The sequence below is a fragment of the Trichosurus vulpecula genome, chromosome 5 (genome assembly GCF_011100635.1).
Source record: "Trichosurus vulpecula isolate mTriVul1 chromosome 5, mTriVul1.pri, whole genome shotgun sequence".
NCBI lineage: Eukaryota > Metazoa > Chordata > Mammalia > Diprotodontia > Phalangeridae > Trichosurus > Trichosurus vulpecula.
The window spans coordinates 124158570-124230658 of NC_050577.1; the positions used below are offsets into that span (position 1 = coordinate 124158570).

The 72089-nt window shown below is 38.5% G+C and overlaps 1 protein-coding gene across 1 annotated transcript; it reads left to right on the top strand.

The window, feature by feature from the left end:
* Positions 1-22810: 22810 nt before the first annotated feature.
* Positions 22811-50167, top strand: GPR37 (G protein-coupled receptor 37). The gene is made up of 2 exons (XM_036761374.1): positions 22811-23788; positions 49163-50167. The coding sequence occupies exons 1-2, from the start codon at positions 22811-22813 to the stop codon at positions 49979-49981; spliced, it is 1797 nt and encodes a 598-aa protein (XP_036617269.1). The 3' UTR covers positions 49982-50167.
* The last annotated feature ends 21922 nt before the right edge of the window (positions 50168-72089 follow it).

The following is a 72089-nucleotide window of genomic DNA, read 5'->3' on the forward strand; positions in this document are numbered from 1 at the left end:
AGGACCTCTATGTTCCAGTCACTATGCTAGGTTATGCAGATCCAGACACCAAAAATTGAGAATGCATGTGCCCTCAAGGAGTGTACATCCTACTAGAAGTACTGAATTACATATGTGTATATATATATGTATATGTATATACACATATATGTGTGTGTGCGTGTGTGCATAAAGTAATAATGTAGCAATGTTTTTGTTATGGTTTCATCTTATGCTTTGCCATTATTATTCCTTTCCTCTTCTAACATATTAGATAAAGGAGCCAACAAAAGCAAACCTTTATTTATTAGAAGTATTGGGATACAAACCACATAGTACCCATTCAAATATTTATGAATAGAAACAAGTGAATTTTATCTCAGGGTCATTACCCACACGTACCCATTCCAATTTTGCTGAGCTCTTTCAAACCTCGATTCATTGGAATGTGAAACATGTCCAATGCGCACAAGGGAGAAAATGAGTTATTTATGTTGTCCTATTTCCAGCATTACAAGTATTAACATTTCATCTCAAACTTGAATCATCAAATAAAAATATCTGGCAGCCCTAATTAGATCTCTTCTGGCCTTCGATCTTCCTGCTTGTATGCCAGATCTTTCTGCCATCTCTGTCAGTTTCATTAGAAGGCTAACGCTTTAAATAATAATATTTGGCATGTACACATCTGTCAAAATTCATTATCCCCTCTGTACGTAAATGTACCTCCTGCCTGCTGACTAACTGCCAGAAGTTTTTTTTTTTTCTGTAAAATTCACAAGTTGGAAGTAAACATAAATTAAAACTGAACAGATTTCTATCTATTCCAAAACCCTTCATAAAACAGTTTCTTCTTTTATTCTGAAAGGAAAAAAAAATGGTACCATGGTTATAAAAGCCCATCTATGCATAGTTTATGTGTAAATGATCTCTCTGTTTATACATAAAACTCTGATTCACAAATCACAAGCATTAAACATAAAACTGAAGGGCAAGCTTAATTTCTTCCTGTGGTCACATTAAACCCATCTCCTGGCTGCCCTGCCTGGCTGCCTGGGAAAGCAGTGATTAGTCCAGGCCCCTGGTTCATCTTGGACAGAAGGCAGCAATGCTCTCAGTTGTCAGGGGAGGGAGCTGTTCCCCACAGGATTCCTCACCTTGACTGGTCAGATGAAAATTGTGCCTGGAAACCCAACGGAATAAGAGCACACATCTTATCAAGACACAGCCCCCAAATGACAATGTCACATTTGTGAGCTGGTAAGAAGATCAGGCTAGTGATAGCATCAGGGAGGAGGGCGGAGGGAGTTGAAGGGAGGTGGAAGGCATTTCTTCACTCTTACACTGGAGAGTCATCACAGAATCCTAGTCTATGTGATTCAGATGGTGGCTAGATGGTATATTGTTTAGAGTGCTGGAGCTGGAGTCAGGCAGACCTGAATTTAGATCCTGCCTATGTGTGGCTCTAGAAAAGTCACTTTGTTTCTTTCCACCTCCATTTCTTCATCTGTTATACGGGAACAATAGAAGCTAGTAAACACTTATTAGGTACCTGCTCTGTGCCAGGCACTGTGCTAATAATAGCAACTACTGGCATGTTGTTTTGTGCTGATAAAATAAGATAACGGATGTAAAGCGCTTTTCAAACATTAAAGTGCTAAATGGCTAGGTTATTATCTGGAGCAGAAAGGCACCTTGGAGATCACCTAGCCTAACCTTCCCTGCCTTAGCTCTCATTTTACAGGTGAGGAAGGTAAGGCCCTGAGGCATGAAGTGACTTGGCTTATTCCAATCAGCTGATAAATGGCAGAATATAGATTCAATTCCGTTGTCTTCTGGCTCCAGGCCTCTCTGGGCAGGTCCACCACTCTACCTCTGGGCAACACAAGAGTTAAACTTCTTTAGCTCACTGCTCTGAATCTATTGTCCTCAGATGCTCTAATACATGGGTGATCTCATCAATGAGGGTATTCTCTCTCTCCAGCAGTGAAAACCACACCCCATCCGTGCCTGTCCTTCCCATAGGGTTCCCATAAGTTCACCAAAGGGAGTCCACCCAACTTTCCAGAGACCTCTGTCTCTTTTTCTCTACATCACCAGGATACCAGTGGAGCCCAGGAGCTGACACATTAGTCATCCCTTGCTCGTTCCACATAACCATAACCATTTTCAGTTTTGTTTTTTTTTCCTTGATGACAATCTCTCCACAATGTCTCCTCCTTAATTATTTGTTTGTAACCTGTTGCAGCCTGCTCACACCTACAACTGCACCTCCTCATTGCCCTTAAGGTGGATCTCAATCAAAATTCTTCCAGGACGGTAAGATTCCATGATTACCAGGCTTATAGCAGTGATACTGAGGAAGGTAGGTATTTTTTTTAAAAAATGAGAATTTGTTTCAGGGAGAAGATCCTAAATGTAATGGCATTCATAAGTGCACTGGAAAGACCATTGAACCCGGAATCTCAGGACTTGAGTTCAAATCCTAACTCTGTCGCTTACATATATGATCTCAAGCAGGTCATTGAAATCTCTCTTTGCCCTCAGTTTCGTCACATATAAAAAGAGGCTGTTGTACTAATTGATCTTTAAGGTCTTTTCCGTTCCAAATCTATAAATTTATAAAGCTCTAAGTAAAGAAATCTAGCCATGGAGGTAGCTGTTCATTCAATTTAGGGCCATTCCAGCACATTCTGAAAATATTTGGAAGTGATTTTTTTTTCTAGGTGGAAAAAATGCCTTTGTAATATGTTCACAGCTAGGACTGGCTTTCACCACTGCTGAACTTAAATTCAGAAGACTGTCGTGGCCCTAGGCCCTAGGAGACAGCCACAAGAGTGGGACAGGACATGGATCTTGACTCTCTGGGTTTTATAACCCTTCTACCACATGCCCTAAAACAGACCTTTAGAAAGGGACTTTCTAAGTGTAGAATTCTTTTGTCTGCTTTAAAACAATGTTTACTATGGGACTGACAGTTGTTGCTTTATTCCAACAGATTCCTTCCCCTTAATGATTTTTCTTCCCCTTTAACTCTTAGAAGGGGTCATCAGAGACTTTATTTTATGTTGAAAGCATTGTGTATACTCTATGAATCTTTAATAATCATAATAATTCATCTGAATCTTGGGAAGAATGCAAAGTAGCCTTTCAATGTTTATAGTTGTAGCCTCTACTCCTATCCTTGTATTCTTTCAGTATAATCCCAATCTGGTAGTTTGGTAATGTGGACTTCCTCTTGTGGAAGTTAATATATGGATTTTACCTTCATGGTCATTAGACCTGGAGCTTGGCATTACTGAACACAAGGCAAATACCATAAACTACATTTGAGGCAAACAGCCTAAAGTGACTGCCACTGCAGGGGGGATGGGACAATAGAGCAGAAGGGGAAGAGCTCGCTTTATCTAGTGGCTATCTATTTTGAGAACAGAGACTGTCTCCAATTTTTGGTGTCTATCCTCCGCTTGCTTAGCCTAATACCTAATACAAAGTAGGTACTTAAAGAAATGATCACTGATTCATGCTGACTAAGTAAAAATTCATCTTGCTAAAGGACTGGGCAGCTAAGTGGAGCAGTGGATAGAGCGCCAGGCCTGGAGTCAGCAAGACAAGTTTAAATGCAGCCTCAGGCACTTACTATCTGTGTGACCCTGAGCAAGTCACTTAACCCTGTTTGCCTCAGTTTCTTCATCTATAAAATAAGCTGGAGAAGAAAATGCCAAACCATTCAAGTATCTTTGTCAAGAAAACCCCAATGAGGTCAGGACTCTATACAACAACAAAGGACTGTAGGTACCATTGATTCCTGGGGATAAGCTTTGATCACCTGGCCTTAGCAATAACTCTGATAGCCAGTTTAATTAATATTGGAAATAGAAGGAGCATAGGACAGTGGAAAGCCAGCTTCATTTAGTCAGAAAACTCTTGTTCAAATCTCAGTCCCGCTACTTACTACCTGTTTGAGCTTGGTCATGTTGCTTAGCTTCTCTGACCCTCAGTTCCTCACCTATGAAACAAGGGGGTGGGAGGTGAGGATGTAGTAGATGGACTCTAAGGTACTTTCCATCTGTAAATGTACAATGATATGTTAATATTGCAACAGCAAAGTTAGTTGACATTTCTTTACTCCAGTGATGTGCAACATCCTGTGGGGACACAGAGCATTACCCATTAAACTACAACTTAATTGTTACAGTTGATTGTTGTTTGTTTTCAAGAAAAAAAGTCTGAAAGATATATATGGAGTATTTTACATAAAGTAAAGACATATAGATATCTCATGCATTTCAAAATTTCTGCTTGGTCCACTGACTTTCAGGGTACACTAAGATAATAGAACCTGAGCACCATTTTCTTTACAAATTCAAAAATCCATCTACCATGTTCTTTTACATAAATGGCAACAAAGACTGTAAGGCTTAGAAGGCATAGCATGGGATTAGAGATCAGAGCACCTGGATTTACTCCTGATTCCTTCCACTAACTAGATACTAGACTCATAGAACATTATGACTGGAAGGCACTTTACAGATCATATAACCTAGCTCCCTCATTTTACATACAAGGTGTCCCAAAAGTCTTAGTGCAGTGTTAAACTATTAAAGCTTAACACTACACTGAGACTTTTGGGATACCCTATATGAGGAAACTGAGGTTTGAGTGACATGCCAAGGTATGTGTGACCTTAGATTCATCACTCAACATCACCAGGTTTTACTTTACACAACTGACAAATGATGTGAACAGAAAATAAGCTAATAGATGTGGAAACATTTTGAAAAGTTAAAAGTGCTATGTAAATATTAGATATTATGATTATTAAAATGGAAGCTACTTAGATGGAAAATACATGGTGTAATGGAATGGGGATAAAGAAGGAAATGCAGAAAATCAGGTCAGTTGTACAGTGGGCTACTAATGATTCTTTTGGGTTTATTCCCCCATGTTCCTTTTGCTTCCAAGTTTCCTCATGTTAGAGGGGAAAAATTGCTTCATAGGAAATTTTGCTGCTATGTATAAATCTGTTTTATTTGTTTTTTCAGCTTCATTTCCAAAAAAACTGGAGAATATATCTGGTTCCAAGTCAGTGTTGAAGGCAAATTTGTGCAAAAACAGACAAAAGTAAAAAATTTGCTAGAGTGTTTTTGAGGTCTTTTAACTGTATTGTACTAGGGCTTTTGTTTGCACAACTTGCAAAAAAAATAAATCACTGAGTCAATTCTGGGGTAGGAGTACAAAAAGAAATCTGTCAAAGTATTTGTTTTGAATGCTATAGACTAGAGGTGGGCAACATTAGACCTAACTTCCCTCTTGTCAGTGTGTAGGATTGAAAACTGGAAGGCACATTCTAAATCAGTAGTGTCAAAATAAAAATTAAAAAATAAAAGCAACCACCATATTCCTCCCTGTGAGCCACATAGTGACTTAGAGAACCACAAATTAACATTATCTATGTCGTAGTGTATCACTACTTATTTTGTTAAACATTTTTCAATTTACATCTTAATCTGGTTCAAGCTAGTGAGTTTCACACCTGTTCTAAATCATGTAATCCAATTCTTTTATTTTATAAAGGAGGAAATCTGTCCCATGGAAGTCAAGTGCCTTGACAGAGGTGACAAAGCTAATAAGTAGCAGAGTTGGGATTCAAATCCATGTCCCCTGATTTCATACCTAGTTCCCTTTCCAATATACCATTGTAGATCAAATTCCACTTATAGACCAAAATGCTAAATTGAAGCATGTGTTTAAAATAGTTGCTGCATCAATTGAATAACATTTTGTACTCCCAGTCTTTAATTTTAGAATTGGATGAGTTTAATTACAAGTCTCTCCCCTCTCTCTCTCTTGTCTTTTCTTTGAAAAGTGAAAGCCGCAGAGTAGTCATATGGGTAAATTATAGTTATATTTTACCAACAAAGTGTTAAATTGACTTCAGATGGTCACAGTGTTCTCTATATCCTCATTCCTTAGAAAAGGGCCAGGTTGCTGGTTTATAGTACTAGGAATAAAAAAGACCTCTATCCTGAAAAATTGAAGAAAGGATCACTGGGGACAGGGTGGGGAGGGTTGGAGTCAGAGTCGTTTTGCTGATAGACTTTATATATGTTAACATATGATGACACAGCTTTACAAAGGAGAAATAGGGCAGATTTTATAACAAACAGAGCTGTCCAACCATGATGTGGGCAGCCATGTGTAGTCGTAGATTCCCATATTTAGACATTCTCAAGGAGACATTGAATGGCCAGGAGTGGTCACACCGCACACATATACACACACACGCATACACACATGCATATACATACACACACATGCATACACATATACATACACACACACACATACACACACACACACACACACCTGTAGTCCTAACAGTAGAGACTGTTGGGGAGACTGGATTAAGGTTGGCAGATCACTTGAGCATTTGGAGTATTGAGCTGCAACTGTGATCAGGCCAATCTTGCTTTTCCATTAAATGGCACCAGTAGGGTTAGTGCCTCTCCACCCCCACCTCCACTCCCAAGAGAGACAGGCTGCCCAAAGAGAGGTAAACCTGCCCTGGAAGAAAATGGAGCAGGTCAACATTGCCAAAATTAGCAGTAGCAGAGAGCTATGAGTGGCTGCTGCACTTTCAGCCTGAGAGAGGCAGGGAGACCCAGTCTGAGAGAGAGAGAGAGAGAGAGAGAGAGAGAGAGAGAGAGAGAGAGACTGTATGACCACATATCAAGGATACTATATAAAATATTCCTGTATTAGACATGGGGTTGGATTAAATAACCTTTAACATCCCTTCCAATGCTAACGTCTTAATATTCTATGATTTTTTTTTGAAAATAACAAAGAATTTTTTTAAAAAATCATTTAATTTCTTTTGAATCATTGAAGAGAAGATTAACTATCAAGGACACTTACATATTATTTCTATTTTGATTTTAAAGGTTCATATAAATTAACCATGACTTTCACTATACTTTAAAAATAACTACCATATGTTTGCTAATTTATTTTCCAATAGCCCTGATAGAGCACAGAGCATCCTTTGTTGAGCTTAATGGTCTAAAATTGCTTGTAAGTTTCAAACTTCAGTATTTTAATATTTTTTTAAAGACACATGCCTTTAAAACCAGATGGATCTAAAAAATGGGCATGCCTGAAATCCCAAATAATAAAATGTATAACCATGAAAATGTAGAATTTGAAGGCAAGGAACTCTATCAACATTATCTGTCCTAGCAACGTACATTGCAGTGAAACAGAAAAATAATACACGGCAAAGTCAGTCATCCCCAAAGCCTAATTCAATCTATGAGAAGGTGTTTAGGGAAGCTCATTACCTCCTTCAGATCCCTTAGGTACTACTTAGGGCACTACAAGTTTTTCATATTCAATAACTCATTCCTTCATTCATATTCTAAATGCTCTAAAAATCTGTATCCAATCTCGACACATAATAATACTTCATGGACACCAAATATCTTATTCATAATAATAATAACTGATTCAAGCACTTGAGGGTTTCTAAAACATTTTCTAAGTACTTTCATTTGAGCCTCACAACAGCCCTGTGAGGCATATACTACATGGCATAATTATCCCCATTTTATAGATGAAGAAACTGAGATTCAGACAAGGTAAGTGACTCACCAAAGTCATGAATTGAATAAGTGTTAGAAGAGGTATTTGATCCCAATTCTTTTCTGACTCCAAGCCTGGCATACTTTATCCACTATATCAAACTGTCCCAATTGTATACAATGGTATACATTTTGAAAGGCCTGTTCAGATTTTTAAATCAACTCTAACTGTTGCAACTTCTTAACTGCACCAACAGCAAAAAATTCTATCATTTGTGAAGCAGATCTTGCAGACTCCTTTAAAATGTTCTTCATTTGTATTGCATTAAATGCACACACATTGTTGCAAGATTAACATCTCTCTGAGAATCAGTGAATGGTGTTACTGGCTTTGTGTCATTGCCATTCTCAGCACAGGAATCCAGGTTGTTTAATTGCATTGTTACTCAATTGCTTTATATTTAATGTAGTACAGCACTTAGGGTAGTGGCACACCCCACTAGCCAGAATTTAATTTATATACTGTCTAAATTGCTTTTGCCTTATGTAGAAACTGTTAACAGAATAGCTTTACAAATCAATGAATTTAACAGGTTATTAGTCAAATCATCATTATCAATTTCTATTTCATTGGTTAAAAAAAGAAGGTAGAATAGAGTAGCCAGGCATGAAATTGCACGATGTGATCCCATGTTCCTGACTAATGCATCTGTGAAGTCAAATTCACTACCAACAAGTTTTAACCTAATGTGAACTGCACCTGGAATTTCATTGCTGTAGGGACATTCCCAACATGGAAAATTTCCTCCACCAATTCAGGTCTGCAACTCTTGCTTCACTGAATATAGCTGTTGAATATTGTCAACAATCCATTCATTTTGGTAAATAAGTAGCTATGCATGTGCACCCCCCTGGCTTTATATCCCCAGGATATTTTTTAATTTATGGTTGGCCTCTAATGGAGATATTTGCCTTTTCTTTGATTTCTCTTTATTTTCTTGTCAGCACAGAGAACAGCAAAGCTCTCCGGGTGGATCCTGACAGATCTGTCTTGGCAGATTTGCTCTTATAGAAAATTCTCCTCCCCCCAAGAATTCCGGGTCTCCTGGAGGGGAGGCTCATGGCAGCCCTGGCAGCCCAAGGTGCCCAGCAGCAACAAAAGCTGCCATTAGCAACCACGCATTGCTGAATTCACACAGTGAGAGAAAATATCTAGCTTTGTTTGGTTTCAACTTTGAGATGTCCTTAGGAAATCCCTGCAAAGTATTTCGTATACTCATGGAGTTCTAAGAATATAGATTTATAAGAACTTCAAATCCTCTGCTTTTCCATTATGTTTATGATGTCTTTTTACAAATGTCACGACCATTTTCTTTTTTCAATTAACAAATGTTTATTGTCTCTCACTCCCACCTAACTCTCCCCAATAGAATAAGGAAGAAAAACAATGCCCTTGTAATAAACAGGCATAGTCGAGCAAAACAAAACTCACATTGGCCATGCCCGAAAATATGTATCTAATGCTGCATCTTGAGTCTGTCACCTCTATTTTTCAGGAGATGGGTAGCATTAGTGTCAGTACTCTGGAATTATGTTAGGTCACTATATTGATCAAAGTTCTGAAGTCTTTTGATGCTGCCCTTACTATATTAATGTTGCATAAATTCTTTTCCTAGTTCTGCTTACTTCACTCTGTATCAGTTCATATAAGACTTTCCTGGTTTCTCTGAAACCATTTGCTTCCTTATTTCCCAATAACATTCTTGGTTCACTTTCTTAAAATTAGAGAAGTTAACCACTTATATTTTGCAAGCCTAAAATAAATAAGATTTTTGTAGCCCTCTAGTTAGGATTCAATGTACCTCTTTTGCGCAATTGATGGTCTAAAATGATCAAAGACAAGGTCTTTACTGAAGTCAGACTCCAAACTGCTTTTCTACCCCTCATCTATGTGCAAATAAATATGTAATTTCCATTAGAATTCTACAACAGCTCCTCATTATGACATGGAAGTGACCCTGACCTTTATCAACAGACTGCAAACTGTGGCATATCCCACCAAGTTGGAAAATGTTCTGGGATGAACTGCCTGTCATCAGAGGACCAGTCTACTTAATTTGGAGAGACTTATTCCAAATGTTGGTTAAATTTGTTTTGGGATTTGGTGAGGGATGGAGGGGTATTAAAGTGCAAAGTAAACCTTAGAGATTATCTAGTCTAAATAGAAGGGGAAGGGGGTGGTACTCAGGTCTACTTGCATAAGATTCTCTTCTTTGGTGGAGAATGATTACTTGAAGCTCCACACCTGCATGGAGGGAGGAATTGGTGACAGCTTGCAAGAAGCTAGATCTTTGTTCTTTTGGCTTTTAGTTTCTTGGGAGGGTTAATTTCTTGGGGAATTTCTCCTTGGGAGAGATTGGGAACTCTTGGTTGAGCTAAAATATCTCACTCCCAGTGAGAGAGCTCATTCATTTAATATATTGCCTGGTATATTCTAATCTGTATAACTTCTCTGATTTCTGTTTATTTTTGGCTTGGATAAATTAGTTTATTTGCTATTCACTTTATGTAATGGTCTTTGAATAACTGGCTTTTGGTGAGTAGTCATGCCTTTGGATTTAGCTCGAAGCATTCCTTCCCCATTAAAAAGCTAGAGATCAGAAGAGTGGTTGAACCTAAAAATTATTTCCCCTAGATTAACAGTATTTAAAGGGCTGTAGATATAATTCTAGCCCAATTCTAACTTTTTTCTGAAGAGAGCAAAGCAGCCAGCCTCGAGGTGCCAGTCTCCTGCTTTCATCCTAGCAGGATCAAAGTCTCTCTTGGAGAGGAGTGGGTGGAAGAGACTCCAGGGATATCTATTTGTGCCTCCCTTCAAGCTGAATCCCAATAAATTCATGTGGAAACACACGAACTACAAGGTCACAATATATACATACCTTACAAACATTACCTCATTTTTTTCTTGCCACAGTACCATGGAAAGTATGCTGGATTGCGAGTTAGAGATTTGGATTCAAATCTCAGTTTTGCTACTTACTACTCATGTGGCTCTGAGTAAGTCATTTAACATCTCTGGGCTTCAATTCTTCATCTGTAAAAAGAGGTTGGACTAGGTGGTTTCTAAATTCTCTTGTATATATTTGTTTGCATGTTAACTCATCCATTAGACTGTAAGCTACTTGCGGGCAGGGACTATCTTTTCCCTGTTTTTGTATCCCCTGTGCTTAGCATAGTGCCTAGCACATAGTATTTTTAAGTTGTTTTTTGGCCCTGTCCAACTCTTTGTGGCCCCATTTGGAGTTTTCTTGGCAGAGATATTGGAGTGATCTGAGATTTTCTTCTCCAGCTAATTTTAGATATGAGGAACTAGGGCAGAGTTAAGTAACTTGCCCAGAGTCACACAGCTAGTAAGTGTCTGAAGCTAGATCTGAACTCAGGAAGGTAAGTCTTTCTGACTTCAGGCCTAGCACTCTACACTTTGTCACCTAGCTGCCCCTAACTGGCACATAGTAGGTGCTTTATAAATGTTTATCAATTGATTGATAAATCCTACAAAATCCTACAAAAATACTATGAAACTGAGACCCAGAGAGTTAAAATAATTTGTCCAAAGTCTCACAGGTAGTTAGTGACACAGCCATGATTTGAAGCCAGATCTTTTGACTCAAGATCCAATATTCTTTCCATGACCTATGCATAATATGGGTCAAATTCACTCTAAACAGAATGAGAAGAGAAACTGACATTTGGGAAACACAATTTTGATAATGAAAATAAAGATGATGCTTTATCATATTTTAATTGCTTTATGAAATATAAAAATTTTCCTTACGGCAACCTTATGTGTAATTAAGAAGAAAATTTCTTTTCATTAAGACATAAAATCAAGCTGCCTTTTTCCATAAAAAATTTGTATTGTCCATTAAACTTTTTGGAATGCCACTCTAGATTAAAGGAATGTGTGAACTCTAAGAGATAACAGTAAAGTCACATGTTTTGCTGCCCAACTGTTCTTTTTTCAGAGTTATCCACTATCCCAAATTATAAATTTATCAAGGTCAGAAAGGATGCTGATTCAACTCAATTTGCAAAGCACCCAGCAAAAAGTCATATGAAGATGGCTGATGCAAAAACAAGACTTGTTGGTTAACTGTCCTAGATTTTTTTCCCTCTAAATAAGTAGTATCTAACTCAAATAGGGTCACTAATCTGTACATAAGGATACCTTCTAGCCATGTGATGATGGTTTTAAAATGTAATTTCCATTTGTAATGTATTTTTACATATTTTATTAAATATTTCCCAATTATATTTTAATCCGGTTTGGTGTACTTGAGAATATTGTGGGCCTAATGGGATCATGGGACACATGTTTGACATCACTGCTGTAAAGGACTCAAAAGTGTTGCTCAAATATTTTGCTGTATTTTACATTCTTCATTGAAGAATATATGCAACCTAAACATTAAAGAGAGGCATTCTCCTCGGATGGAGCATAAATTTTCTATTTTTTTTCTAAGTTAGTCTGACTCTCAGAAGTCATGTAAAAAAACTTGGTAAAAGACTGCTACTCTCTATTGGGAGAAGACCCCCAAATTTAAGTAGACCCTAGGTAGGTCATATGGTATGGGAACTGAGGGACTGTGTTTCAAACTCTACTGCTTCTTTGGAAAAGAGAGTGTAGAGAAGAAAAGGGTTCTTCAGTTGGTCAGTTATATAGAGAGCTATATGGAGAATGAGTTTGGTATATGTCCTGAGTGGCTAGGACAGCATCTCCCCACGTGGAGAAACTGAGGAAACTGCTTCAGGAAAGTCATAATGAAGGGAAAGAGAAGAGCCTTGAGAGACTGAAGAGCATGCCTTAACACTCAGTGGAATTGGTTCCTGTCTGCCAACCATATGGTGAATGTGAAGCTTTGGTGCTGTAGAGGCATCAAAAGGCCTGGGTTAGCCTCGGTCAGCCCTCTTTCCTTTGTCTTTTTGTTTTTGAGTCAGACTACATCTGGAACTCAGTGTGATTATTCAGGAACTGTGATGAATATGTACCTGAAGTGTTGGGGGAAAGCATTTGTATGTCTGTTCTAACTATAGCTTTGAAGTAAATATTCACTTGTAAAAAGCCAATTAATGCTGAAAGGTTAAAAGAAAACTGGAATACTAGTCATAGATGCCTAACAATGGTGGTAGTGGGGAGAACATTCCCAGTAAATGGTTGAGCTAATAATACTAGAAAAGATACAACCCCCTCAGGATTCCTTAAAACCAGTAGTGCGCTGGTGTTTAACAATTGACTCTCCAGAAAAAAAAAGTATACATACACACTTTTAAGCTTAATCTGCCTTATTAACATTTTTCCATCACTCTCTCATATTTAGATCATCAATAAAACAATAAATCATCTTAATTTCTAGCATTTGTCAGTTTCTGAGGTATAAATGTGAACACTGAAAATTTAATGATTAGCTTTCTTGAGCCATTCAAGCTGGCTCCTGAATGAATTGCTTAGAACCCTGAAGTACAAAAGTAGGTTAGATAGATTTCTTCAATTACATGCTACAAAGATTGATGTTCAGACACTTTTCTAGGCATTGGAAATATAAGGATAAAAAGAAAACTAATCCCTACCACCAAGGAGCTTACATTATACTTGGGAATAAAGTAATAGTAGCTCACATTTTTTAAAAAAATTAATTCATTTTTAATTTTGAGTTCCAAATTCCCTCCCTCCCTCCAGTCCCTTCCCCACCTATTGAGAAGGCAAGCAATATGATACCCATTATATATGTGAAGTTACATAAATAATATTTCCATATTAGCCATGTTGCAAAAAGTCCTTTGGAATTATCTTGGATCATTGTACTGCTCGAAGTAGCTAAGTCTTTCACAGTTGCTCATTACAATATTGCTGTTACTGAGTCCAATGTCCCCTGATTCTGCTCACTTTACTCTGTATCAGTTCATATAAGTCTTCCCAGGGAAATTTTGTAACTAATATGCACAGGCAAGCAAAATCAATTTTCACATTGTCCATCTCTGAAAATACATATCTCATTCTGCATCTTAAAATGTATCACCTCTCTATCAGGAGGTGATAGTATGCTTCTCATCAATTGTCTAGACTCATGGTTGGCTACTGTCTTGATAAAAATTCTTAATTCTTTCATCATTGTCTTTGCAAAGTTGTTATTAGTTTATAAATTGTTCTGGTTCTGCTCACATCACTCTTCATCAGTTCATATAAGTCTTTCCATTTTTTTCCTGAAACCATCCCTTTCATTACCTTCCTACTCAATAAATACTGGTGGCTCCCTATCTCCTCTAGGATTAAATGTAAAATCCTCTTTTTGGCATTCAAAGACCTTTTCCAGTCATCTTACATCTCAAGCCATTTCTCTCCTCCTCCTCCATTATTTTGAGATCCGGTGATACTGGCCTTCTTGTTGTTCCTGGAACATGACACTCCATCTCCTGACTCAAAACATTTACACTTGCTGTCCATCATGCCTGGGAATTCTGTTTTTCCTCACCTCTGCCTACTGACTGTCTTGGCTTCCTTCAAGTCTCAGATAAAATCCCACCTTCTACAGGAAGCCTTTCCTGTTTCTCCCTTAATTCTCGTACCTTTCTTCTGTTGATTATTTTGGATTTGTTTTGTATATATCTTGTTTGTTCATAGTTGCTTGAATGTTATCTCCCCCTTAGACTTTGAGCTTCTTAAGAACAGGGATCATCTTTTACCTTACTTTGTATCTCCAGTGCTTAGCACAGTACTTAGCACACAGTAGGTACTTAATAAATGTTTATTAATTAACAACAGTATTCCATTACATTCATATATCATAATTTGTTCATCTATTCATTAATTTATGGGCACTTTTCCCTCAGGTCTTTGTAACCACAAAAAAGAGTCAAGTAGCTAACATTCATATAATACTGAGGGCTTGCAAAGCACTTTACATACATCATCACCTGTGAAGAAAATGCTTCACTAATTATCATCCCAATTTTATAAATGAGGAAACTTGGAGAGGAACATAATAAGTGCTTAATAAGTGGCTGTTGATTGAAGTTAAACAAATTGTTAAATAAATTGCCCATATTCATGGATATAGTCTTAGACATAGCATCTGAACCAGATCTTAAAATATAAATACACAAGTAAATATTTTTTCTAAATAATCATGTAACTATGGAACTAATTAAGCAGCCATAAAAAGTCAACTTTGCAAAAGATATTTCTTTTTAAATCCAAATATTCTCATATGAGAAATTATATGTGCATATATAATATGGAATAATCACAGTATGGCAACTCCCTCCACCAATGCAGATGTATAATTCTGTAACTTAGAATCTTAGAAAGTTGCCTGTGAAACTGAGATATTAAATGACTTTCCCATGATCACAGAGGTGACTAGAATTTGAAGGTCCAGAATTTGAATCCACATCTCCATAGGATTCCAAGGCTGGGACTTCATCCACTGTACCATTCTGCCTCTCCTCAGTAATATCAAATATGACTCAGGGTAGACCTCGCTAAGTGATGTAGTGGATAGAGCCTGGAGTCAGAAAGGTTGTTGTTGTAGTTTAACTAATTGTGTCTGACTATTTTTCTTGGCAAAGATACTGAAGTGGTTTGTCATTTCCTTCTCTAGCTCATTTTACAGAGGAGGAAACTGAGGCAAACAAGGTTGAGTGACTTACCCAGGGTCACACAATTAGTAAGTGTTTGGGGTGGGATTCGAACTCAGGTCCTCCTGACTCCAGGGCCAGTGCTCTATACACTCCTAGCTTCCCTGGAGTCAGAAAGGACTGACTTTAAATTCAGCCTCAGATATTTGGACAAGTCACTTAACTGTTTTCCTGTTTTCTCATCTGTAAAATGAAGATGATAATAATAGCACCTACCTCCAAGGGTTGTTGTGAGGATCAAATTAGATGTTTGTAAAGTGCTGCAAACTGTAAAGCATTATAAAATGCTATTTATTTGTTTGTTTATCATTAATTACTTTACGAGGCAGATCAAACACATTTCCATAAAGTCAGGTCAACTAAAAGGAGTTGGTAGGATGATGGTTCACTGAGTTGTCCCCCTTTGGAACACTACCCAAAAGTTTAGTTCAGAAGACAAACATAAGCCTTTTTCTATATTGTAGCATATGTTAGACAGAAAAAGGCTGAGATGAAAAATAAAAGCAGCTAACGTGTAGGATTTAGAATGATTATTCTGGATAAGCTTTTGTTGCCTCTTTTGTTGACCAATCCTTGAGGTAGAGTTTCACAGCTCTCATAAATCATTCTTTGTTTGGGTGTCACTCATACTTCAACTACTAATCAAAGGAATAATTTCGAAAAGTGCCAAAGATCCAAGGCGCAGACTTGTAGATCTAATTGATTTCTTTGCTCTAGCCAAAAAACTAATGGGTCACCAAGAGATCAGAATCAATATTGTATTCCCATCTATAAAAACTCTCTAACTCTTTTAGCTTCTTATTTCTCATATAGGTATATACTTTCATCTTTTATGGATGCAGGATACTAGAGTACATCAATTTGATAATAATAGCCACATATCTCATTTTGTTATTTTTATATAAAACTGCACCTTCCTGTGGTACAACTTGACTTACATTTGTTCTGCTGGATTGTTTAGGACCAATAATTCTGAAAACAACTTTTTCTCAGCAATGAAAGTTTCTAAGACAACTCCAAAAGATTCATGATGGAAAAAGCAATCCATATCCAGAGAAAGAATTATGGAATCTGAATGCAGATTGAAGCAAACCATTTGCTCTCTCTTTTTTTGTTTTTGTTTCTATTTTGTTTCTTCTTTCTTGTGGTTCGTTCCATTGGTTATAATTCTTTTTTACAACTTGACTATTGCGAAAATATGTTTAGTGTGAAGGTATATGTAGAACCTATATCGGTTTGCATGCCATTTTGGGTGAGGAGCGGGGAGGGGAGGGAGGAGGAGAAAATTTGAAACTCAAAAACTTGTGCAACTGAATGCTGCAAACTAAAAATGAATAAATTTAAAAGAAAAAAAGCTTATTATTTTGATAAAAAGGCAAAACACTATTAGGAGTGAGAGAATACTTTTAGATGGCTCTAAGAAAGAACTTTATTTGTAGAATAATTGCAATTTGTTTCAAAAATTAAGAGAAACAAATATCAGGAATCTAATGTGACTTTGAAATATACATATATGTGTGTGTGTGTGTATATATATACATATATATATATATATATATATATATACTATTAAGCATACATGAATAAATGATAAAGCTTTGTTCAACAATGTCTTCTACTGGATGGAACATTCAAGCAATGTGAAAGGCACTATGGTGTGGTCAGTAGAATGCTGGACTTAGCATCAGGAAGACCTGGGTTCAAATCCCTCTTGAGACACTTAGTTTGTCCAAGGATGTCACTTGATTTCTGGGTGTCTTGGGCATCAAGCTATAGAAACAGTCCCCTAAATGGATGGAACTCTGACATCATCAAAATCACAAGTGCTTGACACTACTGACTTTTTGATGACTGCTTGGGTCCCAGTTGCTTAAAAAATAAGAAAGGGTAAAAGCTGATCCTATCCTGTCTTGGCCCTTGCTGTCTGACACTAGCAAAAATCAAAATGCTCTCTCCCCCCAAAATGGATCTAAATCAAGAAACAGGTATATCTACTTAACAAATGTATTTGTTAAGGCAGTACTTCTACCACCTTCCTTTGGTAGTTGGTGATTCCAAAATGCTTCCCTATACCTTCACAAATTCACTTGCAGTACCTTTAGAATTCATTATATAATGCTTTACCTTCACTGAGCACTTTCACATTGTTTCATGTAATCCTCATAATCCTTCCTACGAGTGAAAATAATAGTGTCACTATTTCACAGGTGGGCAAGATGAGCTTCAAGACGCCAACTAATTTTCCAGTATCATGTGATGAGGAAGTGGCAAAGCCTGGAGTTTTTAACCCAGATCTTCTGACTAAAAGTTCAGTGTTCTTTCCAATATACCTAGGCTCCTGAAATGACAATAACTACGTTTTCTTCTGGCAGAAAATAGCAATTTACTTATGATACTTAATTAAAAAAAAACAGACCACTTCATTGATGTCTCTTCCAAAGCATTGTCAGTTTTCTCATTAACTCTAATGAGCTGTTTCGTTTTGTTTTCCCCACTATTGTCACAAGCAGAACCACGACAAGCAAGTTTTGTACTGGGGCAAATAGCACAAAACTTTCTTTGAGCAGTTGGCATAAAATATAAACCCCATTCAGTTCCGTAGTTAGTGGGTGTGGATGTTGGTGGAGACTCTGTGACTTCTGCAAGGCTGTTGGAGGTTGGGGAGGTTTGCTGCTGGTGGAGATGCAATGGGGAATAAGTCACCTAGGGAGTATGTTCAGAGGTCAGAGGAAATAAGGCACTCCACTTAGCACTTTCCTATTTTAACTAATTACTCTTTTTAAATGATATGCACAGTTGTTCCTATGCTGCTGATACACTTCAAGCATCTTCTATTCTCTAAATTTCAAGGGCCCTGAGGCAAAGTTCCAGTTACCCTAACCTAGTTAAGGCTCTGGTCACAAGAAGAAAAGGAAGGAAGGAAACAAGCATTTATTAACAACGGATTATGTGCCAAGTATTTTATGAATATCATCTTATTTGATCTTTATGATATCCTTGGGAAGTAGATGCTATTATTATCCCTGTTTTATAATTGAGCTGAGACAGAGGTTAAATGACTTGCCCAAGGTCACACAGCTAATAAATGTCCAAGGCTGAATTTGAGCTCAAATCTTCTTCATTTTAGGCCCAAACCTTTATCCACCATGCCATCTACTTGCCTCAAAAAGATAGTTGCTGGGGACTTCTATCTTGTTAAATAGCAATCTGTGAAGTAAAAATGATTAAGAACAGTAAAAATAAAGACATAAAATGGAATACAAATAACTCAGATAAATTCTTTCTAGAAGCACAATTTTAAAATCCCAATTTTTAAAATTATGTGTTATTGTTTGCATATTGTCCTTTCTCTTGGATATATGAACTAGATATCCTTTTAAATTCAGTGAATGGCATTAAAATGTTTCTTAGGGAATCCATGTATAAAGAAGGCTCTATATTGGGTAAGAAGTCTGATTGCATTCACTCAAGCCAAATTAGTATCTCAAACTTCAATGTGATCACTTCTGTTCCTTAATTTTGTATTTCCTCTTCATCACAACAAATACTGAATAAGGTACAATAAACTAGACAGAAATACCAAGAGAGGCCATTATTTACATGTGGTTTTTTGTGTACAAAAATCAATATTATGTATTACAAGCTCAATGGAATGCTGACACAGCTAAGTCTATGTTCGAATCAGTCCTTATAGTAAATGATGCTGGTACAAACTAGACGATGATTAGTCATCTCTTTTTCTGATCTATATTTTTACAGAGGGACTCAAAGTGAGTAGAATGGCTATTGAGTCTCACCTTCTCAGCGAATCTACTCACTGGAAGAAGCATTGTCTCTCTCCAGGCTTAAATAGAATATCTGATGTTATGTCTTTATTTGAAATGTGTACTAATTGGATCACATTTTACCTCTTACTTTTCACATCTGATAGTCTTTGTGATGTTCACACTCTGGGAAGTGCTCATTTTTTATTTTTTGACAAGTCAGTGATTGGTTGGCAGACCAAGGCTTCAAATGGTGAATTGGAGAGTGCACTTGCCAGTAGTCATGGAGTTTTCCATTTTCTATGGTTTTTTTTTAAGTTGGGTAAATTCTCCACCAAAGTGTATGGACCCATCAAATCTCTAAGACATATGGTTGTTTTGGGGACTATTTTCTGTGTTAATTAAAACCAAGAGATAAAAGGGAATACAAATGACTCAGATGAATTCATTATTTTAAAATCCCAATAAAGAAATGACGGGCCATTACTTGCAGATGTGTACAGACAGCTGTGGAAGAAGAGGTAGGCATTCTTCTAGGTCTGTAAGAATCAATAGGCATTTGTTAACTGCCTACTATTTGCCAGGTGGACAGCCAGGTGGCACAGTGGATAGAGCATCAGGTCTGGAGTGAGGAAAACCTAAGTTCATATGTGACCCTGGAAAAGTCACTTAACTGTGTGTCTCAGTTTCCTCATCTGTAAAATGAGCTAGAGAAAGAAATGACAAACCATCCCAGTATCTTTGCCAAGAATATACCAAATAGAGTTACAAAGAGTCAGACAGTTCATGATGTTTCTAGAATAATAGAATTTAGAGCTCGAAGGGACCTGAAATATCATCTAATCCAATTCCCTTATTTTTACAGATGAATAAATTAAGGCCTAAACAGGTAAAAAATGACTTATCTAAGGTCCTATAGGTGGTAAATAATAGAGTATAGATTTGAATCCAGGGGCTCTGACTTTAAATTCAGTGCCCCTTTCACCATAACACTCTGCTTTTCTGTGTCACTTTCAACATAGTATGGAAAAGTGTTGCAGTTTGCAGTTACCTTTTGGGGAATAATACTCTGCTCAAAACAGATGTATTTAGTTAGAATGGAAAATGTGAAAAAGAGGGTTTCCCTCCACCCCCTCCCCACCCCCACCTTGGTTGCAGGCAAGAGAATAAACATTCTATAACTAGAAAGGCTAAATTTGCACATATGTGCAATAATCTTGGGAGTGAGAGAGGAGTCCTGCTTGCAGTTATTTTGACAGCTTTTATTCAGATTCTGTTACTTCTGAGAATCTCTACTTTCCTCATTCCACCTTTATTTCCTTTCCCACACCCCTTTCCCAAAGGACCAACCCTTTGGATGGCTAGTCAGCGAGGCATGTGAGGGCATACTCAACGTTGGAAAGAAATGGTCAGGGTGGGTAGGGAAGGAATTTGGCCAATTTTCCCCCTCCTCCACTTTCCTTCCCTTGGTATTAGTGGCTCATTTACTTCATTTGTTTCCTTCATCTAAAAATCTGTCATGTCTTATCTTTCTAATTACTGTGAAATTGAGGGTCCAATAAGAAAGGTTTTCTAAGGTGAACTAATTATGGGTATTGTTCTTCTCTATACTCCATACTTTGAGTATCAGCCCCAACACATTTTCTTTGTAACTTTGTGGTGGAATAAGACATTCAAGCTGTTCTTTCAATTTAGTGTCAAAGCAGGCAATGGAAATGTCAGATTCCAGTTCTTACATTTTTAAGCGTAGATTGGCATAGTCTCAGATAATACAGGGCTGTGTGAATTTAGGAATGTTAATGTATTATTATTGGCATCTACTAGGGGAGGCACTGATCTGTTATTCAGGCCTGACCAGAGGGTTATAAATTCTGATAATTTCCTGAGCCCCTTTTGCTGCCGGTAAGGAAAACAGACAAGGGCTGTTCCTTGGAGAGACGGGGCTGGGGGGTGGGGAGGGGGGAGAGGGCGGAGGGAGGAGAGACTTTCCTGGCAAAGCTTGGGGAAAAAAAGCTTTGGAGCCTGAGGCTGCCTCTTCTTTTGGGTCAAGGCACCAGAAAACTGGAGCCTGTTTAGGCTCTCCCACAGTATCCCTTCTCCAAACAACAAGGAAGCTCAACTACCCACCCAATTTGCCCACACACAGTGTGGGGACGGGGGCGGGGCTTGGCTTTTTCTTCTTTTCCCACTCTCCACAAACAGATCCTACTCCAAACGTTCTTTGTGTGGATTTACGATCCCCTAGGACGGACTCTTGCTAATTTAGCAGCCAAGTAAGAGCAGATTCATGCTACTGAGACTTTTCCTATTGTCCTTCCCACTCCTAGTTGCAGTAAATTCTTTTTCCTGTGTCTTCCTTCAGCTCCTGGGAAAACCTGGGGAAGTGCGAGCCGCACCTTGCAACTCCCAGTGGCTCTGGCCTGGGCATGCTCAGTAGCCAAGATAGCTTTTGGAAGCTCGCCTGTGGGCACCTTCCCGACCCGGGTCCGGCGCCTCCCTTGGAAATCAGACACGTCTGACTGGTTCCAACAGCTGGAAGAACTAACCTAGCCCAACCTCAGCGCCGAAACCGAGCCCCGAGGGGCTTGGCTTCTCCACCTCCCCCCACCAGTCATCACCGCATCCCCACCCCTCTCTCCTCCCGAAAGTGGAAGCAACTACAAAGAGCTTGAATGTAGTGTGTGAGGATTTAGTGAGCCCTAAACCACCAGGGGAACCCGTCTCCTCACAAACCAGCATCTCTCCGAGGAGGAGTCGGAAGAAGAGTGGAGCTGTGCGCTCTCACAGCCACGCGCAGCGGCGGCGGCGGCGGCGGCAGCAGCTGGAGCCACGGCTCAGCCCTCCTCCTTCCCCCTGGCCATGCACCGCCCCGGTCGCAGCTGTTTCAATCCTAGCGCTTTTCACCCGGGGTGCTCGGGCAGTGAGTCTCCACTTCATGCTCCTGCGGGTGCCACTGCTGTCAGCTCTCCAGGAGCGCCCGTTGACCCGAGCGTCCTCCTTCTTTTCAGGGACTGGTCGCCGGACAGCCTGGACTGCTCCCCGGGCAACTTGGGGCAGGAGAGGAAGCAACTTTGACTGTAGCCGCTGGGTTCTTCCATCTCGCTTCTCCCTGACCGCAATAGCTGAGCTAGTCCCCGACGTCAGGCGGAGCCAGAGTTTTCTAGGACGACTCGCTTTCCAGTACGGCTCCGCGCAACCTGTTTACTAGGAGAGAGGTGCTGGAAGAGGATTGTCTAAGGAAGCAATCGTCTGGGGGAGGGGGACGTTCTTCCCGGTCTCTGGAGACCTTTGCTTGCAACGGGATAAAGCAACATCAAGAGGATGTAAATAGACAGCCAGAGATCCAGAGCAACTGTTACCAAGAAGGCAGAGTCACAGGAAAAAAAAAAAAAAAAGAGGGAGGAGCGTTGGGTTTCAGTGGGGGCTTTTTATCTCTCCCACTTGTAACATTAATGCTGTTAATAGTCCGAGGCGTTGATTGCAACTTTTCAAAGGTCAGTCCCTGTTCCGAACAGGAAGGAGGGTCCCCGCCTCGGACCCACGCTGGTGGTGCTCTGCGCCTAGACTGGATTTAGTTAGGGGAATGAACAGAACGTCAAACGGAGTAGTATAGGGGGTTCCAGCTTCTTCCTCCTCGTGGTTCCAGGAGAAGGCACCCTCCGCGCGCCGAGGAGCCCATCCCTGCAGGGACATGTGTCTAACTCTCGGCGCCAAATTGGGCAGCAGGTGCCGGTCCTAAGGAGCCACTGCTGCTACTGCCAGCCCCGAGGTGCCGACTGACGCGGAGCCATGCGGCCCCCATGCGCGCCCCTCGTCTGCACCTTACGCCTACTGCTCCTGCTGCGGCTCGGGGTTTCTCCCGCACTAGCTGTTCGGAACCAAACCAGTTTAGGGAAGACAGCTTTGCCTGCGCTGACCCCGGAGCAGCGTGGCTGGGAAGTTTGGGGGTCAGGAGACGTGTTGCAGAAAGTGTTGTCCAGCAGCCCCAGGGGAGCAGCTGTAGCCAAAGCACAAGAAGAGAAGGTGGAGGAAAAAGAAGGAAATACATTAACGGCGCCTTTCGGGGACCTGACTGGGGCTCACAGGACTTCTCGTGTCGCCCCAGAGAGGCGGCCTGGCATCTGGCTAGTTCCTCTCAGAGCAGCGGTGATTGAGCTACCGGTTGCCCTTAGATTTTCCTTGGAGACGGATAAAGAGAAAGGCGGTAAGGATGTAGATCTAGGAGGCAGCCAGGAGCAGAATGTCAAGACCCACTCCGGAGCACCGGAGCCCTTCTCCAGGTGGAGGAGAGCGGGGAAACCCCGCGGGGACCCCCTGACCAGCCCCCCCATCTTGTGGAGCGCAGCCAATGTGGATAGAAAAGCGCAGAAGGAGATAGCGGCAACCGCCGGGAAGGCATTGCCTTTAAATGGATCCTCAGGAGAGGCACTCCAGGAGCGGAGCGTCCCCCGCGGGGGAAACGGCACGAACCGACGCCCCAAGCTCAAGAACCCCTTCTATCCGCTGACCCGAGAGTCGTATGGAGCTTACGCCGTCATGTGTCTGTCCGTGGTGATCTTCGGCACCGGCATAATCGGCAACCTGGCTGTGATGTGCATCGTATGCCACAACTACTACATGCGGAGCATCTCCAACTCCCTCCTGGCCAACCTGGCCTTCTGGGATTTCCTCATCATCTTTTTCTGCCTGCCGCTGGTCATCTTCCATGAGCTCACCAAGAAATGGCTTCTAGAGGATTTCTCCTGCAAGATCGTGCCCTATCTCGAGGTAATAAAGCCTTGCAGTGGGTCACCACCACTGGCCTTGCTACCCCTTAAGTGGGTGTGTTGCCCCAAGGCTTTGCTCAGCACACCCCCTCCTCCCTGGTCTTCACTCCTTCTTCCCTCTTTTTCTGCTTCCCTTACATCCTGTCTCACCTTCCCAGCTTCTATTGGAGGCTTTGCTTAAACACACCTTTAAACTCATCTGCCACCCCGGCGGTGAAAAACTGCTGATAGAATGTCTAGACTAGTCCGGATAGTGCTTGTGTCTGCCCTTTTGAGCCGGCATACTGTATATCAATCGGCCTGCTTTGGCACCTGTGACATTATACATCTGGATTGGTAGCTAATATACACAAGCTTGCCCCTCCAGATAGGAATGGTTTGGACCATCAGAACCCAGCAGGACAAGGAAAGAAACTTTTGTCTCTACCCAATTCCCTCCATTTCCCTCTACCCAGCTTTCCACAGAGAAAATGTGGATGGATCTATTGTGTCCAGATGTGACAATCTGAATCATCCAGCACCGTGCTAAACTTCCATCTTTCCACTCTTTCTTAAGAACTGGGTTTGAGACAAAATGTTTTCTACAAAGGTATAACTGGCCTCATGATAAATACTTAAATATATTTCAGTCTCCCATGTCACCCAATGTGTCTGCCTTCCATGCTAAGGTGATGGAACTTTTCTTTCTTTCATTTTCTTCCTTCTTTCCTCAATTTCACAGCCTTTTCCTTTAAAGAAACTAAGCTTAAAAGGAAACTTTGGTCATCATGAGACAAGATATTTTTTAAGTATATGTCAAGCCCCATGACATGTAACATTGTGCTTGGCACTGATTTTAAGGGATAATTTGATAAAAACAAACAAAATCTTTGTAACTAAAATTTCTTAAGAGGGAAGTGGAAACTTTGAGGGTATAAACAGGAACATGTCCACCAAAAAGTGCCCCCCAAAACTTTTCTTCCCTCTTCAGTTACTGCCTTGAGTATGGTGGTTGAAATTTGCTTTAAAAATGGCCTCTCATTTAAACAACAGGCATTGGAAAGTACCCAACTGCTCCTCTGCCAATTGTGTTCTCAGCCAGCTGGCCCCTGCTTTGCTCCATTCAGATTGTCCAATTCATTTAAGGGAGCCGAAGAATTGAAACCTGTAAATATTGCAGTAGCCCATTATTCTGCCTAGTAGCAGTGCCAGGACCATCCTGGTACATTACTCTTGTACCTAAGGTAGGGGAGAAGTGAACTAAGAAAATTACTACTGTTTAAAAGGACCAAAAGCAGGAAACAGTAAATTGCATGCTCCATAAGCCTAACAGGAACAGATATAGTTGCATTCCATGGTTGTTGAATCAATTGTCATCATTTCTTTACACAAGGTCCAGGATTTCAGCTGTTGCCAGGAGGCAGTTAGTTAGCTTAGAAATACATGATTTATCTGGCAGATCACTCATTTCTGAATTGTGATTGGCTTGGTTTAATTTAAAGGAGTTCAGTATATGAGGATGTTTGCCAGTTAAATTGTCAGGGTCTATTCTATATAAAGATTTATCTGATTCCCTTTATTCCTGATGGTAGAATGGATATGGGCTTTATTGATGAAAGGTAAGCTCTTGGGTGAACAGAAGAATAGTCCTTAGGTGAGGAAGAAACATGTTAACCTGGTTTCAGCTGAGAGTTAAAGATTGGCATAAAGCCAGAAACTTGCCCAAACTGGAGAAAATTAGAAAAATGGAAAATAAAAACTTACGAAGGTAAAAGGGACACAACACAACCACCTAGTCAAGAATGGAGCTTTCAAAGTAAAACTTAGGAGAAAAATAATCCCTTGAAGTTACAGAAAATAATTTAGAAGAAAATCATTTAGTCTCTGATGAAATTCAAGTCAATTCAGCAAACATTTATTAGGAATCTACTATGTGAAAAGCACAGTGTGATAGATGCTTATGCTCATTGTCTCTAGGACACTTTAAGAAACGCAACATTATATCCGGGGTAGATTATTAAAGTCAAGAAGCTCCAGGTTGAAATCCTGATGGAAATAATTATTAGCTAAGTGATCCTGGGCAAGTCACTTAACATCTCTGACCTCATAGTTTCTCATCTGTAAAGTGAGGAATTTTGACTCAGTGACCTCTAATGTTATGTGGTATATAGCATTTGTATGTATATGTTCACTTTATTTTTTATTGAGTTTCCTCTGATTTCTTAGTGTCTTCTTGGAAGGGGTGGGACTTTTGGAATCTGCTGCCGATGTTTACTCTTCTGCCTCCTACAATGTTCTGTTTTTGACTTTTTTTCCTCTCTCTTAAAAGTGAAAATTATTTCTTTCATAGGATCATAGAAATTAGACCTGGAAGGGAACCTTGAGATCATTTAGTCCATACCTTGATTTTATAGCAAATATTATAGTAGCTCATGATTCTACAGTTCCTCGGGAAACTAAGATCCAGAGAGACAAAATTGCTTATCCCAGGTCACATGGGTAGTAAGTTTCATAGCTGGGATTCAAACCTTAGTCCTCTGTGTTTTGGTCCTTTTAGTCCTTTTGTGTTTTGGTTTTATTTTATGTTTCTCTCTCTCTCTCTCTCTCTCTCTCTCTCTCTCTCTCTCTCTCTCTCTCTCTTTCTCTCTCTCTCTCTCTCTCTCTCTCTCTCTCTCTCTCTCTCTGTCTCTCTCTCTCTAAATTGGTGATTCATATTTCTATTTGTTCCCCAAGGGCCTTTTCTATATGCAAGATGTTCCTTTTTGCTACTCAGTCTTTACTCTTGCCAAAAGATTTCTAAAATGCATTTAATAGGAAAATTTTAAAATACTAAACTTTCTGAAGTGTCACAGAAATTCTTATAAGCAAGTGCAAGCAGTAGAATACAACTCCTGAAATGCAAGAGGAAGGTGTAATTCTGCCTCTAGGAGACACTAACATCTTCACAAGAGATGGAAAGTTTCATGGCCTCTCTTGATTGTGGGATTCCTTTTATTGATGGATAAAAAACAAAAGCTGATGCAGTAAACTTGTATCCAGTATCTCTTGTTTTCTTTTAACCTTCCCTCCCTCTTCCCCTAGCTCTTTTTCTAAGAATCAGAAAATTCTATATCTAACATGACTCCCTTAATTATGCCAACTTTCTTTTGCTCCATTATTAAAGGTTTCTTTCAGAGGTTCCCAAACTTATTTGGCCTACCTCCCCCTTTTAAAAAAAATAACTCAATGCCCCCCCTGGAAATCGACTTTCCTTAACCATTTAACATTTTTAAAAATTTGTATCATTTCAAAAGATAATAAAATATATTTTTTAAAATGATGCATCCTAAATTTAATAATTTATTGTAAATTTGTGGTTTTTTCTGCATTAAAATTTTGATGATGCAATATTGCATCATATAACCATATAGTAGTGTATCGTAAACAATTTATTACACACACACATTACACACTTCCAGACAATGTGCAACACACTCATGTGCAAACCCTTGCTTCTTAAGACTGGTTGGTGGACTTGACCACTAATTGGGTATAACTTGCATTTTGTGTGTTTATTTTGAATAATAATGTAATCGCTACAAATTTAACTCTGTTACATAGCAGATGAAACAGGTACAATTTTTTTTTCAAAATTTTATTCTCTTTCTTTTTGCTTCCACTGCCTCCTTATTTTTATTCACTGCCCCCCCAATTGCACCCAAGCTACTACTACCCCCCCCATCATTCCGCCTTCCCCCAGGGGGCAGTATCACTCACTTTGGGAACATATGCCTAGTTTTATGTTTCTGTGTTGTACTTCTCATAAATTGGCAAAAACTAAGAGATGCTCAAACTCTTAAATTTAACATAAACATGAGTTTATAACCAATCCAACCATATATAGTATATGGCTTGACTTCAATTATTGAAATAGAGCATTTTGTTCAGTCAGACCTGCATTTAGAGTTTTCTTGGCAAAGTGGTTTGCCTTTTTCTTCTCCAGCTCATTTTACAGATGAGGAAGCTGAGGCAAATAGGGTTAAATAACTGACCCAGGGTCATACAACTAGTAAGTCTCTGAGGCCAAATTTGAACTCAGGAAGATGAGTCTTTCCTGACTCCAGACCTGGCAGGCCACTTAGCTACCCCTAGAATAGAGCATCAAAGAAATGATTAGTAGATGTTTTGGAAAGGAAACTGTGATTATGAAGAACCCGCATGGCCTTATCAATAACAGGTTATGCCAAACTACTCTTATTTCCTTTTTTGATAGGTTTACTAAACTAGTATATTGGAGGAAGGCTGCAGATGTCATTTACCTAGATTTTAGCAAAATATTTGATAAAACATCATCAACTATTCTGATAGAAAACAGAGAAATAAGGACTAGATCAGGGGTAGGGAACCTGCTAGAAGTGGCCTCAAGGCCGCAGGTTCCCCACCCCTGGAGTAGATGATAATACCACTGTATTGATTCAGAACCTGTTGAATGGCTGGACTCATTTGGCCTTTAAGGTCAGCCTCGTAGTAGGTGGTCTCAGGGATCAGTTGTTGGCTTTCTGGTGTTTAACCCTTCTTACTAATGACTTGATTGAAAGCATACTCCCAAAATTTATTGACAATGCAAAGCTGGTAAAGCTGGCTAGTATACTGGAGAAGAAAGTCAGGTTCCAAAAAGATCTAGGCAAGTGGGAGCATTGAATAGGTTTAATCTACCAAGATGGAATTCAATAGGGATCGATATACAATCTGATCGTTGGAGTACATTAAGGGAAGCATAGCTTATAGGGATAAGGGGGTGATGGTCTCCCCGTACTGTACAGGGTCAGACCAAATGTGTACTATTGTGTTCATTTCTGAACGTCACAAAGGACACTGATAACCTGGAGAGTGTCTAGGGGAGGGCTTTCTGGGGTGGGGGGGGTGAAGGACACTGAGTCCATGTCACATGAGCACTGATTGAAGGAAGTGGCCATAGTTATTCTGGAAAAGAGAAAGATCAGGAAGCCATGATAATTGACTTCAAGCATTTGAAGGGCTACCATAATGGGCAAGAGATTAGATTTGTTCTGTTTTGTCCCAGAAGTGATGGTTAGAAGTGGCGAAGAGGCAAATTTAAGCTTGAAGACAGGAAAAACTCAGAAGTACCCAAAAGGGTTACTTTTGTCAATGATGCATTTCAATTCTTGCCTAGTATTTATTCACTAAATGGGATGTTGTCTCAGGCGAACTGAGACCTGGGAAAGACCTTAGCTTAAAAAGGCCAAGGTCCTCCACTGTATCCTGGGCTCTTGCCAGTCTTCCTCACCTATGTCTTGCCACTGGACTCTGATGACTCTGGAGGAGAGGGTGAGACCTAAGACCTTGCACAATCCTGCCTCACTGAAATCCGATTTACTTGCAAGTCAAGACATCACCTGTTGATGTCATTGGTTCTCTTTGAGAATGAAGGATGAACAACAGTAATTCCCTCTCAAATGTCTTCGAGCAGAGGCTGGGTGATCATTTGTTGGGTATTATTTTTCAGGTATGGGTTTCAGAATGGCCACTGAGATCCTTTCCAATTCTCGAATTCTGCAATTCTATGATAATCCATTTTGTATGTTCCTAAACGATCAAAGTTACTCTAGATCTTTAAAGGGAACTAAAAAATTATTTATAGCCTTTCCCCTGACATTTTCCAAAAAATTCTGTGCCAACTGCCATAGCTTAAAAATACCCAGAAATTGTGGATCTCTTATTCATTTTTCTCACCTTCTATGTTTCACCTTTACTCTACTACTTTGGTTTTCCCCCTTGCATAAATTTTTGTCATTTGTTTTAGTTTCCTGTCATATATTTCTCTTGCATGTTATTTTTCTAGTCTTATTTCCTCCTTGAAATATACTTCTCTTTTAGTTTTTCTATCTAATGACTTCCTAAACTTACTGTGTGTTTGTGTGTGTGTGTGTGTGTGTATGATTCTGCGCCTTTGCTCATGCTAGTCCCTTCAGGTAAAATGACTTTTTTGACTCCTTCCACCTAGTCCAAATCCTATGCATCCTTCAAGACCCATCTCAAGTGGCACTATTTGAGGTAGATCTCCATGTAGCCACCATCATGCCTACAACCAGAAATCAGAGAATCTTAGAGATGGACAGGAATAAAGAATTCACAGAGTCCAAGTTTTACCTAGGACATGCACCTCCTTTATACCATCCTTGGGAAATATCTCTCCACTCTACTTCAACACTTTCTTGGACATGGCTCTCACTATCTTCTAAGGCTTCTGTTAAATCTTTGGACAACTCTAATTGTTAGGAAGTTTTTCCTTATATTGAGCCAACATTTCCTTCTTTGTAACTCACCCAGTCATTTAATCCTACCCTCAGGAGCCAACCGGAATAAACTGTTCCTCATACCTGATAGCTCTTCCATTATTTGAAGGTAGTGGTGAAGTTTCCTATCTTTTCTTTTCAAGGGTGCTCTGTATCATGATTCCATGTGTTTTTACCATCCTTATAACCCTCTAAACACTCTCTAGCTTATCCGTATGTCCCTTAAAATGTGGCGCATTTTATTACATGTGGCACATGATATTACAGAAATGGGCTGTCTAGATCCCAATGCAGTATTTTCAACTTTACTTTTGATTTTTATCCTCTTCTGCAGTTTATACTTTATTTATACAAAAAGCACCCTCACTACATAATATCCTTTGATTTTTTTACAAGTATCTTTAATATCAAAATCCACTATAGCTTTGTCAAATTCTACTGTAACATCATTCATCCACACCCATTTATAACCAACTATTCTCTGTCATGTTTCATCTGGGGTCTTGTGCAACCAATTTAGTGGAGTGTGTATGCCACTGCCTTTTTCTCATGATACTTTTCATAAAATCACAGATTTAGAACTAAAATGTACTGAGAAGTTGTCTAGTCTAACCCACTTATTTTACAGTTGAGGAAACTGAGACCACAGAGGTGAAGTGACGAAGATCACATAGATAGGAAGTAGCCGAGCTGGAATTTTAATTTATGTCCCTTAACTCTAAGTCCCATACACTATAAAATTTGCACTATACCACAACTTCTTCCTTCAGTCTCCACTGTATATTACTTGGATACATGTTAGCCACTTCTTTTCTTGGCCACTGTAAACTCCCTGAAATAGAGACTGAGTCTGATTAATTATTTTGTTTTTTTTAGAAGCTAAACTAGTATGTATGTAGTACAACCAACAGATATTCAGGTGACTAGCAGAGAAAGGAAGAGTTATATAAAGATGACTGGAGCATAAATTTAGAGCTAGATGGGACTGCAGACATCATCTAGTACGATCCCTTCATTCAAGTAAGGAAAATTAAATCTGGAGAGGGCATACATATACTAGTAAGGGCATACATGTAGTAGTAAGGGCATACATATAGTAGTAAGTACTGCAGCTGGAATTTGATCCCACATCCTTTGACTTCCAATTGACTTCTTTTTACGCTATCTCATAGATGTTCAATTCCAAACAGAATCCACTATGATCATGGAGTTATATATTTAGAACTAGAATGGAAATCCAGTTAGTCCAACTTTCTAATTTAAAGATGAAGACCCTAGAGAAGGAAACCTCTTAATTTCAAGCAATAGAATATCTGTTTATTTAACAGCACAGTTATGTTAGTTGAGTGGCCAGTTAACACAAAGTATTATGATTACCTTTTAAATAGATTCATGCAACTTTATGACCAGCCCTTGAGCAAGAAATGTTATATAAAGTGAAATTGCATTTGTTGTGTTGAGTAGAATGCTTTGTAAATATTTTAGGTGTTCCTTGTAATCATATTTATAATCCTTTCCAGTATTTGTGCGCCAGTGAAAATGTGTTATTTTTAGCTTCATGGTCAACATTTATTTTTGTGTGTAAGATAGAGCTAAAGACCAAACAAACTGCTGGGTAATACCCAGAGTCAGTAGAGAAGAGCAATTAGCAAATGGATTCATTATACATCTGTTTACACTACTGTTAACAACATCAATTAATTATAATTAGCCCTCATTCTTATATTACAATTGTGAGCATTGTGAAAATTTTAATTTGAATTCTATAAACTTTATAATTCCCAGTGAGGTTTCTTTTTACTGGAAGTCCTCAAGCAGAGATTCAATGATTACTTGTTTGTGATCTTTTAGAGATGATTTCTGATCAGATATAATTTGGAGTAGATGGCCTTTCTGTAATCCATTAGATTATGATCATGTGATCATAGGTTTGAAGATTGAGGGGAGACCATCAAGTCAAACTTCATTTTACAAATGAGTAAGCTGAGTCACAACAAGGTTAAGTGGATTGCTTAGAAATAGCTTAGCTAGTAAGTGATTGAGGTGAGATTCGAACCTAGGTCTTCCTGACTCCAAGTCCAGCATTCTATCCATTATATAACATTGCCTCATAGATTCTATGATTCAAAAACTTTTTGACATAGTTAAGGCTGTATACAGACTTTTCTTAAACTTCATAATGAAATGTAAACAGAAACACAGTTCATGAATTGGCTAATTATTCTTCCTTGCTGTATATATCAACTAGCTTTCAACTTTTAGTTGAAATACTCAGACACACATATAAAATATGTGTATATATATATGTGTGTGTGTATATAAAGATATATATATATATATATATAAGTATATACGTACTTATACATGTGTGTATGTAAAGTTGTAGTTCAGTAATGTCTGACTCTTTGTGACCCCATTTAGGGTTTCTTGGCAAAGATACTGGAGTGGTTTGCCATCTCCTTACCCAGCTCATTTTACAGATGAGGAAACTGAGACTAACGGGGTTAAATGACTTAAATGACTTGCCCAGGGTCATATAGCTAGTAAGTATCTGAGGCCAGATTTGAGCTCAGGAAGAGAAGTCCTCCTAACTCCAGGCTCAGCACTCTATCTACTATGCCGCCTAGCTGAGATATTATACATACACACACAGGTTTGTATATATGCACATGTAGTTTTATATATATATATATATATATATATATATGCATATTCATATATACAGATTGATCTAGATATATACATAGTCTTAAATTATCTCTATATAAAAGCTCTATAAATACATACTATACAAAGCTAAAATGATATTTATTGTAATATGGTATGTTTAGCATACTAAATAAATTATTATTGGTAAACTTTATGGATACTTTATATGGATTAAATACTCTCAATGCAGATATTCCATTGAGAGAAAAAGGGAGCGAGAGAGAGAGAGAGAGAGAGAGAGAGAGAGAAACACTGACCACAAAAGAGATCAGTTTAGCTCATGAGTTCTGGATTATGGCTAAAAATTTACATGCATTCATTCCAAAAAAAACTATTATTTTTTCTGTTTCCCATCCTTCCCCTGCTTTTATATACATTTATAGTAGCTGACATTTGCTATATAGGTTCTATTTCTACCTAGGACCCAGGATTTTTATTTTTAGCTTAAACCTTCAGAACTAGGGATTAAATTTTGTACCCTTTAGTTTTATCAGACAGAATCTGAAAGTAAGTCAGTGGTCTTTATAGCCTACAGATGTGCAGAGGAGATTATTTTATGGACTTGATTCATAAAAAGTTCTTTATCTTCTCCCAGGTCATTTGCACTTAGAATATTACAGGTCCAGTGATAAAATGGTGCATTAAAGGAAGCTCTGTCTTACTACAGGATTGCACACCAGGCTATTGAAGAGGTTCTGTGTCCCCAGGTAGCAAGCAACCTCACATTGAGATAGACTATATAATGTGTTTATTGCAGAAATATTTGGCTAAGTGTTGACCAGTTTCTGATAAATAAATATTTTAATGTAATTGACCCACTGGATATCTTCACATTTAAGACCTTGACCTTTCTGTCAATCTTTCTTACCACTACTCAGAACAAATAACTGTACAGATGGATGATTAATGGTAGAGAGTGGGGAACCAAGGATCCTGGGCTCAGGGGAGTTCTCCTTGGCTCCTATTCCGAATTTCTCATTCCACTCAAACTTTCAGGGTCTTGGGAAGTGATAGTGATGGAAGAAGTAACAATTGGTCCAGAATGGCTCATCTTGAAAAAAAGATAATTCCAAGGCTCTCTTGATACTCTCTCATATTATCCCTTATAGGGTGGAGAAGGAATGAAAGTAAGAAAGGACTTAAAATCTCTTGAAGTAGATTTCAGGGAAATTGCAAATGAAAGCAATAGATTGTGGTCCTAGGTCTCCCCTCTAGATTTTGGGAAGGTAGCTCGTCTGGGATATTGGCTACCACTTCCTAAGACTATGTTAGTTGTAATGAGAGGGAAAGAAGTAGGGCTGAGGGTGAAGCCTACTCCCAAACTCCTAATGACTCCTAATCAGTGTCATCACTGGAAACCTCACCTACTCTCTCATGGTGTTAAATGTGCCAAGTATGAAAATCTTTTGGTAATTATTTTCTTGTTATTATTTATCTTATATATAAGTGACAGCTGGCTCAACTATTTAAAAAGTTTGAGGAAGTTAGAACATTGCTACAATTTTCCAAAAGTATATGTTATGTTGATTATTAAAATTAATATTCCCACCTTGGAAATATCCAGTAAAGGCATACATAAATCAAGTCATTCAGAACATAGTCATTGAATCCCTACAAATATAGGGTGCTGTGGTAGGTGTTGGGGTACGGGAATGCAAAGAAGACTAAGGCACTGTTCAGTCTGTCATGGAAGTTTGTCTAGTAGAAAAGTAATTGCATCAATAAGTAGAATACAGAAGTAAATTGTTGATAAGTGCTCAAGGCAGACCTATAGTGTTATGTTATACCATTCAGAGAAGAAAATTACTTCTGGATGGTTTAGCATAATAGTGAGTGAAGGTTTATGGGAAGAGATGACATTTGAGATAGGCTTGAAGGAAGGGTAAGGATTGAGTGGAATTGGGGAGAAAGTATTTATTTTTTTAAAAAAGAATGTTTTAAGTTTCCTATGTGATGATAACAAAACTTTATATTGAGAGTATCTGATTTTATGAAAAAAACCCTAAAACATTCAATAACCATTTAACAGGCATTTAATTAAGTCTCTGCCATATGCCAGGCTGGGGTGGATTAAGAATGAGACTTTGCAATCAGGAACTTCTGGCCTGGCCCCTGATACACATTATGTAACCCTGGGTAAGACATTTAACCTCACAATGTCTTAGGCAACTCTTTAACACTCAAGGGTTTCAGAACATTTCTCTTAGTATCTGCCTTGGAGGAGAGAGTTCCCTCACTGGAAATTCCTTATGCCAATGAAATCACAGATCTAGTTAAAAAAACCAATGGATCGGACACTATACTAGGTACTGGGAATATGACAAAAGTGAAACAGTTCTTGTCCTCAAGATGCTTACCTTATACTGTATATATGTTCATATATATTATCTCATTCATCCATGCAAAATCCTAGAAAGCAAATTGTGGCATCAAGAGATGGGAGGGATTTAAGAGACCTAGTCGAATAGTTTTCACTTTATAGGTGAATAAATTAAGGTCTAGAGAAGGTCCAAGCAGGTTGAGAATATTGAAGCTGAGATTTGAATCCAGGTCTTCAGCCAGGGATCTTTTCCTTACACTATGCCACAATATGAACATTTACTACTTTTTTAGAGGAAAAATCAAGTCTTACGTAAATTGTCCAAATCCCAAAGCTATCTTTAGATTTTGGCAAATTGTCGTGATTTCTAAGGGTCTTAACCTCACAGAGAGTCCCCATGCTGCCATAATGACCTGGGTGAGGGGAAAGGGATAGTAATAGTAGCTTCATCAGATGGTGCTAAGAAGACCCAAGGTTCAAACAAAGAATCTGCTCTTCTGCTATCAGCAAGAGTGGGTGGAATTGCCCCCCTCCGCCTTTCCACATAGCTGTTTGTTCCATCCTTGGCCTACAAGTAGCCTTTTGTAACTCATTTTCCAATTCAGGGCTGTTCTTAATGTTTCTATCAATCTGATTGCACCTTTGAAAAAATGTTGGGGCAAAGGATATAGAGACACAGTGTGATTTGGCCCAGGCCCAGTGGCCCTCCCAGGAATGGTCCTGGCTCTCCCTGAGGCTTACTATCAAGATTTCACACTTAGCAGTTGAGCTAGGATCATTCTGTTCTCCTGAATAGGCTAGTAATTTCTCTATATTAGAATAATTACTTTCAATGAATTTGGTCCTTAGGTTTTGTTGATTTTAAAAAAAAACATTTTTGATAAATCTTAAAATCCATTCTTTCTGTTTTGGAAAGAGAGCACAGGTATTTTCCATGAAAACTTTCTAAGAGTCTTTTTTTTAGTATGTAGTGGCAGTCTGTATAGGGTGCATCCACACAATGAGGTTTAATCTTAGATGATCTAGAAGAACCTTTTTTTATTTCATTAATAGTGTTTATTGTATCATGAACTCCAGTGGGTAGATCATGGTGCTAATGAGGCTAACGATTCTTTGATTCTTCTATGAGCTCATAAACTTCATTGTGTTCTATGTTCCACAGTCAGATTCTCTACTTCTAGGGAAAGCTGGGAAATAGGTGAAGTTTAGTTTTGATACTCCTTGTTTTCTTTTTGGGGGGCATTTCACCATTTCATTTCAGATCCCTCATTTTCCATCTTCTTCTGCCCTCTCCTGTTTCACCCTCCGTTCCCTGCCTGAGGCGTTCCTGCTGTCACAGGATTGGCCTGTATTGGGTAAAGAATCTACAAACCTAGGGCAGCTAGGTGGCACAGTGGATAGAGCACTGGTCTAGGAGTCAAGAGGACCTGAATTCAAATCCAGCTTCAGATACTTACTGTGTGACTGGGAGCAAATCACTTAACCCGGATTGCCTTGCCAAAAAAAATCTACGAACTTAATTCAAATGATGGATTTAGAGCTGAAAGGGACCTTAGAGGTCATCTAGTCCAACCCCTTCATTTTACAGATGGGGAAGCTGAAGACCTAAGAGGCTAAATGAGGCATCCAAGCTCACATTGCTTGGGATTTGAACCAAAGTCCCCTTACTTCAAATCTAGAACTCAGATGTCATGAATTTAAAGGCATTACCCCTTCAGGACCACATGGAGAGGAATTTGGTATGTAATTTCAGATATAAATGGAGCTCTAATTGGGGGAAAGGCTCTCCCTATAACCTTCTCCCAGTTTCTAGTTCCCTTTCTGTCCCAAAATTACTTTGCATACCCACACCTACCTATATATACACACGCATAGACACACACATATATATGCACACACAGAGACACATACATATACACATATACCCACACACATAAACATGTATACACATACACACATTGTCCCAAAATTCTTAGTGCAGTTTTAAGCTTTAATAACTTTAGACGTATAATACAAACTTACAAAAATCATTTGGAAGTTTGTTTACTGTTTTAAAAACTCAGTTATGTTAATTTTGAACAATAAATTTTTAATTTTAATTTTCACAAGATGGACACCCTGTCATTATGCATTGCTTGTGTGACAGCTTCTGGGTGCTAATTTCACAGACTGGTAGATTGGAAGAGGAGGTCTACTTGCTTGTCCACCTTGGTTACCTCTTCAGTCATTGTTAGACTTTTTGTTGTGAAGTCATGTCAAAACTGTCATGTATGCATCAAGACCTCATTCTCTGGATGCTCTTAAGGCTAGGATTACAAATGCAATCTTTTCAGTCACTGAGCAGCACTTGATGTTTTTACAAAGCTCTAAAATTGACTAGAGCAATATATAGTACAGATAGTAGTTATATTGAATTTTAATAAGTAACATATTAATATTTAAAAATTTAAATGACAACCTTTCAAATTTTTTGTAACTTTGTAGCATTTATATTTCTGAAGTCATTAAAAAATTGCAACAAGATGTTGCAATTGTGTGTGTGTGTGTGTGTGTGTGTGTGTGTGTGTGAGAGAGAGAGAGAGAGAGAGAGAGAGAGAGAGAGACTTGTTTATCAGTATACAAGCTGTTTCCCCCAAATAGAATATAAGCTCCTTGAGGTCAGAGATTATTCCATTTTTGTATTAATATTCATAGTGCCTGACTCATAGTAGGTACTTAATAAACATTTGTTGAATTGAGGGAGGCCTACAATCATCTCTAAAATTATACTCTGGACAGCATGCAAGATATGTCATACAAGGAGGAGCAGTGGAGAAAAAGTTAATGAATTAGTGAAAATATATTAGTATCATTGGAAAAAAAATCCAAGCACATGTGCTGCTGGTAATGGACCAGGAGCTTCATCATTGGATTCCTAAGGAAAAAATATACACCTTGCAGAGAAATTAGTTTCACCTTATGTTAGCAAATGTGTTCTATTTTGAAATCATTTGCTAATTATCCACAAAATATGAGCTATTGAAACATTCAAGTTATTTTCTATGAATTCCTATTGGTAGCTTAGTATAAGACAAAGGAAAATATTGTTTATTTTATGTAATTTTTCAGGATAAAGGAGCACTCTTGAAAGAGTTGTAACAGTGAGAAGCCCTCAATAAACACCCAGTAGGAGATAACTAAATTTTCATAGTACAAACTAGACATACTGTACTGTTGATGCCATGATGGGTAGGAGGCTTTGATTGAGGAGCTCTTTAGCCATGAAGGAAAAAAAAACCCTCTGGTGTCCAGGATCACATATTTAGAGCTGAAGTGATCTTAGAAGTCACCCAGTACCATCTTCTCATTTTATATATGAGAAAACTGAAGCTAAGAGAGATTAAGGCACTTACCCAATGTCACACAGATGGGGGTAGTGGCAGAATTGAAATCTGAACACAGCTCGCCTCACTCCACATTCATTTTCTTTTCCTTGTACCATGCTGCTTCCGTGATTCTCTCTAAAATGGTGACTGCTTAGAGGGATTAGAATTATTTTAAAGTTTATGAAAGTGCTAGTAGGCTGGAAGAAAGACAAGAGTGGAAAAAAGAAAAATGGTGCAATTAGGTCAACCTGCTCCTTTCCTTCATAGACCCTTTTTCCTCATGAATTTAAGGCTGTAATTATGTGAGTGAAATAGGTTTTGTCCGAATGATCCAACATGGTTATAACGACTTGGTGAGTATGCTTATGTGTCAAAATCTCAGTGATATTAAAAAATGAGGAAAGAAGTCCTTTACTCTGCCTGGCTGGCCATGAAACCTTTCCCCAGAGAGGTAGATATTTGTGGAGATGAGACAATCTCTTCCATTCTGTCTTGACTTTGATTTCATTAACCCATTTTAAGTATTTCATTGTCAGTGTCACTATTTGCATTCATTGAGAAGTGCAAACTTTTCATAAAAGGTTATCGATTCACAGAAGTCTGATAAATAGAGAGGTAATGTAGGCTTTGGGTCACACAGAGGATAGAAACAAAATCTCCCCCTTGGTGTTCAAGGTCTCTTTTTGGAAAAGAAATTGCAATTCAGTCCTGAAAAGTGTAGACAGATGATTGTTATTCACTCGTTTTCAGTCACGTCCAGCTCTTTGCGACCCCATTTGGGGTTTTCTTGGGCAAAGATACTGGAGCAGTTTGCCATTTCCTTGTCCAGCTCATCTCACAGATGAGGAAACTGAGGTAAATGGGGTTGAGTGACTTGCCCAGGGTCACAGGCTAGTATGTCAAGCCAGACTTGAACTCGGAAAGGTGAGTCTTCCTGACTCCAGGCCTGGCATTCTATCCATTGCACCATCTACTGTACAAAGTCGCTAGAATACAAACTAAAATCATACAGAACATGACATTGTGAAATAATCACTGGATTTAGTTAGAGGACTTGGGTTCAAATCCTAGTTCCCCTACTTAATGTGTCATTTTAGGAAACTCAAAGTCAATGGGCTTCAAGTTTCTTTATCAATGAACTGAGGGAGTTAGACCGGATAAGCTTTAAATGTTGTGATTCTCAAATTTTAAGCAAAACTATCCTCAGTACTCATCTTCTTTTCCTATTAGACTCATAAAAGTAACTTATAATAGAGACTATAAATCTTCAGTACTTTAATACTTCAAAAGTTACATGATTGTGTCAGTATGGGCACTCTTGTCTACTTACACAGATCTTGAGTATTCCAACTTAGTAAGCCGCTTCATGAGTTGTTGTAGAAAGAAAAAGGAAGAAAGAAAGGGAAGAAAAAGAAAGGGAGAAAGAGGAAGGAAGGAAGGAAGGAAGGAAGGAAGGAAGGAAGGAAGGGAGAAGAGAAAAAAGGAAAGGGCAGGAAAGAAGGAAGGAAAGAATGAGAAAGAAGGAAGTAGGAAGGTAAGGGAGAGAGAAAGAGGGGGGGGAGAGGGGGGGAGAGAGAGAGAGAGAGAGAGAGAGAGAGAGAGAGAGAGAGAGAGAGAGAGAGAGAGCAAGCTTGAATGCTTTAATTTTATCAGTGTGAGTACTCACTTCAGTGATAAAAATCTCAACATCTCCTCAACCCAGGACATGGCCCTTATGAACTTCTATAACTGAAAGAATTTGGGTAGCCAAGTTCTAGTGATACATGTTTCCGGATTTAGGTAGGCTCAGTCTCAGGTAACAGACCAACAGTCTTTTTGTATAGCTGAAGCCTTTCTAGTTTGGTGGGACCTGCCAGCACGGAATAGTACTGTTAGACTTTGAGTCAGGAGACCTACATTTAAATTCTGACTCATACACTTACTTACTAGCTCTGTTTGCAATCATATTTCATAATATTTCAGATCCTCAAGTCCCTCATCTGTAAAATGGGCATAATAACACTTGTATCATTTATGTCACAGTGTTGATATGAGTTTGCAAAACTTAAAGGTCTTTATAAGTGTGAGCTTTTTGTTACTATACTCTGGCATGTCAAGAGCACTTGGATTCAAATCCTATCTTGGACACTTATTCTGTGACCCTAAGCAAGACACTAAACCTCTCTCTGTTGGCATAGCCCTGTAGAACCAAGAATTACCTTTACTCTGTAATCAGGCATTGAAAGATGACTTAGTTGGAGGAAAAACTGTAACATTTAACTAAAATAAATAAGTTTTCTTACTGATACTCTTATTTTAGAGCAGGAATTCTTAAACCAAGGTCCCTAAACTTTTGTTTTTCAATTTTGACAATTTTTTAGCATAATTTATTTTCCTTTACAATCCTATATATTTCACTTTATTCATTTAATGACATTGTTCTGAGGACGGATCCATAGATTTCACCAGCCTGCCAAAGGGATCTATGACATTAAAACAACAGTTAAGTACCCCTGTCTTAGAGGATCACTTTGTACACAAAGAATGGTACGTAGGTCAGTATACTTCAGCATATTTCTAAGGCATAATACAATTTGTGCTGGATCCTAAAGAACATAACCTTGGATTTAGGGAAATTTCATTTGTATTAAAAAAGGATATTTTCTTCTCTCTCTAAACTTAACTTTTGATTAAATTTTTGCACTAGAGGGAATTCAAGCTTACAATTAAGTTGTCCTTCAAAAATAAGGATTTCTCTCTGAATACAATCATTGTGTATTCTTCTTCCCTTTGGTATTAAGATAGAATTATTGATTTGTACTAGAAGGCTTCCAAAAGACTTTGCTTGTTTTATAACAGTGGTACCTTTATTGGGCCAGCATTGTCTCTTTCAACAGTATCATTTTCACAGTTGGCTTACTCTTGCTCGCGATTGTTTTCCCTTCCCCTGTTTTGTTTGCATTAAACCTCTCAGTGGTGGATCAATTTCTGTGTCAGGATCCCAGCAGATTACTCTTTTCCCGAGGAATACTTTTGTTTTCTTTCCTTTGAATAAGAAGGAATTTAATGTAATATCCCCACCACAACAAAACAAAATACTGTGAGTCAAATTCTCCCTATTTGTCCACAGTCACTCCCTGGTACTAAGTTGGATGATTGGATGGTGGGAAAAATGGAGTCTCAGGTTATCAAGTGCCCATCCCCAACCAAGAAATAAAGGTGCTTAATATGTAGTGTGTTTTCGTGAAAGCTTAGCAAATTACTGATTTTGAAATCACTATCAGTGGATGTATTGTTATAGCTTCCTTCCTTTATTGGAAGAAAAGAACAACAATAAGAAGAATGGTAATCATAGCTGGCATTTATATAGCACTTAGGTGGCTAGGTGGCACTGGAAATAGAGCACTGGGCTTGGAATCAGGAAGACTCATCTTCATGAGTTTAAATCCAGCCTCAGACACTTATTAGCCATATGATCCTGGGTAAGTCACTTAACCCTGTTTGCCTCAATCCCTCATCTATAAAATAAGCTGGAGAAGAACATGGCAAACTGCTCCATTATCTTTGCCAAGAAAACCCCTGAATGGGTCACGAAGAGTGGGACACAACTGAAATGATGGAACACCAACAATATAGCACATACTATGTGTCAGGAACTATGCTAAATACTTTACAAATATTATCTTATTTTATACTTACAATAATTTTGGAAGATAGGTACTATTATTATCCTCACTTTACAGTTAAGGAAACTGAGGAAAATAGAAGTTAAGCATCTTGCCTAGGGGCATACAGCTAGTAGGTGGTATTTAAATTCAGATCATCCTGACTCCAGGCCCAACTCTCTATCCTTTGCACTACCTACTGCTAGGCAGATGGCAACATTTTTATTTGAAACTTAGTGAGTTTTTCATCCATGACAGAACATGGCTCATGGACCACCTCTCTTGTTGGTATTAACAAGTTGTTGCTGAGAATCAGAGAAAGTGGTATGAGGACACCTCTAGAGAGGTGAAATAAGTACTAGTATGGTTTTTGTCTCTTTACACTGGTTTTATATTGCTATTTAGGAAGTAAAACCTAGGAATAGCCTGCAAATATTTTCCTCTGGCATAAAAAAATAAAAGTTGTTATATTCCTATATTCTCTCTCTCCCTCTCCCTGGGATTAGCTGTATAGTACCTCATCTTTTCATTAATTCAATTAACATTTATTAAGGCCCTACTTACTATATGCCAGAAACTACTCTGGGTGCTATGAATACAAAGGCAAACATAAAATAGTCTCTGTCCTCAAGAAATTTAAGTGCTATTAGGAGGAAAAAGTATATCTGCAGGTAAATAAATAAGAAATATTTGCAAAGTAAATTTGGTTGGGGGAGGGGTAAGGACAGATATTTTATGGGAGGTAGCACTTGAGCCTAGAAGGAAATTAGGAATTCTGTGATGCAGAGGTGAGGAAAAATACATTCCATATATGGAGATAGCCTGTGCGAAAGCATGGAAACAAGAGGTGGAGTATCACACACTTGGGGAGCAGAAAGTAGGCCAGTTTGGCTGAGAGTCATTTCAGTAACGGAGTGGATAGAGTGCTGGGCCTGGAGTCGGAAAGACCTAAGTTCAAATGTGGCCTCACCCTGGGCGAGTCAGTTAACCCTGTTTGCCTCAGTTTCTTAATCTGTAAAATGAGCTGGAGAAGGAAATGGCAAACCTTGCCAAGAAAATGCCAAATAGGCCATGAAGAGTTGGACCTGACCAAACAATAATAACATTCAGTAAGCCTGGAAATATAGGCTGGAGCAAGGTGGTGAAAGACGTTAAGTAAGAGGAATTGGTGTGTGATCCTAGATGTAATAATGAATTACTAGAGCTTCTTGAGTGGGTGAATGACATGTTTAGACCTTTACTTTAGGAGTATGAATTCTGCAGAGGACCGATTAGAGAGGGGAAGAGGGAGACTGAAGACAGGAAGGCCAATTAGGGAACAATTGTAACGGTTCAGGAGAGAGATCATAAGCGCCCAGACTAATGCTGGCCATGAGAGCTGCAGAAAGGGAATGGATGTGAAGGATATTGCTGCAATAGAACTGACAAGACTTGGCAACTAGATATGTGGAGTGAGGAGGCCAGGTTGACGCCAAGGTGGCAAACCCAGATGGTGGTGCCTTTCACTGGAAATCAAGGAGAGAAAGTTATTTTTGTTTTTGTTTTGGTGGGAGGGAGGATAATGAATTCTATTTTGTAGATATTTTTGAGATACTTGCTTACTGTAGATACCAATGAAAGACATTAGGCTCCAGTACTAAAGTAAAAAAGGAAAAGGAAGACAGACAGAAAGAAAAAGAGAAACTAAAGTGATTAAGATACTAGGAGAAGAGCAAGGAAGGTGGAAGAGAGGCAAAGAAGGAGGTGCAAATTGCTGAGAGAAGGTGGTCATCTACAATTGACCGAGTTCACATTTTGTAGCACCAGGACATGAGTCATCTCTTCTGTTCTAAGTACTGGTACTATCTGGAGTAAAACCAGAGCCATCCAGAAAGGGGAGTAGCGGATGGCTGGGCTCCTAAAGGACAACTCTTTATCCTGGATCTTCAAGAGCTCACTCTCCATCTTCCATACAATTAGACAAAAAGGGACATCTTTTCCCATGTTCTCACACACCAAAAAAAAAGTGAACATAAAACTTTCCTACCAAGTATCCTGTAGGACAGGGGCAATTGCTTGGACAGGGTATTGGACAGGGCATTCTTTCTGACATAAAAAGGAAGGATAGAGCTAACTTACATTTTTTAATTGGTACCCCCTTTAAAATGCTCCTCAAAATGGAATTCTAATTTTTCTAATTCTATTTCATTATTTTGCTCTGTTTTTCTCTGATCTTGAAAATTCACTGAAGTAATGAATAGTCTTGCCTATTAAAAATGTTTACAGTTCTGTTTTTGGCACTGCTAATTATTCCTCCTATTGCAATTTAATTAATGAGAAATTGCATCTTATTCATACCATTTCTCTCAGGATACTGCTTCAAAGAAAAGCAAAACATTTTGTAGTGACATTGAAATTTATCAATCAGACATGGCTATTAAATACTGAAGACTCAGTATTCACGATAGCTTTATAATTGTCCATCATTGCACCATTCATCTTGGAGGGATTTTTAATGAGCTGTCCATAAACAAATGCACCTCAAAATTATAACAGAAATCATTGTGTTGACCATACTATGAAGGAAGTTAAATACATCAGGGCATTTCAAGTCTGGATAAGCGAGATTTAGATTGCACCAACCAATATTCAAATGATTTCATAAGTTAATTATTGAACCATGCAATTTATTCATTATAGATGTTTCTAAATTATACATAATTTGGAAAATACTGAAAAGGATTCTTTATAGACTTACAATTCATAATCACTCCATGACATCTGTAGTATAAATGAATTTAGGGGCAAAAATACTCTCTGAAAAGGAAAACTACACTCATATCTCCATTTAATTACAGTAGAAAATTTGGCATACAGCCCTGTGTACCTCATAATGTTGTAAGGTTCATGTAAGACAATACATGTTAAACACCTGGAACTTTAAAGTATCACATGCTTATAAGCTGCTTTTCATTACAAGCAGTCTTTCATCATTGCATCCTTTTTATAAATAAAAAAAACTTTAAGATGGAAAATATATCTTTGGCAGGAATTCCATGACATAACTCCACCTATATTCATAAATTATTTCCCCAATTCTATGTCAAATAGCTTAGTATGATATGGTAGAAAAGGAATTGGATTGGGAATCCAAAGACTTAGTTCAAGACCTGGCTCTTCCAATAAATTTCTCTGCAATTTTAGGTGTCACTTTATAGCTCTAGACCTCAGGTTGGGTTCTATTTGCTCTTCCATCTCTGTATCTCTATTCTGTTTTGAACCAATTTTTTTCCCTGTTACTACCCTAGAGCACTGATTTATGACACTATTAAAACGTTGGAGAGAGAGAGAGACAAAAAATTCTTATGGGGTGTTAGATTTAACTGGATTTGATAGAAGATCTAGAATGTTTAACAAAAAAAATAGAGAGATAACTCTCCACACCCCTCCTCCCCCAATCATTGGTCCCTTGTTCTCTTTAACCTACTAGATGCTTCATTTGTAAAACAAGGCCTTTCACTCCATCAGTTAACCCATAGGCTTCATGTCAAGAGCACCCAGCTAGTAAGAGAAAGTACCTTCAAACAAAGGCGAGGTGTAAATTTCTGCTGTGAATTGTTTCTCACAGTTGTCTTATCTTCCTCATATTTAGGCTGTTTGCTTGGATCAGTTTGTCTGAAATATTCTTTGCTACTTTGCAAATCTACACTAAAAATGTGTTTGGTGCCAATTAAGCTCTGCTAATATTGTAGTACTCAGAATACCGTGTTTCTCACCGCTGGTTCTGAAGTCAGAGGATCTGGTCTCAGCTCTGATGCTTACTACCAGAGGGATATTGAACAAGTCATTTAAACTCATTTTGGGGCATCTACAAAATGAGAATTGGTTGAGAGGCCTCTGAGATTCCTACCATGCTTTTAGTGAAATTCATTATAAACATATTGTTTTATATAGAGGGAGGTTTCACGGTATGATGGGAAGAACCCCGAACTAGCAGCTAGGTTGTTATTGTTCAGGCATTTTCCAGTGGTACCCTGCTCTTCATTTAGGGTTTTCTTGGTAGAGATACTAGAGTGGTTTGCTGTGCCCTTCTCCCATTCACTTTACAGATGAGAAACTGAGGCAAACAGGGGAAGTGATTTGCCCAGGGTCACATAGCTAGGAAGTGTCTGAGGTCAGATTTGAACTCAGGTATTTCTGACTCCAGGCCTGGTACTCTATGCACTGCACCACTTTAGTTCTGTTCCTAGTTCTGTCACTAATTGACTCTGTGCCTTTCGGTGAGCTGCTCAATTTTTTAAGATTCATCTGTAAAATGTGGGAATTTTACTGGATGATCTCCAAGGATCTTCCAGATCCATCAGCTTCCTCTATAATAATGTACTTGTCTTTTTTTTATTTTGGGTTGGGGCAGCTAGGCAGTGCAGTGGATAGAGTGCCAACCCTGGAGTTAGGAAGACTCATCTTCCCAAGCTCAGACCTGGCCTCAGATACTTACTAGTTGTGTGTGACCCTGGGAAAATCACTTAACCCTGTTTGCCTCAGTTTCCTCATCTGTAAATGAGAAGGAAATGGCAAGCCACTCCTGTATCTTTGCCAAGAAAACCTCAGATGGAGTCATAAAGAGTGGGACACGTCTGAACAACAACAAACAACAACAATTATTTGTTGTTGGGGTTTTTTAATGACCCTATTTTATTTATTTTTAAGTTATCCTATTTACTTGCAAAATAGTAGAACCTGTATTTGTAAGTGATAATGTACTTCCCTACCTATATCTTACTGTGTGCTTCAATGTGGTGTAGAGATGACTTGATGCTCTAGAGTAGTGCTCTCTTAAAGTGGAGACTGGCCGAGTAGGCTGAGGGCTGACTCCAAGGGGTGTGTAATGAAAGAAATCAGAGGCAAGGAGGGTGAGACATGTCATCTTTCATCCTTTCCATCATATCCAGGCATGAGGCTTTTCTCCAACACAGCCACACTTTCCTTTGTCTAACCACTGTTTGAGCTCCCCATCCCTTCCCACCCCCTTCCTTACAGGGCAAACCATCTACTTAGAGTACTTATAACAGCTGTAAACTGGGTACATGTAGCAGCAGTTGTGCAGGTGCCAATGACGAAATCACGCACTCGTTCATTCCCACCCCCCCGGATCACCTTATGGCTACAGTAGGCATATCTCAGAGAGGGAATGCTGTACTTTGTGGTGGTGGCTAGTGAGCATCTATCTCCCTACTCCCCTTTCCATTTTCAGTGGGACAGAATGAATGTCACAGGATGAGCAGGCATGGATAGGTTGTGATCATCATCACAGATCCCACTACATTTTCTTTCCCCAAATTCATCCCTCTCTAAACTTCCCACTTTCTGTTGAAGTCACCATCATCCTTACAGCTGTCCAAATTCACAATGTTGGTGTCATCCTTGACTCTATTGCTTCCTCACCCATAATCACTTGGCAAACACTGTCTTTCCTACTTGGCATAATATCAAGCACTTAGCATAATGCCTGGCACATAATGAAGGTTTACTGATTGATTATTGATTATGATATCCTTTGCCTATGTGCACTTTTCTCTACTCACATGCCCACAACCTAACTCATCATCATTTCTCACCCAAGATTATTCCACTAGCCTCCTATTTGGACTCTGCTTAAAACTTCCCCTTTATTCAAGCCATTCATCACACAGCTCAAAAAATTGTTTTCCTAAAGTTCAAGTCTGAATATGTCATTCCCCTATTTGACAAACTCTAGGGGCTCCCTATTGACTCTAGTATCAAATATTATTTGATCTTTGTAATTTGTATTTTTGTGTAGACTTTATAATATATAAATATTATAGTAGTTTCATTTCTATAATTTGTAAATAAGTAAACATATACATCCATACATATACCTATATACACACTACACACACACACACACACACACACACACACACACACACGGCAGATGTGCACTCATTAATGTTTACCAACAAGGACACTTGATCAAAAAAATTGGACACCACTGCTCTGGAAGGTAATGCCATCAAAAGTACAATCTCTAAGAGGTTCTACCACATTGGAAAGTCTATGAAAATTGGTTTGGTCCAAACATGACCCTGGAAAAGAATTGAAAAAACATACCCTTTGCCCTCTTCTTTGCAGAAGTTTGTGGCTGCACGAATGGAATATTTCATAGATTATCAGATACAATTGACATATTGGTTTGTTTTACTGAACTACTTTTTCTTTTTATCATCTTTGTTACAAGGGATGGCTAACTGGGTAGGGAAGAGTAGAGGGATCTATTCAGACATGAAAGAAATGCCAAAGCAAAAAAATCAGTAAAAATAATAATAAAACCCTATGAAACAAAGAAAGTGGATCTGATGCCAGACTATATGTTTCTTGTCTAAGGACCAACCTAGTAAAGTTCAGAAAGGTTTGGCCATGAGGTACTCAATATTTCACCCCCTCCTCAGCTACAGGAACTTACGAAGGTAGTCTGTTTGTGCATAGAGAAATTGTAAATTTTTATCAGTATTGGGAATCCCCATGCAAGTAAAAGCATGGCTTCTGAAAGTATTGAAGTAACATAATGAGTTTCCCATATACATCCACATACTCTCACCTAGGAACCCAATGGCATATGTTTCAAAGCTGGATACCTAGAATTAGAGCTACAGCCTGGGGCCATGGATCAAAATAAAAACTATCGTCAGGTAGCTGTAGTGGGGATTACTTTTGGGGGTATTAGTTAGATCTGATGGCTTCTGAGGTCTCCTTGAATTCTAACATTTTGATTCAGATTCTGTGTATATGGAGCTATCTGAGTTGGTGAGGTGGGGAGAATAAGGACTTTTCCTAATGAAAAGAATACTCATGCACTCAAACCCAGATGTATCTGTGATACCATATTCAAGTTAGATCTCAAGGGTGAGCCAAGTGAAGTAGCAGGTCCTGACTTCCATTCTTCAAAGCCCGGTACCTCAGCATTCCTTTTTTGAATAGTAGGTGATGACCTAGCTGTGTTCCATTTTTCTGTGTTTGGGCTATTCGCAATGGATTAAAATGTATTCCATTTGCCTTTTGCAGGTTGCTTCATTGGGAGTCACCACATTCACCTTATGTGCTCTGTGCATAGACCGATTCCGGGCTGCCACTAACGTTCAGATGTACTACGAAATGATTGAGAATTGTAGTTCCACCACCGCCAAGCTAGCTGTCATCTGGGTTGGGGCTCTACTTTTAGCACTCCCAGAAGTCGTCCTGCGACAGCTCAGCAAAGAAGACTTGGGTTTTAGTGACAGAGTTCCAGCAGAACGATGTGTCATCAAGATTTCACCTGAGCTCCCAGACACGATCTATGTCTTAGCTCTCACTTACGACAGTGCAAGACTCTGGTGGTACTTTGGCTGCTACTTTTGCTTGCCCACACTTTTCACTATCACCTGCTCCCTTGTGACTGCAAGGAAAATCCGCAAAGCTGAGAAGGCTTGCACCAGAGGGAACAAGAGACAGATTCAGCTTGAAAGCCAGATGAACTGCACCGTAGTCGCCTTGACCATTTTGTATGGATTTTGCATCATTCCGGAGAACATCTGCAACATCGTCACAGCCTACATGGCTACAGGGGTCTCAGAGCAGACGATGGACCTTCTCCATATCATTAGTCAGTTTCTTTTGTTTTTTAAGTCTTGTGTCACCCCCGTCCTCCTTTTCTGCCTTTGCAAACCTTTCAGTCGGGCCTTTATGGAATGCTGCTGCTGCTGCTGTGATGAGTGCATTCAAAAGTCTTCAACAGTGACCAGTGATGACAATGATAACGAGTACACCACAGAACTAGAACTCTCCCCTTTTAGTACCATACGTCGCGAAATGTCTACTTTTGCGTCTGTCGGGACCCACTGCTGAGTGACTTCTTTTTTTTAATTTTATGAATATTTTTACTTCCTTTTTCCTTACTGGAACAAAAATGCAAAAAAAATTATAAAATTACATATGGTAGACTGATTTTGCATATTAACACATATGCTTTGTTGAGGGGAAGGGAGTTATGTTTAGTTATTTAAGAAAAAAGAACAAACCAACGAATAGTTTTAGACCATTTTTATCCAGTATGGTGCTAATATTTTATTTGAAAAAAAGTTATTGCACCTTAATTTAATTACTCATTAGTTTTTTTTATGAATAGAATCATTGTCCACTGAGTATAGTCATGTGATTTTACAAGATGTTTTATGTAAAGATGTGGTTGAAAGTATTGTATATTATATCGTGAGGTGACCTGGAGTTTAAAATTCTCAAAGTAGCATAAAATAAATTGCATTTTATTATTTAATTTCATTGTCAACCTACTTTTAACAAAGACCCAATAAATTTCTTTCAATTTCCTTAATCACAGATTATTTATTTTGTACAGAAAAAATGCAGATGGACCCTATTTAATATTTTATTAATGTGCATTCCTTTTGAAGCAAGTAATTAGCATATTATAAAGAAGTGTTCCCCATGGTGTTTGCTTTACCAGAATGGTTCTTAAATGTACGTTATGCTTTAAATTAAATAATAATAATAATAACAGCTAACATAAGTGCTTACTATGTGCCAGGGACTATGCTAAGTGCTTTACAATGATTAACTCATTTGATCCTCGAAAAATGGTAAGAGGTAAGTGCTGTTATTATCCCCATTTTACAGATGAGGAAACTGAGGCAGAGGTTAAGCGACTTACCCCAAGTCAAAAAGCTAATAAATGTCTAAGGCTGGATTTGAACTCTGATCTTCCTGATTCCAGGCCTGGTGCTCTGTGCCATCTAGCTGCCCCTAAATTTAAAACTATATTTTTAACATGTGAGTGAAGAGCATAATAATTATTCCCTAATATCTCTGAAATGTAGTTAAGGAGGTAGAAGGCTGAGTTCCCAATGGCCCCTTCCTCAAATAGTGCCTCTAATATCCATAATCTCTCATAATGAATTATGGGGAGAGTGAGGAACAATAAACAATGTCACAGTGGCACTCTGACTTCTCTTTTTGTAAGGAGATCTATGAATTTTAATATTGCCTCTACATTTTTTACGTGTGAATTTGGACCTATTGTTGTACTCCACTTTCATCTCGGAAGAAAAGCAATTTAATAAGGGGAAAATTGATTAAATATTTTGCTAAACATACATTGATGATAATACTCATATGATAATTGATCTTAATCTCCATTGATAAATGAGGTTGAGGAGGCTAGAGGGGAAGATTCCTTTTTAAGACATTTGAATTTCTTAGCTAAGTAAAACCACCACAGTTGCTCAGAATAGCAGGACAATGAGACGAATGTATAAACAGCCAACAGAGACAGTGACTGATTAATGTTTGAAAGCAACTGATAAGTGTATCTTGACTCTAATTGATATCTATAATCTCTGCCCCTAGATTATTGAGTCTCTGTTAAAGATTTTAAGTATAGAGAAGGTAATTTCCCATTAAAGGCACCCTTTTGCTTTCTTTCTTTGCTTCAAATCTGTAACCATTATAACGACCCAAGGCTGTGCCTTCATCTTTTCAAAGAGCAACTTAATGCAAGCTACTGAAATACTTCAGAGGGGTCTCTCCAATGTCCTCACCCATTGGGAACTGAGGGATAAATATAAAAGTAGAAATGAGAGTACCTTGCTTCTTGTAAACCTGTGCAAATAAATAGAATAATTTAATCCTAAAATTGGAAGGAATCTTGAACGGTCATTTGGTCTAGCCTTTACTATCAAGATTGGCCAATATCTAAACCATCTGAGACAGATAATTATCTATCCTCCTTCTAAAGATCTCCAGGGAGGAGGATTTCTTAGTGTCCCTTGGAACCCTTTACCAGAGGTTAGTTACCTTTCCATTCAAAAAGGCTTTCTTTACACTTAACTCATTCTTATGGCAATTAAAGCTGGATTTCTCTTGTCTCGGAAAATGACAATTTAAAGTAACTTCATAGACATGAAAATAATTGAAAAGCTTCCCTTTTTTAGATGAAATCTCCAACTATTATAACTTAATATTTCATGCTTCCTTTGATCTTCTTCAGATCTTTTTTAGTTTCTTCATATCCTCCTTCAAAACAAGACCACACCTTAACATGATAACTGTTTAGCCTCAACTAATCCCATCCTTGAGGTTTGGCTCTTTTGTTCGTGGGTTTGTTTTTCTAAAATATATTACTCCTGATTTGGGAAGTACAGTACATTAAGTACAGTTTAATCTGCAGGATCCTTTAGTATCTGAAGTTTATCATTATCATCCTTTTTAGTTCTTATTCTAAATTTTATAGATATGGTTGGTACAGAGTAAAGGATCTCAACTTTTGTGTATGAAGTCTCTTTATGTAGCAGATCACAACTTGAGAGAGCTAGTATCTTTTTATCTGAGAAAGTACAAATGATCAAAAAGCTACTTTAAATTTAATAGTGCTTATAAATTAATTTGGTATTTATTACAATACCATCTCTATGCATTTGAAAAAAGTAGCTGTTATGTACATATAAGACATATTTATTCAAAATACAGAAAATATGTTAACTTCTCCATGGGTTCACATGGGCGTTAATAGACTTCTTATAAAAACCTGTGGGCCTCCAGGGTTCTATGTGGCCTATATGTTACGAACCAATGGCATAAGACATCAGGATGAATTTATATGTATTCCTGGAAGTTGGTTTTATGAATAAATCTCTGATATGAGGGGTTTTGTTATGGCTTAAATCTGTTTCCTAAAAGTGAAAAAAAAATGGAGCTTTGAAGTGGAAGACAGATTATGGTTAGTTAGGTTTCAGTTAGTTGGGCATTTAGTGTCCCCTTAAAAAAAATGTTTGATCAGTCTCCAGTTTAATGATGGCCTGTCGTGGTTCTTTTAGTTGTTAATTTTACATAAACTTTAATTCTATTTGTATAACTTTTATTTCAAATGAGTACATCATATTTTTCCATATTTATTAATCTTCAACTCATATCTATTCAGTTGACAACTACTGTGCAATTGTATGTACAAATTTCAGCGAGTAAATATGGATCTTAGTTTCTTCATCTGTCGAATTTAGATTTCAACCACATGATTTTAAAATTTACTTCCAAATCTAAAATTACATAATTCTTCTAAATTCTTTGTTGTTTTTCAGTTGTGGCCAACTCTCTGTGACCTCATTTGAGGTTTTCTTGGCAAAGATACTAGCATAATTTTCCCTTTCCTTCTCCAACTTATTTTACAAATGAGGAAGCTGAGACAAACAGTGACTTGCCCAAGGTGACACAGCTATTAAAAGTCTGAGGTCACATTTGAACTCAGGAAGAAAAGTCTTACTGCCTCCCGGCCCAGTACTATATCCAATTGCCACCTAGATCCCCCTTAAACCCTTAGCCTCAGGATTAATCCCCAAGGAGCACCACTGATATCCTTCTCTTAGTTAACTCAACTGAAGTTATTAATATACCTTTTATGGTCAAGGGACTATGCTAGGATCTGGGGATACAAAAACAAAAATGATATCATCCCTAACCCAAAGGAACTCAATTTCTATTGGAATAGTGAGGAAGTGGGGGCGGGTAGCAAGGGCAGAATCCAGCACATACTTACATGAGACCATGCAAGGTAATTTGAGGAGAGAGAAAAGACTAATAAGTGAGGGAATCAGGAAAGGTTTCACATAGGAGATGGTACCTGACCTGAACTGAGTGGTGTAAGAAGCTAAAAATCCCAAGAACCCAGAGGTGAGAAGGGAGTATACATTCCAGGCATGAGCAGCTGCCTATGAAAAGGCTCTGGTAAGGGACTTGGAATATCAGTAAACAGCAGGCACGACAATCTGAGTAGAAAACAGAGGACATTAGGTGGGTATTGAGTAATAAATCTGGAAAGGCAGGTTGAAGCCAGATTGTAAAGAGCTTTAAATGCCAAACGAAGGAGTTAGTATTCTATTCTAGACCTAGAACCAATAGGGAGCCACAGATATTTCTGAGCCACAGAGTGACAGGATTTAATTTAGGAAGATGATTTTTGGCAAGTGTGTGAAGATGGCATTAGAGAGAAGGAAGAATATAAACAGCAAGATCAGTTAGAAGACTACTGTGATAGTGTAGTTGAGGGGTGATGGCTTGAATTATGGTGGTGGCAATGTGATTGCAGAGAACATAAGAGAGAAATGTTGCAGAGTTAAGAGATATTGATAGGACTGTCCCACAGGTGATTAACTAGAGATACAAGAGATTGGAGATGGATAAATGGAAGTTATCTGCATAGGAAGTTTTAATTGAATCCACAGGAGGTGATGAGACCACGAAGAAAGACTATGTAGAAGGCAAAGAGGCCACTAGGACAGAGTCCTGTGGATTGTGTGATCTTGGTGGGCAGGAGATGGATAATGATCTAGCAAAAGAGACTGAAAAGAGACAGGTAGGAGGAGAGCCAGGAGAAAGTGTTATCCCAAAAGCTATCTTAAACAACGCCTGAGATTTTAAGGAGCAGAGATAAAGAGGGAATTCATTCCAGATGTGGGGGACAGCCAATGCCCAGATGTTTCTACAGGAGATGGAGTGTTGTGTGAGAGGAACCACAAGTAGGTCAGTGAATGATCTAAGGCCCAAAGATCATAGGATTTATCAATTGATAGAATATGAGTAATGGTAGCAGATGTTTACCTTCTTAAATCTTATTCATTTACTTAGTCACGGACATGTTATTTCATTGTTATTGGAAACTTCCAATGAGGAAAAGTCTTCTACCTACTCTCAAAATTATAATCTTAGAGGAGCAGCTAGGTGGCACATTGGATAGAGAACTCACCCTGAAGTCAGGAGGACCTGAGTTCAAATGTGGCCATAAACACTTATTAGCTGTGTGATCCTGGGCAAGTCACTTAATCCTGATTGCCTCCAAAAGGAAGGAAAGAAAATTATAGTCTGAGAAAGTTATTTTAGGGCTAGCCAAGGGATTTTTCTAAATTCACAAAGTATGGGGCAAAGGTGGACTTGTACTCTTTCTGGTTCAAGATCTGACTTCAAGTTTACAGATCACTTTACATAGGTATTTCATTTGAGCCTCACAACAATATTGTTCTTTAGGTGTTGTTTATCCCCATTGTCTGGAGGAGTTAATTGAGGCTTAAAGGGGTTAAATGAGTTGCCCAGAATCACATGGCAGCTACTAAATATGTCAGCACTGGATGGACCACACCATGCTGCCTCTCTTGTTAACCACGGAGAGAATAGTTTCAGCTGGGAGGTAGGGTCAAAAGCCACACTGCAACGGCTTGAGAAGTGGGTGGAAAGTGAGAAAGTTGAGGCAATGAAGCATAAGTGAATTTTTTCTGAGTTTGGCTGGAGGTTTTTTAAGGATGGAAGACTACCGGACATTTTTTGTATGTAGCAGGGAAGGGGCTAATAGATAAGACTGAAAGTGAGAGAAGGGGTGAGGAATGTACTATTAAATAAGAGGGCAAGATCCTAGAGGAGGCAGGAGAAAATGGGATGAAGTATTTTTGACAAAGCTTGTGTAGTCCTCAGAGACTGGGGCAAAGGAAGAGAGAATGCAGAGTGAGGCAGAGGGCTTTTGATATGTAGTGACTTTATTTTCTCGGTACATTAGTAAGTTAGGTCCTCTGGGGAGTGGGAAAAGGAAAGAGAGGTTGATACAGGGCACTTGAGGAGGGAAGAGAGAGTCTGGAACAGCTCCAGAGGGTAATGTGCTAGAGAGACAGTCAAGGATTGACATATATCAGTGAAGAGCCAGTAAAGACTAGGTAGCATAAATTGGTAGTGGACTCAGTCATAGTGGTTGCCTGATGCCCTTCAAAGACACTCAATAGTATACAAGTAGAAGAGAAGGTAGATGATGGGAAGAAGAAGCCAGATTTGAGCATTGGCAAGGTAGGAATAAGAACTGGTCAACCATGGGGTTCAGACTGTGAAGGGAGTAATGTAAGACCAGAGTAAGGTGAAAAACTCAGAAAACAGGAAGAAATAGAAGAATTTTTCTGTTTCGTCATCCTCTGTGATGAATGTTAGAGCATAGCTCCAATTTTCTTCATGGTATTCTATTTTCTGGGGCTCATTGTCAGCACTGTAAGATGAGGTGACCCAGTGTCCCATGAAACAACGTTTTGTTTCCTAGTTTGCTTTTTTTGGGGAGGGTGTCTTGGGACACATGATCAAACCATCTCCTGCAACTCCCTTTCCATTTCTGGGAGAACCTATGGAGCTATCTTTCTATTTAGTTGTAACTTCTTTAGTTCTCTTGCTTTCATTTCCAGTGAGAATGTCACCATAGGTGAAGTCATACATAGTAGGTACTTAATACATTCTTACTGAGTTGAAATGAATGGGTTCAATTTTTTTCAGAAACTGATATAATTTTATCAATGGAACTAGCATTAAAGAAGAGCGATCATTATCTTCTTTGCCCCTACACCCTAAGAAACATGGAACCTTTCCCTCTGACTCACAGCTGAAACCTTCCATATACATTATCTCTCACATTAGAATAAAAAACTCCTTGAGACTAGAATGTACCTTACTGTTCTATTTGTGTCACAAGCATATAGCTCAGTGATTTGCACAGAGCAAGTGCCTAATACATGTTTTATTAATTCATGCATTCATTCAATAATTTAGCAATGAATTGGTCATTGGACAAAGACAACAGTCTAATTCTTGGTATGCTCTACCTTTTCCTGTTATTTTGCTATCATCATCGCCAAATTGGAAGGAGACTACAACATGGAAGGCTACTTATTTGGTTGTTTCATAAGTGGCATTGACAAAAAAAATCACCTGATGAGCAACCTCCTGCTATTGGCTAGGCTGGTCATAGTTCATTCATGGGCCTGTACTCACAACATCTCTAACTTGTTGGAATTTTCAAGGTTCTAACCTTGTTATCTACTACCATAGTCTCCAGAGCTCAGGGTCACCTCCACTGATTTCTTACTCTAACACACATCTTGATGTGGAAGTGATGCTGGCTTCTTAAAGGCTATGCCCATAGGACATAACCTCTGGCAGGCTCTCCCAAGCTGGAAAGGCTTCAAATACAGCCCTGACAAGAGGCCATAGAGCTGCTGTCATAGGACTGGCTTAGCTAAGTACAGAAAAGCCCATCACCAGACGATTGGCCACAAGATGGTAAATTTCTTTTTGGCCTGTAATATATGGAAATTAAATGAGGCTGGCATGACTTGCTCTTCACAAAGCTATATTGCTTCCTAATATTATGTGCCCTTCAAGTTGATTGCAAATTGATTGAGTTATGATTTTTTTCTAATGTCTTCTCAGTGTTTGCTTGCTGTCATTGCACAGTTTGGTGGCACTAGATGATCTATGTTGCCTAGAAGTTAGTCATATCCCAGCTATATACCGGCAGGCTGCTAATGCCCAGTAGATACCTTTGGGAGAGTTAAGTGTCCTGGACCATACATAAATCCTCAGGCTTTTTACTTTTCCATTGTACACTGTCTTTATCTGATCACAGTTAACTTTTCCTTTTCATAGAGTCAGAGGATGGGAAAATGCACTAAAAGCCCTGGCTATTCCCAGCGTCTGCTATCAGCTTTCTTTGCCCCCGTCTTTGGGGGATGGGAAAGTAGGAGAGGGGAGGATATGTGTGATATTTTGCCTAGCTCTGATATTTTCCCTAACATAACCAAAGAATGTTTTACTTTGATCCTTTTTATGTCCCGAAATCTTTATTTCAGCTTTGACTTTTCTAATCATAATTGTTTAAATTAATTTGCATCTGTGCTCATTTGATGCGAGAGGTATTTATAGCTAGTTCTTAGGTTATTAACCATAAAGTATCACCCTTCTGCTCCCCAAATGAACAGGGTGCTGAGCTAGGGCTGTTTTCATGCTAACTGCTTCATGATATGTATATTGAAAATGACATGAGAAAGTCCAAATTAAATGAACTTTATCTTAAAATTAGGGACACAATGATATACTGGTGTCCTTCAAGCTTGGTTCTTCAAGGATCTTTATTTAGGTAAGTGGGAAAGAAGTTAGCAGCATAGTATAGTAGAACTGACTCTGACTTTCTAAGTTTTCAGAAGATTTAGGCTTAAATGAATCTGTGAGAACATCTAACCCAACCTCAAAATTTTTCACATATGAAGCAGAAGAGTCTGCAAAAAAGTCAAGTGACTTTCCCAAGGTCATACTGGTAGTTAGTTGGAGCACCGAGATTCAAACCCAAGTTCTTTGACTCCCAACCCAATACTGTTTCCACTCTACTACATTTAACAACAGCAACAACAATAATATTTATACAACACTTACTATGTGCCAAGTACTGTGCTAAATGCTTTACAATTTTATCTCATTTGGTCCTCACAACAACTCTGGGAGGAAGCTGCTATTAAAAATATCACCTATTGTAATATTAAGAATAATATTGTAAAAATATAATGTACATTATTATTTTAATTTTAAATTGTTATTATTTAACTAATTTATTTTTAATTTTAATTGATATTATATAAATAATATAAGAACAAATAATTAATAATAATATTATAATAATATTTAACATTTGTATAGTGCTTACTATGTACTAAACACTGTTCTAAGGGTGTTACAGCTATTGTCTCATTTGATCCTCACAACAACCCTAGGGGTTAGATTCAATTATTACTCCTATTTTATAGACGAGGAAAATGACATTAAACACAGTTAAGTAACTTGCCCAGGGCCACACAGCTAGTAAGTGTTTGAGGCCAGATTTGAACTCAGGAAAATGAATCTTTTTGGCTTCAGGCCCAGCACTCTATTTTCCCCCAAGCTGCCTTTCAATGAACAAATTAACTGTAAGAAAATTGGAATACTAAAGGGGAAATGAGAGTTTAAGTTGAATATTAATAGTTATTAAAAATCAGCCTCTGTATCAGTTTCCTTATCTGTAAAATGGGGATCATAGAACTTGGACTAGCGACTAACTACTAACTATAAAGAATACTTTTGAGGATAGCCCATTCTTAACTGAAAAGTAGATGATGATGATGATGGTGATGGTGATGATGATGATGATGGTGATGATGATGATGATGGTGATGATAGTGATGGTGATGATGGTGATGATGATGTTGATGATGATGGTGATGATGGTGATGATGATGATGGTGATGATAGTGATGGTGATGATGGTGATGATGATGATGGTGATGATAGTGATGGTGATGATGGTGATGATGATGATGATGATGGTGATGATGATGTTGATGGTGATGATAGTGATGGTGATGATGATGATGATGATGATGGTGATGATGGTGATGATGGTGATGGTGATGATGATGATGATGGTGATGATAGTGATGGTGATGATGGTGATGATGATGTTGATGATGATGGTGATGATGGTGATGATGATGATGGTGATGATAGTGATGGTGATGATGATGATGATGGTGATGATGGTGATGATGGTGATGATGATGGTGATGATGATGTCCCAAAGAGCAGACCCCTAATAATACAGTATAAGATTTCTGCTTAACATAAAGGGGGAAATAGTTTGTAACAATCAGAATTGAAAACAGAATGGGATAACATGTGAAGTAGTGAGTTTCTCATGATGGAGGTCTTCACCTAGACACTTGCAGGTATTACAGACAAGATTGGACTAGATAATCTCTTAGGCCCCTTCCAATGATTCTCTGATTTTCAGAGTCTCAAAGCACATGAGAAAATAAAAGAGTTAAGTTGGTTAAGTTGTACCTGTCTGTGTTTTAAAACCCTTTCATGATCCCTGTTTTAGGCCTACAGTATTGCCTTTGAGCTATTCTCATTTTCTTCTACTGTTCCCCATGTAACCAAGTTTCTATCTTATGGAGAAAAGTGAAGCACTTAGAGCACAGCAGAGAGGTTCAGAATTCTTCTATAGACACTGACCGAGCCTTGAGAAAGGGAAGAGGGAATTAGAGAGGATTAGGTGACTTTTCTTTTAGACTTGTAAAATATGAAGCATATGTTTGATAAGGGTCTAGTGAATGAATGAATGAATGCTTTTGTTTTATTGTCCTGCCTTGATCTTCCCATTATTTCTTTGAAAAGAGAAGCCAATGGGGTTAGAAGAAGAAACTATCCCATGACAATATGTAAATGATATAGCTTTTAGTTGGAGGATTTGGTGATTTTTGAAGGTCCAACAGAAACTTCCATTTCTAATTCTATGATCCAGTGAAATGCTCAGTGGTCAGCTCACTGAGTATATTCCTTAAAGATCTACAGGAGGACATGGACAAGAGTCATACAGGATGTGAAGGTATGGATAGCTTGTGATCTATACTATTAGAGGGAGTACATTATCAATGAAGTCATTGATCCAAGGAAGTATCAACGTATAAAGGCAATAATCTATAAGATATTAAAGGATCAAGTTACCCATCTAACTTCATAGATGCATTGTTGCTTTTTATGGGAGATAAGAATCTATGCTTGACATTGTTGCTGGTGGTACATTGGATAGAGTGCTGGACCTGAAGTCAGGAATATCTGAGTTCAAATCTGATCTCAGCCACTTACTATGTGACCTTGGGCAAGCAACTTAACCTTTCTCTGTCTGCCTCAGTTTTTGAATCTGTAAAATAGGAATAATACTAGCGCCTAATTCCTGGGTTGTTGTGAGGATAAAATGAGATATTTGTAAACTATTTTGGAAACCTTAAAGTGCTACACGAGTGCTAGATGTGATGATGGTGGTGGTGGATGTGGTGGTAGTTGAAAAACTAACTTGCTGTGCATGATGGCCAGTGCCTATGGTCTTTGCTACTGAGAAGGCCGAGGCTATTAGATTGCTTGTACTCTGGAACTCTGAGCTGCATTATGATGGCCAAGCCATTTTGGGAGATGTACATGGTAGGCCATTCCGCATCGGGTACAGTCCTTTCAGAAGAGAGCAACCCCTGCCCCAGAAGGGCCAGTGGAATCCTTATGCTGTGTGCCTATAATGGTCTTTAAGGCAAAGCATAGGAATAGAATGGACCATGGGAAATAAATATGGAAACATATCCTACTGGAGAGGAAGTTTGCCCTTCCAGATTATAGGGGCATTGTTTGAGAACTGGAGGGAACCTTAAAGGTTATCACTTCATTTTGTACTGCAGCTACTAAGGCAGAGAGAGGTTAAGTGACAAGTATCTGAGGCAGGATTTGAACTCATTTCTCCCAGTCTCCAAGTCCACTGCTCTGTCCATTGAGCCACTCAATTCAATGGGGCAAGGCCACATTCACTTTGTGCTAATTATATCTATGTCAATTCCATAATCTGTTTCCAGTGTTTTTCTTGAATTGGAAGAAATATGTCATTCATATACGATACTCTACCTAGAAAACCTAGAAGAATATGATAAATTAAATATATTTCTTTTGACATGTTAAGAGAGAATAAAGTATTTAATTAAAACAAATAAAGCCCATTAAAATATTTTATTTATTTCTATATTCTTTTCTAAGTTTTGAAAAAATATCGCAAATATTTCTAACTTAAATATTACATTAGATAGTTACAAAATTCTAGTAGAGTAGAAGACAATTGAAATAGGATTATACTTCCACTAAAAACCTATTCTGATGACTCATCAGGGGATGGAGGTGACTCAGAATTCTTAAAGCCTATACCAGTGGAACAAAGGCTCTGTCATGCCCCAACAAATCAGTAAGACCAAGTATAGGCTCAGTGATGGCTGAAATCTGAGGAACGGCCTAATTGAGTTCTGGATGGTTCACAATAGGTTAGTTGAAGGAGGATGTATTTTTTTTGGCCATGGTAATTCTTGAAGATTGTCTTCTAAAGCATACAGAGGTTATTATAACCTATGTTAGTGCCCTCTGGCTAAATAATCCATGAAGTAAATAGTTTTAATATGCTTGAAGTTATGTCCCTTAAGTTCTGCTATGATTTCTTATTCTCCATACATACAGAGTTTCATAAAACCCTTGCTTGCTTTAAATTTTAATAACTTTGGTTCGCAGGTATGATAGAAGGAATCCCTAAATTGCATTTAAAAACAGCTTTATTAAAGCTTCATGCAGCTATATTACACAATTGTAGACTTGGAATTCTTATTTCAGATCCTCTGACAAATAAAAACTCCATTGGATGAGGGAACAAACTGCATTTTCTGGCTAGTGCAATCGAAGTGCCCACTAGCTAAAAGGAGAAAATTCATTGATTGTTACCAGTGCAATCAATTACAGAGAAATTAAATTTTTAACTGTTTGAAGAAATTTAAAAATTCCCTGCATGATATGTCTTTTTTTCTGAGAACCTTGAAATAAGTGAAGAAACTAACAGGTATAAGGAGAGTATTTCAAAACATTCTGCCAAAATTACCTAACTGAATTTTCTGGTTTTACAGTCTTTCAGCAAAAATGGAGCTTACTTCATGATGCTTAGAATAAATGAGCGCTCCCCAGTGATGATCACCATTTTCATTTTCAAGGAGGTAGAACGTTCAGCGAACACTGTTTCATGATCAGTGGCGAGACTAAAGTTGGGCCGTACTCTAGTTGTAAGAAGAATTTAAATAAGCTTCTTTTAAAATGTTTATAATTTTTTTTCTATCATAGCTACATACTTAATTTATCCAAGGTAAAAGGCTTAAATTTTTAAAACTCTAGGACTTCATGTAGCCTACGTTCATTCTTAAATTATCAAATTATAGGTGAGAAATCTTAATGATGAAGACATCCTTCCAGCTATTAGTACAAAGGCAGCATGTTGCAGTGGGAAAAGCCTTGGATTTGGAATCAAAGGATATACATTCAAATCTCATCTCCTGCACTTACTGTGACGGTCACTTCTCTTTGGGATGCCATTTCCTTATTTGTAAAATGAGCAAATTGGACTTCATGACCTTGGGTCCCTTCCAGCTTTAAATCAATGATTGTCTTGAAGTTTGCCTGTATGTACTTAAATCTATGTGCTTTCTTCTTGCCTCCCCCTGTATAAACTCCATGGGGGCAAATACTTTCTCTGTTATTTTCTATTCTAGCCCTAGAATCTAGCACAGTCGCCTTGCACATAGTAGGCATTTGATAAATATTCGACGGATTTAATTAATTCACAAGTAAATCAGCGAGAGCTGGCAAGTGAATAACCCTTCAATCCTGAGAAGTTGTGCCCTCCTAGGGCATTCTTCCACTAGTATGTGATGGAATTAGTACCATAAAGTTTAATCATGTTCTTACTACTCTCAAATTGAACAGTTTCTCGGGTTGTTTCAGTCCCCTGCCTCTTTCAGCCCTGGTAGCTGGGCACTAGAGGCACCATTTTAGACTCATTTTTTCTCATTTGCATTTCAAATTGATTGAACTATTCCCCAAGTAAGGAGCTGGCATTGTTCTGGAGGCAGAATGCAGCAATTGTGAGAGAAGTGTGGCTTCAAAGTCCACATAGGGTGTCAAGGGGGTAAATGGCCTTTTGTTTGCTTAGGGAGCTGACTTTTTTTTTTCTTCTCATCTTCCTGATTCTGAGGCTGTTGGATAGAAATTTGTTAACATTTTTTTAGTTTGGCAAAAGATTAAAAAGACAAAACAAACAATGTTCCTTTAAGAGCCTATTTAGTACCGTATTACTTTGTCTCTGAATTTATTTTCAGCCTTTGAAATTCTTTTGCTGGGGATTCAGAGGGTGGTAGCTAGCTTCACCATCATCAGAAAGACTTCCCTGGATCTTATCGATCCCTGGTCATAGAGTCCAAAGATTGAATTTGAAATTCTAGCTTGTCCCTTGAATGTCAAAACTCTACTAAAAAGAATCTCAGCCTCAGAGTCTCCAGGACCTGGCCTAGCAGGGTCTGAGCTGCTCAGCTGCCCCTTGAATAGCAATGACCCTGTGTAAGCCATGAGGCTGGCATTGACCTATGTGACAAATCCCTGTCTAGAGTAGACCCTAGGGTTTTTACATTAACAAAGGAAAATGTAGAACACTGGACTTTCTGCAAGAATGTGATGAATGATTTAAGAAAATACAGATACATTTAGGAGTTCTCCATGGGCTGACTCCAATACTGGCCCCTTTTATTCACCCACAATAGGGAAACAGAAGAGTGTTGTGTAGATAACAGAAATCCTCCTGAGCTGGGTGAATCACAGAGCAGCAAAGGGCCTCAGAGACCATCTCTAGGGATTCTTAACCTGGGGTCCATAAACTTGTTTTAAATATATTTCAATAATAGCACTTCAAAGAAATTGATTTCTTTCACAATCCTATGTATTTTATTTTAGGCATTTAATAACATTATTCTGAGAAGAGATCCATAGGCTTCACCAGACTGTCACCTGTGACACAGAAAATTGTTCTTTTCTAAACCTTTCATTTTACAGATGAGCAAATTGAGACACACGGATGGTAAGTAACTTATACAAAGTCACATAGAGAACTTCTCTGACTAGCTTCTCTGACTCTACTGCTGTGGCTTTGGTCCTGAGTCTCCAAAATGAAGTATGTGGTTTTGTTGTTTACATGGATAAAATGAATAACTAACCAAATTTACCCTTTTTGCTATGTAGATCTGCTTCACAGAATATTTCAGACCTCAGCCAGCAAAAGAGCAAATTTTCCCTTGATGGAGCCTTTGATGGTTGTAGAACCTTGGCAAATTATCTTTAGCCTAACACACAAGTATCACATAAGAATAGCCCAGAAATGAGAAAGGATATTGGTAATTCTGGTACTTTGTGGTCCTTATCATTTTGGAGATGCATTTATAATATCAATGCCTTTTGATTTTAAATATCATAAAAAGGTGATGTTTCAATATTGCTGGCTCTGTAATGTATACTAATAGGAGTAAAACAGAGAAAACTATCCTTGAAGTCAGGAAGATGTGGGTACATCTGTTCTATGTCATACTGGCCTTGTTACAAGTCACAACCTTTCAGTGCTAGAGGCAATTCTCTAAGATTATAAATTGTGGAGAAATTGTAACGTTGGTAGAGGGACTTTCCTCACCTGAGAGTTCCTTAGATAGATAATATCACAGGTCTTGTCCCTATCTTTGCACTGATAGCTGACATTGTCTGCAAATGGGGATAATCTGATTAATTAATTATTCTGCTTAATATGCACACATCACATCTCTTGCATATGGTTCACCATGTTCTTTTTTTAAAGCAGATTTAATGTTTTATCTAGGCCTCTTACTTTAACACCACAGTCATCGCTGCTTGATTGTAACTTCTCACCCCTCCCCCATTTGAATACTCTCTTGAATAAAAAGGAAAAAAAAATTAAGATAAACCACATCTGACCATATATGTCACATTCTACATTCAGCCTCATACTTCTCTACTGAAAGAGAGAGGAAGTATGTTTTATCAGCCAGTTTCCAGGGCTGAGGTTGGTCATTGCAATTAATATGCATTCTACTGTCTTTTATTGTGTTTTTTATTTGCATTATTGTAGCCGTAGTGTACATTGCACAAGTCATTCTTTTTGCATTCTGCAGCCCTTCACATAAGTACACTGATGTTTCTCTGGATTCTTAATCTTTGGCTTTTTTAATGGTGCAACAATATTTCATTGTATTTGTATTCAGTGGTTTATTCAGTCATTCCCCAAATGGTAGGTAACCACTTTATTTCCATTTTTTTTTTTTGCTGTCACAAGAAGAGCTGCCATGAATATTTTGGCACATATAAGCATACCTTGGAGATATTGCAGGTTCAGTTCCAGATCACTGCAATAAAGCAAATATCTCAATAAAACAAGTCATGTAATTTTTTGGTTTTCCCAGTGCATATAAAAGTTATATTTACACTATACTCTGGCCTATTAAGTGTGTGATAGTATTATGTCTAAAAAATACATGCATACCTTACTCTAAAAATATTTTATTGCTAAAAAATGCTAACCATCATCCATACCTTCAGCATGTCATAATACTTTTGCTGGTAGAAGGTCTTGCCTTGATGTTGATGGCTGCTGACTTTTCTAAAGGCTGGGATGACTGCAGTAATTTCTTAAAAAAGGGGAACAATGAAGTTTGCCTCCTTGATCAACTTTTCCTTTCACTTGAACATTTAGAGGTCATTATAGGGTTATTGATTGGCTTAATCTTAACATTGCTTTGTCCCAAGAAATAGGGAAACCTGAGAAGAGGGAGAGATATAGGGAACAGCCAGTTGGTAGAACAGTCAGAACACATACAACATTTATTCATTAAGTTCACCACCTTGTGTGGGTGCAGTTCATGGTGCCCAAAATAATTACAATATTAACATCAAATATCACTGATCACAGATCACCATAACAGACATGATAAGAATGAAAAAAGTCTGAAATGTGGTGAGAATAACTGAAATGTGACACAGAGATACGACGTGAATACATCTTGTTGGGAAAATGGCTCCAATTTACAGTTGCCACAAACCTTCAATTTGTAAAAAACGCAGTAACTGTGAAATGCAATAAAGTGAAATGCAGTAAAATGAGGTGTGCCTGTAATTACAAATGGTTTTCCAGAATGGTTGAAGCAATTCAGAGTTCCTCCGATTGTAGTAATTATCTTGTATTCTGACAGTCTCTCTAACATTGACAATTTTCATTTTTTACCATGTTTTTCCACTTTGAGGGATGTGATTTTACCTAAGAGTTGTTTTGATTGAGATGTTTTTAATTCTTTGGAGCAATCATGCGGCTGCTGATAGTAAAATCAAGTCAAGTCAACTATCATTAAGCACCTATTATGTGCCTGGCACTGTGTTAAGTACTAGGGATCCAAAGAAAGGCAAAACCAGTCCCTGTTCTTAAGGAATTCCATAGCTTCTGACCATTTATGTATTTTACTATGTACTTTTGAAAGAGCTAGAATGCAACAAGGAGCACAACACTAAAACTATAAGGCAAAACAAATTTACAAAGGAGATGTAGTTCTACAGTTCCAATAATTCACTTGTAAGCACATTGTCTGGAATTTAGGACACATTTTCCCTTAGAAACAAAGTTATTAATGGAGTTAAGACTTCCAGACTTACCCAGAGAAGCCTATTTAACCCATGACATAGCTGCTTTAGGTAATGTGGATATTTTTTTTCTGTCATACCTTTAAAATGAGTTATTAAATGTTTGAGAACTACACAAGAATTTGATTAAAATTTAGTCTATCTTAAATTATTAGATAATTTGTGGGAACTCTAAGAGAAGCTCATATTCATGTTGAGTTTGATAGGTGTGTCAGAGTCAGTGTGGCATAATGGATAAAGAGTTGGCCTCAAAGTCAGGAAGATCTAGGTCAATGTCCTGACTTCTTCAGCTACTATCTATGTGACCCTGGGAAAGACACTCCAGCCTTTCAATATTTCAGGGCAGCAACCAAGTGGCAAAACATGTCCCAACCCGCAGTGGTACTGGGAGTTTCCTCAACCCTGGGAACGTCTCGTACCAACGAAGGTTCCATCCCAATCCCCTTTATAGTTTACAAGTGATTTCTTCATAAAATCCCTAAGGAAGTGGGTGATGCAAGCATTACTATCCACTTTTATTTTTAATGAGGGAAGGGAGCCTAAAAAAGGTGCTCCTCAGAGAGGAGTAAATGATTAAGAGGCATCAGTGTTTATTCTCTTAGCTTCTGACCACATAACCAAAGGCCCTTTCATTTGACCAGCCTATTTGTCTATTGTACTAGAATTCTATTTCAGTTATATTGTGGACCTAATCAGTTTTTGGACTGGTGTTGGAATTAGGTCACTAGCTATAACACCATGTCTATGGCAAAATGCATTCTGTGGTAGACAGTAAAAAAAGAAATGCTGTAGCGTGAGTACTTGACTTACTTTCTTTTCTTCCTTTCAAGACTTTTCTACCTCCATCCAGTAGTGATAGAGTCTGTCCAACCCATGAAGAGATTGGAAGTGGGTGGCATCATTGTAAAAATACTCCCCTCTCTTATCATAGGCATGATAGTCATTTAGCTGCATGGCACCTTGAAGAAGGAAGTTTGATAGCTTGATGGATACTGCGACAGAAGTAATCTACATCCCTCCTTGCATAAAAGACCAGCCTGAAGTTCAATTCTACAAACATTATTAAGTGCCTATTATGTATAAGGCCTCCACAAAGAGGTATTTGATGTTTCAACATACTGTAGAGGTTACCCTGGGTTCTCCAGGGCAACAGAGTATAAGCTTTGGCAGATTTTGTTGTTGTTGTTTATCTGTGTCTGACTCTTTAAGTTTTCTTGGCAAAGATACTGGTTTGCCATTTCCTCCTCCAGCTCATTTTTGAGATGAGGAAACTGAGGCAACCAGGCTTAAGTGACTTGCCCAGGGTCACACAGCCAGTAAGTGTCTAAGGCCAGATTTAAATTTAGGAAGAGGAGTCTTTCTGACTCAAGGCCAAGCACTCTATTTACTCTGCCATCCAACTGTCCTTGGTAGATTCTACCATGCTGAAAAGATTTAAAGTATGGTCCCAGAAACAGACTAATTCTTTTTTGCCATTTACCAGTCTAGCTCTTTGGCAAGGCTTATCACTAGTAGCCTGACCACTTTGTGTTGAATTCTTTGGACATGGCAAATGATAAAACAAAGACAAATGTGTTCAAGGCAATGTGCTAGTTCTTGTTGTTATAAAGATAAGATGAAAAACAAACCCCGGTTCTCTAGGAACTTGCATTCTACTAAAATGTTTGGATTTGGGGAATGGTTGTTACTTAACTCTTCTCTGATGTTTCTAAAGACATTTCAGGAGCTCAGAGAACTTCATAATCATCACTGCAAATATCATTTTCTATTGTAGTGTCAATGTGCAGAAATGCTGGTAAATAGTTTGAGTTTGTAGAATATTGGATAACAGAAAGCTTGCTTAAAACTAGAAGGTAATGCAAGCCTATATAACATGAGAAATAGACACAAGGAAGGGGAAATACTTTTCTGACACATGAAGGACTAATGCAAAAAGCATCTAGAAGATGGTACCTGGATTTGTGAATGGCTTCAAGTCTATACCATATGAATATCAGTTGAATGATTAACCTGTAGAAGTGAAGGGGGAGACATCATAATTGTATTCAAGGCCTCAAAAGGCTATTTGGAAGAGGGAGTGAATTTGTGTTGTTTGACCCCAGAGGATATGCAATGGCTTCCTATTTCTAGAAATTTTTAAGGGTTAATAGAAAATAAAATTTCCTAACAATGAGAACTATAAAAAAGATGGAGATCCCTTGCAACTCTGAAATTCTGTTATTCTGTGCAATAAAATCACCATGAAGGACCTAAATGACCCCCAGAATTGCCTACTACATGGCCACTACTTCATGTAATTTATGGTCCTTCTCTGCTTCTCTTTAGGCAGCTCAGTGGATTGAGAGGTCAGGAAGACCTCAGTTCAAACCTAGCCTCAGACACTGACTAGTTGTGTGACCCTGGGAAAGTCACCTAACCTATGTTTGCACCAATTTCCTCATTCGTAAAATGAGGATGCTAATAGCACCTACATCCCAGGGCTGTTGTGAGAATCAATGACATAATTGTAAAGTGCTTATGGTGCCTGACAGACAGTAGGTGCTATATCAATATTAGCTATTATTATTATCCATTTGGTTGTATGTTTATTTGCATGTGTGTGTGCGCACGCGCGCGTGTGTGTGTGCATTGTACTCATTCCCTCCTTCGTTAAGCTTGGACAGAGGAGGCTCCCAGTGTTAAGTATCTTTCACCTCATTCTCAGACAGGTCACTTTGATGAATCACAGCTTCTCTAGTCATTAAATACACATTGATCAAAGAAAGTGGTACAATGTGGGAGAAAAATGACTCCCTATTCTTCTCAGAGAAAATGAAGAGATGGATTTTTCCCAGTCATCCTTGAAGTCTTTCACTGGCGTGCCAGTTTGGCAACAGGATTCTCTCAACTTCTAACTCAGCCTTCTCAGTCTGCTGTTTCAGAGAGTTCTGCTGCCTGCCTCCAGAAGAGACACACGAATTCGTTCCTGTACCTTTGTTCCTATTCAGTGCTACTAGGTCACATGGTGGATAGAGTGTTGGATTTAGAGGAGGAAATCCTGAGTTCAAATCCTACCTCAGATCTCATTTAGCTTTGTGACCCTGGTAAAGTCCCTTAACCTCAATAGCTCAGTTCTCCCACCTACAAGATGGGGGTGATGACGATGATAATAGTAACACCTCAAAGCATCGCTCCGAGGATCAAATGAGATTACAGGTCTAAAGTGATTTTCAAATCTTAACGTGTTCTATAAGTGCTAGATATGCTATAGGAAAGGCAGCTAGATGGCACAGTGGATAGAGCACCAGGCCTGGAATCAGGAAGACTCATCTTCCCGTGTTCAAATCTGGCTTTAGACACTTACTAGCTATGTGACCCTGGGCAAGTCATTTAACCCTGTTTCCTTCAGTTTCCTCATCTGTAAAATGAGCTGGAGAAGGAATTGGCAAACCACTCCAATATCTTTACCTAAATGGGATCACAAAGAGTCAGACATGACTGAAACAACTGAACAACAAGAGCAAAATGCTGTAGGAAAGGTGACAATGAATTAGAGTGGTAACTAGTCACATTTGAACCATATAGGAAGTCAAGTTCTCAGGAAGGTCCTCTTCCCTCTCCTAACCCCTAATAATTCCTCTACCACACTAGTACATTCCTGAAATGCCTCTAAGGGAAAAGTATTTTACTCCATAATAAGGGATAGATACTAATATTCACACACACCATGTTGGAAGTATCCTACGGAGAGTGGATAGGCCCTGGAGTCTGGAAGACATGGGTTCAAGTCTTGCTCTGACATATAACAGCTGTGTAAGGTTGAGGAAGTCACTTAACTTCATATTGCTCCAAGGGAATATCAAGTTACAGTAACTCAAGTTACTAGGTTGTAGATGAGTTGCTAATCTTTATTAATGAAGAGTCTCTACCTTGGAAAACCACAGATGAAGAACATAGAACTCCTTCCCCTCTCTAAAAAAAAACAGTCCATGTAAAAGGTAATATTTAGGAGTTTAATATCTGGAGTTGGATAAGTTAAATGATCTGCAATGTTGTCAGTAGAGTCATTCCCTGGTCCCCTCCAGAACAAGGGCAGAACATAACCTATAGATTGCCATAGTCAAATAACTAATTCCCTGATGGCCAGTTTTCTGACAATGAGAGTCTGCCCTTAACTAGCTTGTTCCCCCAATGAAGGACACATAATCTCCCACTGGATTGGTATCTGAAATTTTTCTAACTTCAACAGTCACTTTGTGTCCTGCCAGTATAGCCTTTGAGAATCAGCTGCCACCTTTACAGTCTAATGGAGCACTGGAGTGGGACTTCATGGAAGGTACTTCTGTGAATCCTGTAAATTTCCTCTGCCTTTGTTTGTATCTTAGTTTAAGTGGGACTGAAGTATAATGCTTTCCTTCTAAAGTCTTATTAATATTGAGGTAGAAATGATTGATTCTTTATTAAAGCAGGCTTGACAAGAGCAATTGATGAAAGAGTGTAAGGTATTGAATGCCTGAAGTTGGGGGTAGAGGACATTTATGAGGTTAGAGGAAGGTAGGAAAGGAAAGAGAAATGAGAAGCTGGTGACATCCAAGATGTTGTTGGCATCATCAGTGGGGAGAAGTCCAACTACAGCAGATTTGAGGGAATCTGGAAAATATGGCTGTTCTCATACAACCAGTCATAAAAAGCATATATTTATCCACAGGAAACCAAGTGCCACAATTTTATTGAACATTGTATAGAAATCAAACCTTTATTTTCCTGAGATAAGACCCCTTTGCCTGGTTTATTGATTGCATTTCTTTCCTTTCTGCTCTAACCTTCTAGCTGTGACTTTTCCTGGCCTAGTATACCACAGACAACTTCTTGAGAGTTATTCAGTCTGAATCCATAGGAGATTCGTGAAGCTTGCTGGTGTAATAGAAAGAAAGAGCCCAACTCAAATGTTATTTCGTCCACGAATCCATTCCTCAGCCCCACTCCCAGTTGTTAATAACTTGAACATGTCTCCGTCCTCCTCCTTCCTGACTTGCATTTCTCTTATGTGCTT

Coding starts and splice junctions, on each gene's coding strand:
- GPR37 (XM_036761374.1), top strand. CDS start 22,811: ATGCGGCCCCCATGCGCGCCCCTCGTCTGCACCTTACGCCTACTGCTC. Junction 23,789..49,162: donor AGATCGTGCCCTATCTCGAG/GTAATAAAGCCT, acceptor TGCCTTTTGCAG/GTTGCTTCATTGGGAGTCAC.